General features: G+C 39.6%; 5 protein-coding genes across 22 annotated transcripts in view; 3 read left to right on the top strand and 2 right to left on the bottom strand.

Annotated features, from left to right (window-relative positions):
• Positions 1–15,904, top strand: part of ppm1j (protein phosphatase, Mg2+/Mn2+ dependent, 1J) — a 20,492-nt gene extending 4,588 nt beyond the window's left edge. Inside the window, exons 2-10 of the mRNA XM_039799060.1 lie at positions 3,930–4,044; positions 6,203–6,532; positions 8,851–8,963; positions 9,221–9,305; positions 9,790–9,908; positions 10,436–10,499; positions 10,853–10,960; positions 12,052–12,203; positions 15,128–15,904. Of these exons, the coding sequence (XP_039654994.1) occupies positions 3,930–4,044; positions 6,203–6,532; positions 8,851–8,963; positions 9,221–9,305; positions 9,790–9,908; positions 10,436–10,499; positions 10,853–10,960; positions 12,052–12,203; positions 15,128–15,275 (1,234 nt within the window). The 3' untranslated portion in view covers positions 15,276–15,904. The remainder of the gene's footprint in view (positions 1–3,929; positions 4,045–6,202; positions 6,533–8,850; positions 8,964–9,220; positions 9,306–9,789; positions 9,909–10,435; positions 10,500–10,852; positions 10,961–12,051; positions 12,204–15,127) is intronic.
• Positions 15,905–20,285: 4,381 nt separating this feature from the next.
• On the top strand, positions 20,286–40,633 carry LOC120557749 (rho-related GTP-binding protein RhoA-D-like). 5 transcript variants are annotated; one of them, XM_039798340.1, is made up of 5 exons: positions 20,286–20,394; positions 30,617–30,774; positions 33,724–33,844; positions 36,910–37,040; positions 39,630–40,633. In XM_039798340.1, the coding sequence occupies exons 2-5, from the start codon at positions 30,619–30,621 to the stop codon at positions 39,801–39,803; spliced, it is 582 nt and encodes a 193-aa protein (XP_039654274.1). In that variant the 5' UTR covers positions 20,286–20,394; positions 30,617–30,618; the 3' UTR covers positions 39,804–40,633. The 5 variants fall into 5 exon arrangements, with proteins under 5 accessions (XP_039654274.1, XP_039654275.1, XP_039654273.1 ...); XM_039798341.1 differs by having other exon boundaries at positions 20,304–20,394; positions 30,614–30,774; XM_039798339.1 differs by having other exon boundaries at positions 20,329–20,494; positions 30,614–30,774.
• A 2,065-nt stretch (positions 40,634–42,698) lies between these two features.
• On the bottom strand, positions 42,699–57,327 carry mov10a (Mov10 RISC complex RNA helicase a). The gene is made up of 22 exons (XM_039797941.1): positions 56,906–57,327; positions 55,289–55,394; positions 55,009–55,181; positions 53,673–53,914; positions 53,324–53,570; positions 52,516–52,653; positions 52,255–52,417; positions 51,846–51,997; positions 51,579–51,749; positions 50,858–51,005; positions 49,922–50,083; positions 49,252–49,355; positions 49,023–49,120; positions 47,587–47,685; positions 47,280–47,388; positions 47,086–47,203; positions 46,145–46,336; positions 45,982–46,053; positions 45,688–45,813; positions 44,702–44,790; positions 44,307–44,425; positions 42,699–44,130 (listed from the first exon to the last, which is right to left on the bottom strand). Exons 1-22 carry the CDS (start codon positions 57,025–57,027, stop codon positions 44,066–44,068), a joined length of 3,015 nt encoding a protein of 1,004 aa, XP_039653875.1. The 5' UTR covers positions 57,028–57,327; the 3' UTR covers positions 42,699–44,065.
• Positions 57,328–58,807: 1,480 nt separating this feature from the next.
• On the bottom strand, positions 58,808–65,081 carry capza1a (capping actin protein of muscle Z-line subunit alpha 1a). Its single transcript, XM_039796415.1, has 10 exons — positions 64,953–65,081; positions 63,358–63,421; positions 63,206–63,257; positions 62,848–62,911; positions 62,505–62,711; positions 62,341–62,420; positions 62,125–62,203; positions 61,957–62,028; positions 61,695–61,757; positions 58,808–59,700 (listed from the first exon to the last, which is right to left on the bottom strand). The coding sequence occupies exons 1-10, from the start codon at positions 64,986–64,988 to the stop codon at positions 59,560–59,562; spliced, it is 858 nt and encodes a 285-aa protein (XP_039652349.1). The 5' UTR covers positions 64,989–65,081; the 3' UTR covers positions 58,808–59,559.
• Positions 65,082–67,631: 2,550 nt separating this feature from the next.
• Positions 67,632–71,335, top strand: part of ncoa5 (nuclear receptor coactivator 5) — a 10,099-nt gene continuing 6,395 nt past the window's right edge. For 11 of the 14 annotated variants that reach the window (XM_039796408.1, XM_039796407.1, XM_039796405.1 and 8 more), the window contains exons 1-4: positions 67,632–67,765; positions 68,754–68,812; positions 70,153–70,426; positions 70,654–70,761. In XM_039796408.1, coding sequence (XP_039652342.1) covers positions 70,258–70,426; positions 70,654–70,761 — 277 coding nt within the window. In that variant the 5' untranslated portion in view covers positions 67,632–67,765; positions 68,754–68,812; positions 70,153–70,257. The remainder of the gene's footprint in view (positions 67,766–68,753; positions 68,813–70,152; positions 70,427–70,653; positions 70,762–71,335) is intronic. The other 3 variants (XM_039796399.1, XM_039796411.1, XM_039796412.1) reach the window with 3 other exon arrangements.

The following is a 71,335-nucleotide window of genomic DNA, read 5'->3' as shown; positions in this document are numbered from 1 at the left end:
AAATGATCAACAACGCAAAATCTTTTTTCAAATTTTTTTTTTCATTCAATAGATTACATGCACCACTGATCTGCCTCTGATTGAACCACAAAATCTTGCATCAGCCTTTCTTGAGTTGCAAGACATGAGGTGAATTGCAACATTAATCAACCACAGCTTTACATGTTACTTCAGAATTTGTCTTTTTTTTCCTGAGAGAAGATTTTCACCACATGTATGACGTTAAAAAGGTCCAGCAGCCACAATCAGAGAATGCACTAAAACTCTCAACTTCCTCTTATGAACTTTCCTTGCATAATATACTGTTCAGTAGGAGGGTTCAAACATACTTTTACCAAACATGGCCAAGATGGTTTTCAGTCACAAGTTGTGGAGACATATGACCGAAACACAGATATGTGAAAGAGTTAAGTCACATTATAGGAAGGCTTGAGCTCCTGATTTAGAATCACATCCTCCCACACCACCAACATTATGTTCAATTATAGCTCATTCAGCGCATGTGACTGCTTTCCAAACAGAGAATAATTGTTGATTCTTTACTGTGGGAGTGGGGAAACTTCATCACACTGCAAAAATATAGAAAAATTGGCATTTTCTTTCATATTCAACCACGTCTGTTCTCAAAAAAAGTGAAATAATGTATGGTTATATCAGGAACTTCTCATTTTTAAGGTATTGTAACAAGCTAATGATTCCACTATGACGTCTTATTCAACATTATTATCTTCACTAATATAAAATATGTTTATTTAAAAGGCCACAATGTGAAATTGTCTTACTGTAAGAAGAGTAACATTATAAGACAAAACCGTATAAGAAGTATTATGGTGGCATTTTTTCACCCAGCCTAACATACTGTCAGCCTCCAATGGCTGATGCATCCATTAAAAACAAATAATTAAAAACGTATACTCTGTCTTTTGTGCCAACTTTTGGCCTTGGCAAAAGTTTAGACGACAATCAGGCGACTGTAAATTCTTCCCTGTCATTAATTCTAATGCAGGCAGCGCAGTGCAGGACACTGTGGTGCCTGCCTGCTGTTTTCAACTGATTAGACAGTGAAAGAGCTTTTTATAATCCAGATTTGGGCAGCAGTTCCATTTTTGTGCCTCATTTCTGCTGCTCTCTGATATCAAAGCTTTTGGTCAGACAGCGACCATTTTCTGCAGTGATTGTAATCAGCTGAACTATTCGGAAAGTGAGAGGTCAAAGGTTTAATTTTGATGAGAATTTTACTCTGGATTTCTCTTGTCTCCTTTGTTTGACTGCAGTTTTTCATCTTTCTCTCTCACAGCCAGTCTCTCTTTCATTTTGGTCTCTTACTCTTTTTGTCCTTGCTCTGATGATCCCAGCAGTAACTGATAAATGACTAATCCCTCCTCTGCAGAAGTTTCAGAGGAAATCTTAATGACAATACTTGAATTACTGGAATTCCGTATAGGCATTATGCGGTATTATCCAGCTAATGTGGCATTTATCTATAATTGAAACTGAAAATGTTATGTAATATGTCAGCATGAGGTCCAAACTGCAACCTTCCCCAGTTTGCCTAATGTGGCAGTTTAAAGCATCATGCCAGTGGATGTTTGTATGTTGTAGCACATTTATTACAGATTGCATATACTTTACCTTTTTGCAAAACATTCTAGTGTATTTTACATTTGTTCCAGGCAGCCATTCATTTCCATTCACTTCAGTAAAGTATGAAAAAATTAATTAGCAGATTCCTGAAACGTGCTTGAGCTGTGTAATCTATCAGAGTGAACATAAAATCTGGATTAATTGTTGGTGCTGAGAGATTACCATTGTGTGGTAATTTGAGTAAAGATGACCAAATGAATATATATATATATATATATATATATATATATATATATATATATATATATATACACACAAAAACTATTAAAGGAGACTTATTATGCTTTTTTGAATTTTCTGTCATATCTATAATGTTACAATGCCGATGTTCATATTACATGTGGCCAAAGCTTCAAATAATGAGTTACATGTATTTATAAGAAGTCCTTGCAAGCCAAAACCTCAGATTTCCCACTTTTCTGAACGCACTGGTTTCAAAAATTGTTTCTATTCTCGAGCAGGGTTTCTATATATGGTCATCTGTTCCAGGCAGGCACGCTACAGTGTTTATGATACATACCTTGCCATATGTAGCTACGTGCTAACACCAGGAAAATCTGTAATCTTGGCTGCCAATGTTGTTAATTTCTCCCAAATTTCAGATCACATTTCGGCTGGAACATGTCCGGTTGTGTAGTATTTGGTTCAGATGCCTTTATCTGTGATTTCTGACAGTAAAACGTGCTGCTATATTCCATTACAATCCACTGCTCACTACATGTAGCTACATGCTAATGCCAGGGAAAGCTGTAATCTTGGCTGCCGATGTTGTTAATTTCTACAATAATTCAGATCACATTCTTGCTGGAACATTACCGGATGGATAGTATCTGGTTAAGAAGCCTTTATTGGTGATTTTTTACAATATAAAGTCTTGCTATATACTCCATTGCAGGTGGAGACTGACTGCAACGGAGTATATAACAAGACTTTAAATTGTAAAAAATAACCAATAAATGCTTCTGTACAGAGGCAGCGACAGAAGAGCAGAGCACACATGCGGAGACTGATATGGAAAAGCAGACCAATCAGAGCAGACTGGGCTTTTTTGGGAAAGGGGCAACTGTTCAAACTCCTTCCCTCTGGTAGGCGATACAGGGCACTGTTCGCCAAAACCAGCTGACACAAAGACAGTTTCTTTCCCCAAGCAGTCTCAAAGAGTCAACTCAGAGAGTAGTATCAGACGGCTCTGCAGTTCCCCTCAGCTCTATAGGGCTTTTTAGCATCTTTCAGCTTATTGTTTTGGTTTTACGGCCCGCAACTGTTTTGGTTTACTCTCATCAAGCTTATTTCCAGAACCAAGAGGCAGCTGTTTTCCACCAAAGATGCAACTACATAGCGACTAGCTAGTGAACATTGTGAAGTATTTAGCAGCTAAAGAGCCACATATTTCCCTAAGGAGTTGTTGGCGAGCAAAACAGAGCTAAAAGAAGAGTAAACATTGAACTTAAAATCTCCAGGTGGCCAAAAACACAACCCCAAATGAATGCTAATGTTGCATTGTGTCTGCTGGATATGCAAGTTTGCTAACACATAACAACACCATATATAACACGTCAGTATTGGATTTACAGTTTTTGGCACTTGGCTGGCAACCACCAAGTAGCAAAAACTAAACAGAAAAACAATTGATGCAGTTTTTAGGATTACACAACTTAAGCAAGCATCAAGTATCTGCTAGTTGATTTTTATAATGTACTTACATGAATGGACATCAACGGCTCCCTGTAGCGGTTAGCAAAAAACACATTCAGAAATCTAAAACTGTATATCATTCAATTAAAAGTACTTTAAACATTACTTGTAGAGCTAGACCATGACATGACAAACCCTCATATGGTCAAAATAATAATGTGATGAGATTATATGAGCATGCACAGATTTCAAGGTGTAACAGGAACACTGTCAGTATTTATTACTATTTTTCATAGAGCTACGTAGCACAGTTTCAACTTCACCACTCTTTTCAGCACTGTTCTGCATCGGTACCTCCAGTGAACACTGCTGCAGCACACACCAGTGTAGACGATGCTGCTAGAGTATAAAACAGTACATTACTCCAAAGCTTTTATCCTCTGCAGACATCAGCTCATAATAAAAACACTTAATCCCTCCTGCAAGTTCCCTCTGGACATGACAGCATTCTGCCCCATTTTTTCCCTCACTCTTCAACTCTCTTCTTATTTCTGACTGCTATTATATTTTCATGTGGTTAGAGGTAGCAAACACTACATAAATCATCTGACTCCAGGCTCACCTTTCTTCCTGGCATCTTTCTCCATCAGGGTGATCAATGCGGGGAAGAGCATGCTGAACGAGGACCAGGCCTCTTGTGAGAAATTGTTTGTGAAGAAGCCGAGCAGCAAACAGCGCAACTCCTCCCTGCTGGAGGACAATGGGGTGAGCGAAGGGCCAAGGTCCCGAACATAAGAACAGGAGTCAGTGAATGAGGGATGGAATTTCTGGCCGAATAAACATCTAGTGATAATGTTTTTAAATCTGACGTCAGTGTACTCCTAAGTCCTGAAGGTGTCTGGTACCCAATAGTTGTATCATCTTATCCCATGTGGGATTGATGGATTCACTTCCAGTCCCTGTGGAACTTCTAATTTTCCACTATGTATACTACCATCAAAATGTCTCTGAAATATCTCTCACTGTTCCTGGTTTTGTCTTTACAAAGCATCAGAAATCCTAATGATTAGAAAATATACAGGATAAGCATTTTTTGGAATGTTTGTATCTTCACCTTCAGATGTGTAGTAAATAAGATGTAACTGCAGAGACCTCAAAGTCTCAAAAAGAAGATTTTTAGCCAAATGTTTTAACTTATCTCTGTGCTAAGTGCCAGTTTAGTTTTGTCTCTCTCGCTGCATTACATTTTTTGAAAGCAGCTTTAAAGGTACAATATGTAACATTTCTGCTTTAAAATGTCTAAAAACGACCATACCTATGTTATATATTTTTATGAGTTGTGTTCTTACACTATTCCAAATGTTTCCACCAAATGTCAAACCCAGATAAATCAGTGATTTTATTTTCAGACACGGCACGTTTCCTTTAGTCGCCCGTCAGTGGCGTCATATAACCTTTCACTGTGTAGTTACTCTAACTTCCGTCAGAACACTGGCACCAAGATGATACGTTCAGGAGTAATTGTAAATCATACAATGTCACAGAAAAAAAATACTTGTAACCGTAATACTGCTTTTTTGCCATATAGCATCATTTTGTGATTAATAACATCCCACTTTTTATCACAGTAATACAACAGAGACTTTATTTATTTTGAAAGTTCAATATCGATACCAGCTTAACGTTACTACAATGTGCTGGTTGGCAAGTAGCTCACGTTGATGCTAATGCTTTGTGGGTAACATTATGAGGTTACAACATCGTTCAACACGCTAATAAAGTTATTTTTAGTATGACACAGTTAACAGGACTGGGCTGAACCCCACGAATAACGTCACTAGTAACGTTAACGTTAGCTGTATAGATAGACGATTAATGTAATTCTAATTTAGCCAGCTAGCACACCCCGGTAGAAAGCTACATATTGTACGTTTAATCAATAATCTTCTTTATGTTAACAATGGATCACATGACAACAATGTTGAAGGATTCACTTGTAGATACAAAACCCACAGACAAATATCTGCTTAGCATTTCAACATCTTTCAGCTCATTGCTTTGGTCAGTGGCACAGCTCTCAGATCTAACAACCCACTGTACACTTCATGTCTCTGCACTAAACGACCAACAGACATAGTTAGCAACTTGCTGGTGAACATAGTGGAGGACTTAGCAGCATCAGGAGTTGGTTAGACCAAAAAGAGAGCTAACACACACACACACACACACACACACACACACTCATATTCTCGTCCTCCATTTGGTGTAAACGAATTACATCATCCCTTGTTGCACCCTTCCCCCTCTTAAGCGGTAAGCAGATGTTTTGTGCCTGTCATCAGTCAGGCCAACTCTGCTTGTAAACATGTCTGCAGATGTGTTTCCATCACTTTTGTAGATCCTGTTAGAACGGAAATCACAGAATGGATTTTGACTGTAGGTTTTAGATTTAAACTATGCCAAATGAATCATGAAAAGTAAAGCAACATGATTTTGATGTCTTTCCAGCTTTCCCATTATATTATAATCTAGATTTGGTGCAACTGTGTTTCAGTATTAAAAAATGTCACGAGCTGCAGAAAACCCTCACAAATCTGTGCCTTCTTCTCAGAGTTGTAATCTCATAGGTTTTTAAACCACAACCATAGGATTTTTTACTTTTTCTATAATTTTTATATCACTACTACTATTTTTACTGCATTTATTTTATACATTTTTATGTTCATAAAAAATAAGACCTAACACGCTCAACTCACATTGAAACTTTAAAGACTGGGTGCTTAATGTTGATAATAAAATATAAAGGCAATGTTTCTCAGGCAATCTCAACGTTTTGAGGCAATTTCAAAGTTTTGCCTGAAAAACACGCTGAAGAAACGCCTGTGTGGCAATAAAAAGTATTAATTGAAGTGCAATTTTTCAGGATGGCACGGGAATCCCTCTTCACTTTTGGGGCGTGTATGATGGACACGCAGGTTCTGGAGCCGCCATCATGGCCTCCAAGCTTCTTCACCGCCTCATTAGAGACCGTTTGGGAGAAATCTTCCACCTGCTGGAGAACCCCACCAGTGCACCTCCTATCTGCCTGGCCAAGAACGGCAGCCCCTACCAGGTGGACACCAAGAAGGGAGCTGCACAGGAAACAGAAGACCCCGATGCTGTCAACGACTCCTCATTACGCTTTCATATGGAGAAGGTTGTCAGTTTGGAGAGCCTGGTGATGGGAGTCATAGAAACCGCCTTCACACAGATGGTGAGCAGAGGATTACTAACAAAACAAGACAGCAGTCTGTTGTATATTTTAAGTGGCACTTGGTATTTTAACATTTTTGTATCTTCAAACTGAAACAATACTGAAGATTTTGAACTTCTATTCCCAGAAAACACTTACTGTCTTAGATGTTCTGTTATTAGATGTACCAAAGGCCACCAAAGGGAGTAAGAGAAAGATTGATTGAAATATTTGAACAACTATTGGATGGATTGCCATAACATGTGGTACAGACATTTATTTTGCCAAGAGGATGATACATAACAAATTTGGTGATCTCCAGCTGGTCAAAATTTTAACTTATCAAGTGAAATGAACCCTGCTACAAAGCGTTAATAAATATGAGGCCAAACGCAGCACATTCTTTCTTTATAATTCATTTTTAATAAAGACGTAACTCCCCTTATAAGTAACATATGTAACCCTAATCCAAACCCTGTCTTTAAAGCTTACTAACCTTAACGCTTAAGTGTTGACGCTTGTGCTGTAGGCTAGTTACATTTGGTATCAACATTCTAGCATCTAACAGGAGGATCTGCTCCCTATGTAGATATGAAGAGCTCATTTTAAGCGAGCAATAACACAACGATTCTTAATTTCAGGTGATTATTGAATAATGAAAACTAAATTATTAATATTATATTCTATGTCTGCCAGTAGTTCCGCCTAAATCCTACACCCTAGGGGTTACATGACTTCAGATTTTTTAAACTCTGATGTGACGAAAGTGAAGTCGACATCGACTAGCCGTTGATGACGTCATTGACATTTTTTTCAGTCATTAGACTAATAAATTCACAGGAGGAGGGAATGCTTTGCATTCTGTATGCATTTTATCACCCTTCAATATCAACCCTTGTATTGATTTTCGTAAGATGCTTGCTTTTTGTAGCTTAGCCTTTTTTTTTTTTGCATTTTGCAACCTGTCCAATTTATCAGAAAGTGCTTTTGCAGTGATCCTAAGTAACGTTACCCGTTTTTTCATTTTGTGCTTCAACACCGCTACTCACACTATGGGTTTACCAGCAATAACTTTACACACACCAGTGTCATAATTATGTCCGACGCTGCGTCGTCCATCTCCGTTATGGTCAGTCAATCAAAAGTTTGCTGTAACAAACAGTCAATGCAAAGTCTATTGTCCGTCCTCGTTAGCAACCAATGCATTGGGTTTATGCTTAGTTATGTGTGCACACAATTTAAATGGGCATTCAAGTGTAGCGCGTATACCTCCCACGTTGGACTCTGTGCGAAAATCCAATGATCCGAAGCTCGACAGCCTGTAACGTTAGTATTAGCACGTAGCTCCTGCGCATCTTTACACCAACAGCTGACTGTAAACATCCTTTAGCATAGCAAAAATCCAAACAGCTACAAAGCATCTCTCCTCGTCCTCTCACGCCATCTCCTTATGTCCCAAATGTTTCACGGCTTTCAAATGAAGTTCTAAATAAATTTTTGACTTATTTTGCCAGTGACAGTGCTACAGGTCTATGTTGTTTGTTGTTAGTGAACCACATGATCAGCGACTAGTCAACGTCAAGTTCAGAACGTCATTGCGGAGGAGTAATGTCGACTAGTCGATTAGTCTGTGCAACCCTAGTCTCGCTGTGCCGGACCCTCCTCCAAAGCGCGCTGAAGGAGGGTCTGGCTACTCCACATAGCATTCGTGGGATGGGAGGAAAACATGCTCTGGTTTATTGGCATTTCTTTAAACCAATCACAATCGTCATGAACGGTGCTAAACTCAGCACAGAGCTGCTGCAAAATTGTCGTGTGAGAGAAAACTCAGATTGGACAGATAGTCTAGCTAGCTGTCTCAATTTACTATGCAGAGATCTGAAGCGCAGTTAACCATAGTCCTCATAAATCCACAGAATTTATAATTCCAACACAAAGAAAGCGGAAGGAAACGGATATAAATGCATCCGGCGGAATTTTCTGCAGCACCGGAGCAATCCCGGAAGTGGAATGCGAAGGATATAGACTAGTGCAACCCCTACTACACAGTGTTCCTTTAAATTGGGCAAATAGGCCGAATCTGTAAGTAAACTCAAAGTGATACTCTGATGCAACCACTGTCTGGTGTAGATGACACTGATAATAACCTACAGCCTATGAATGTATTCCTCAAAGCCTCCTTGTCTCTCTCCATCAGCACTGCTGTTTTGTTTTTAATATGAATATTTATGGAGAAAAAAATGAGCTATTCAGGATAATGAGAGGAAAAGTTGGCTCTCAAACCACTGAGGTTTTTGGGCATTTTGTTTTTAACATTGATTTTTCTTTTTTTATTTCAGGATGACCTAATTGAAAAGGAAAAATTGTCGTATACCATCTCTGGTGGATGTTGTGCCTTAGCTGCCATTTATTTAATGGGGAAACTCTACATTGCCAATGCTGGAGATAGCAGGTGAGAGAACTGAGAAAAACTTTCTACTGCAGACTACACAGGATCAAATCTGTGTAATTCACTCTAGCATTATAGTCATGGGAAATCTTCTCAGTCTATAGCTTCTTGTGCCCCCTGGGGTTCACTTTGTATACTGCAGCATCATGTAGCCTTTTCCTACCAACCAACCTACTCCGAGCTGTTTGTATAAAACAAAATGTGGTTGTGTCTGTGTGAACCTTCTCACTCCTGTCTCCCCTCCCTCTTTCTCCCTGCAGGGCCATAATCATACGAAATAATGAAGTTATTCCCATGACAAATGAATTCACACCTGAGTCAGAGAGGCAACGTCTACAGTATCTGGTATTCTTGTTTTCAATGTTTCAAATACAATTATTTTGCCAACAGACACATAAACTAACTGTACAGAATTTGTTCAAGGGGATTTTATAATATTGTAAGTGCACAGCAAGCTGTAAAAGGAAGAGTATGAATATAAACAGTTGATCTTTACTAGTCAAGCGAGGTTTCAGTTACAGTAAAGATGAGCGAGATGAACCTGAAGACGAGGGAGGAAATACTGTATCACACTGAAATAATCTGACGTTCACTGCTTGCCTGTTTTAGTAGCTGGTTGTAGTTCTGAGTCACAGAGTGTGTGGATGGTGTTTGCTGCTAAAACAGGGAGCTGTTATGTGCCTTCAGTATACAGCATGCAGTACTGCAGGTCTTCTGTTACCCATGCAATCTTATAGCTTTTCTTCAGAGTCGTGACAGACATTTAGGCTTAAGTAAAGCATTTTATTCTGTAGTTTAATGCGACCGGCCCCATTTTGTGTCACTCCAGGGCTTCCTGAGGCCAGAGCTCCTGGGTAATGAGTTCACTCACATTGAGTTCCCTCGTAGGATCCAGCACAGTGAGCTGGGCAAAAAGATGCTCTACAGAGACCACACCATGACTGGCTGGTAAACCTGGAGATCTTTTTTATATCATGTCTGACACATAATCACTTTTCCTGTAAACTCTGTACAGGGCATCCTATAGTCAACAATGATTTTATTTACAGATTAATCTGCCATTCGTTTTCTAGATTAATCGATCAATTGTTTAGTCTATAAAATGTCGGAAAATAGTTGACATGTCCATTGCAGCTCAAGTTGACTTGTTCAAATTGCTTATGGAACAAGTTTGAGACCTCAAATATTAATTTCACAATGATAAAAAGAAACTAAGCAAAGCAGCAAATATTAACATTGGAAAAGCTAGAACCAGTGAAATACGTATATGTTGGCATTGGGAAAGGAGTTGCTTTTAATCTCATTGTACATGTGTATAGTGACAATAAAAGGCATTCTATTCTATTATAATTGTTGGCATTGATGCTTAAAAAAATTAATTTTCTTCTTGTTGAAGTTAATCAAAATTGTTGTTGAATAATTTTCCGTGTTTCAGTAACTTACATCTGAGATCTGATGGTTGTTTTGTTGTGTAGGGCTTATAAGACGATCGTTGAAGATGATCTGAAATTCCCCCTGATATACGGAGAGGGTAAAAAGGTAAGAAACATAAAAAACACAATGCATTGTACTCGACACACAGATTATCTATAGCGGATATATTATTGTGTGGTCATGCTATCTATCTTTGAGTCTTTCCACCCGGGTAAAAATGAGACCTGCTCAACATTTTTATTATTGTCTGAAAGAACATGGTCTTCATTTAATAATCCCTCTTAAGTGGATTTTTCTAGAACGGAATCACATCCCGAACAAATAACCTACATTACTGTGTGGAGAAAGGTCTGGCAATTTGAGATTATTGTGGTGTGTGTGTGTGTGTGTGTGTGTGTGTGTGTGTGTGTGTGTGTGTGTGTGTGTGTGTGTGTGTGTGTGTGTATGTCCATACACAGGCACGTGTCATGGCGACAATCGGAGTGACCCGTGGGCTGGGAGACCATGATCTGAAGGTGTACAACTCCAACATTTATATCAAGCCCTTCCTCTCATGCGTCCCTGAGGTGAGTGTGAGGAGACAGAAGCAGCACTGGTTGTCGGCACCGCCCGAGGAGTCGCCCAAGCATTGCTGTTTTAGCCACATTGGAGCATTTAGGATACATTTAAGCAGCTTTTGGGCCCCGGGCTTCACTTTGTCGTCTGTTGCTCAAAGCTGTGTCTCATGATATGCTTTTGTGGCTCAGATTTGGTGCAAAGAAACTACAGAGATTAATTTACTTTAGCAGTCATTTGTTTTACCTTTTCTGTAATTATAAGAAGGAGGAAACAAACATCAACAAAGCATGGAAACCGAGTGCAGTATATGTTTCTTACTGTACAGTTTTTATGTGCATATTGTGACGTCAAGATTTTTAGGTATGCCTTTTGTGCAGGCATCCAGTAGAATTTTAGAGATTTTCTTAATATCTCTGTTATCTATCCGAAATACAATTTTTAAATAAACAGAAATAAGTTGGTGCGCATTGAGAAGCTTGTGTCTGTGCAAACAAGTCTTTTGACCACAGGCTTTATCAGGCTGTCTCATACTCGCTTGTGACAAAATTAATTTGTCAGCCCTGACACAGTTTTGAGATGATTCTTGAATTTTTCTGATCATGTGCGCCCACCAGAACATTGTTCACTGTGGAGCCCTTGGTGGAAAAATGTTCTTTTTTTATTTCCTCCACATATTTATCCCTGGCCCGTAAATATCTAAATATATCTTAGATATGCAGTCATTTGAACCTTTTTTAAGAATATACAATTTTTTTTTTTTTTTTTTTTTTTTTTTTTTTTTTTGGGGTTTTTTCCTTTTCTTGACCCTAGTGCAATCTTGTTTATATAAGCACATATTAGTTTTATAAATCATGACAGCATGATTTCTTTTTTTTTAAGATAATTTTTTGTGCATTTTTAGGCCTTTATTTAACAGGACAGCTGAAGATATGAAAGGGGAGAGAGAAGGAGAATGACATACAGCAAAGGGCCGCAGGTCGGAGTCGAACCCGGGCCCGCTGCGTCTATATATGGGTGCCCGCTCTACCAACTGAACCGTCCGGCGCCCATGACAGCCTGATTAATAAAACATTATCAATAATGTGTCTCTCTGTCACAGGTGAAGGTTTATAATGTGGATGAAAACAAGCACGGCCCAGACGATGTCTTGGTCATGGGCACAGATGGATTGTGGGACGTAACAACAGACAGGGAAGTGGCAGATGCTGTGTCAGCTTACTTATCCTGCTGTGATCCATCTGATCCCATGAGGTATGCCAAATAATCTTTTACATTAGGCTTTTCTGTTCTGGCTATATGTTCTTTCATGTGGTGTGAACATGTTGTATGTTGTACAAAGCTACAGTTTTATAAATCCAGTGTAAAGTAGTAAAGCTGAAAGGTGCCTTTATTGTCATTCACAGAGAAATGAAATTTGTCATCTGCATTTAACCCATCATATTGGCTTACATAGGAGCAGTGGGCAGCCACTCCAGCCTTTTTGTCAATGCCTTTTGGTCATGGGGCACTGATAGGGGCACTAACCTAACATACAGTACGTTTTTGGTTTTAGTACTCAGTATATCCTATAGGTGGTGACAAATACTCAAGACTTCTGCAAAGTTATGCTTATAGTTATTGTAACCAAGTATATATACTGTAGTAATGGTCCTTCCTTCCCCCCACACCAAACCAAAGCGACAGATCCACTTCAGAAAGCTAAAAAGCATCAATGCGGATGCCCTGGCCCTGGACTTTGAACTTCTCTCCTCTGGCTCTACTGACTTACTTTCTGTTGCTGACTCCGTGGATTTCTACAACCTGTCCCTGAGCAGTCTCCTGGACCTCCACGCCCCCTTAACATCCAGGTCATTCTCATTCTTGTGCTCAGCACCTTAGTACACCTGCGAGCTGCGAATGATGAAGGCGGCTGGGCGTGTCCTTGAGCGGCGGCCTCTGGACTGACTGTTCACAAACAGGCATACAGGGAACATAAGAAGGCGTACGCAGAAGCTCTGAAGGATGCACGGTCCAGGTTTTATTCCACTATCATCAACAACAGCCACGGTAACTCGTTTTTCAACAATAAATCACCTTCTCAAACCCCCCTCACTCTCCCACTCTGAGACCACCGAGGAGAGGTGCAACATGCACATCACTTTTTTCAAAGAAAAAGTTAATAACATCAGCTCACGTCACACCTCTCCGCCACTGCTGTCCTGCCCCTCCCAACTGCCGACCCGTCTGAGATTGTCCAGTCCCTCTGCTCTTTCTCCGATGTCACACAGGAAGAAGTGGAGGACATCATCAAAAAAATGAAGCCGTGCACCTGTGCCCTGGACCCTTTCCCTTCAGCCTTGCTGAAGGCCAACATCTCTGCCGTCTCTCCATTCATCACCAAGATCACATACCACTATCTCCTGGTTGGCCATATCCCATCTGCATCAAAAACTGCTGTCATCAGACCTCTACTGAAAAAAACCACCCTAGAGCCAGAAGTTCTCTCCAACTACAGGCCCATTTCCAATCTTCCATTCCTATCAAAGGTTCTGGAAAAACAGTTGCAGTACAACTTCATGATCACCTCAAAAACAATAACCTGTTTGAAAAGTTTCAGTCTGGTTTCCGCCCAGGCCATAGCACAGAAACAGCCTTGGTCATGGTCACCAACGACCTCCTGATGGCAGCAGATACTGGTTCCCCATCTCTACTCATCCTCCTGGACCTAACAGCTGCTTTTGATACAGTAGACCACAACATTCTCCTCCACCACCTGCAATACACCATTGGACTCTCAGAAACTGGTTTATCTCATATCTGACCGGCAGAATCAAGCACGTCGCCCTGGGCAAAGTAAAATCACACACCCACAATGTCACCTGCGGTGTCCCTCAGGGCTCTGTGCTGGGCCCCACCCTTTTCTCCATCTACATGCTCCCCCTTGTCATTAGCAGACATTATATATCATTCAATTGTTATGCTGATGACACACAGCTTTACCTCAGGACAACCACCACTTCTTCTGCTCCCCTGCCAACATCCACACTGACCACCTGCCTGGAAGAAATAGAGGCGTGGACGAAGCTCAACTTCCTTCAGCTGAACAGTTCCAAGACGGAAGCCATCTTAGTTGGCACACTATATCAGCTCTGCTCTTCCACCATCACCAGTATCACTTTCTCTGGCCAAAACAGCTCCCTTTCCAGATCTGTCACCAACTTGGGTGTTAAACTGGACAACTTACCTTTGACACCCACATCAAACACCTCTGTAAGACATCATTCTACCACCTCAAGAACATTGCCAAACTCCGTCCAACACGCACCCAAACACCCTCCAAGCCCCCAGAACCAAGCTCTGCAGCATGAGTGATAGGGCCTTTTCGTCTGCTGCTCCGAGGCTGTGCAACGCCCTCCCTGACCACCTGAGGGCCCCACAGACTACAGATGTTTTTAAACGAAACCTAAAAACATATCTTTTTAGAAAAGCTTTTTGCTAAATGTTTTTATAGGTTTTCCTTTTTAACTATTCATTGACCTTGATCTTTTTTAATCTATATTATTATATGCTCTGTAGCACTTTGAGATTGCTGTAAATGTAAAGTGCAATACAAATAAAATGTATTATTATTATTATTATTATTATTATTATTATTATTATTATTATTATTATTATTAGGTTATGGCTTCAGCTGGAACACTTCATGTTAACTTGGCCTACCATTTTGTCATTTATACCTAGTTATAAGCAGATATAAGGACATTTTTAAGCGTGTGTTAATGCACAGTATTTTCAGCAATTATAACTTCTCCTATAACGATACATTTTATATAATTTCAACTGTATCATATTGAGAATATAAAGTTGTTTACAACTACATGAAAAAAAACTTTAAAAGAAATTATATCTGCTTACAGTTACATTGTAGCATATAAACCATTTATTAAATGTCTGTATACTGCTTATCAATGGTAAATAGGGGTAAAATTAAGTGCTACCCAACTGATTGAGTCAGAAAGTGAAGGCACTGAAATAATTTTTTTAGTGACCACTGTACAAAAAGCTGTTGTCTGCTAAACTTACGTGATACTTAGCTTGATAAATCTTTATTTTGTACGTGTGTTTGTGAAAGTCTTAAATTGTAGTGTATCTCACTAATGTAATGACTGTTTTTCTGCCCTTTGTGTGTCACACAGGTACACTCTGGCAGCCCAGGACCTGCTGATGAGGTCCCGAGGCGTGCTGAAAGAGCGCGGCTGGCGGCTACCCAATGAAAGACTGGGCTCAGGCGATGACATCACTGTGTTTGTCATCCCACTGGCGGGGCAGGAGTCAGAGACATGACAAGGTGTTGCAGCGACCGCTATTACAGGGATCAAGCTTTAGGGTCCTTCCCACGGTCCCTCCAAGCTCCTTAAACCCTGGACCGACGGGGCGGCGGGAGAAGAAAACACCTTTGTCATCGGAGAAGACTCGGGTCTGAGCCGCACCTTCATCAACCCAGACCAACACATTCTCACTCCCAGCGCTTCGAAAAGCGACGCTTGGTCAGGTACCTTTGCCGTTGTTAGTAGTCTATATCCACGACGTTCCACTTCCAGGATTGCTCCATTGCTGCCGGAAATTCCGCCAGCAATTCCGGTCGGATGTCCGTCACGTTCCGCTGGTGAACTGCTCCTCAGATCTCTGCAGGGTAAATCCAGACAGCTAGCTAGACTACAGTATATGTCCAATCTGGGTTTTCTGTTGCACGACTAAAACAACTTTTGAATATACACGTTCCACCAAAACAAGTTCCTTCCCGAGGCTATTTTGCAGCAGCACCGTGGCTTTGCCCGGTGCTTAGTGCAACCCATGATGATTATGATTGGTTTAAAGAATTGCCAATAAACCAGAGCATGTTTCTCTCCCATCCCGGAATGTTGTGTGGACTAGCCAGACCCTCCTCCGCAGCGCTGTGAAGGAAGGTCTGGCAATGCGAGACTACGTTGTTACGGACGCAAGAAGTCTCCTTTAGTGTCCAGCCCTTTGGCGTCATATTTAGACGTGCTTGGTCGGGACTTTTGGCATCACTTTTTGACGCTTTGCGTCGGGACGTACGTTTAACTGACATGCGGCACAAAATGAGACAGTTAGGTTTAGGAAAAGATCGTGGGTGGGGTTACAAAATGTACATTTTGGTGACACGTGGGACAAGAACGGGACACGAACCTCGTTCTCCGGGGTGAAAGTCCTGTGTTGTTTGACCAATCCACCGCCCCAACCAACCTCCTTAAGCAGTCGGTCTTTCATACTACTCGCAACCGCTGTCGCTCTTAATACGTCATCTTACAGCGCCGCGGTCGAGCTGCTGCTATGACTGGTGCGTTCCATACAGATGCTAAAGGGTGATTTTTACGTCGGTATCTGACGCTGAGAGCCACTGACCAAGCGTCAGTATTTTACGAGTTGGGAGTGAGAACAGGTTGCCCAGACTGGACCCAGTCCCAGCCACTTCACTTCAACCCAACCCAGGATCCCATATCATTTGGTTGGTCTCAGTCATGTAACAAAAGATTTCCAGTGACATTATAAGAGAAGACACACTTCCTCCCAGACCTGCTATTGGTGACGTTTGCCAGTGAGAATTAAACCCTTGTAGTAATTTCATTTCCTGTTCATGTTTGAGGCTGGACCGGTATTCAGTCTTTTGAATGGATTGTTCATTTTCATGTCATGCCCTGAATATGACTCCCTTTTGTAAAAACAAAACAAAAACCTCCTGCAGTTTCACAATCATATATTTTAAAGGGGATTCCATTAAAGAATGTGAGGAAACCAAAGAGAAGCCATTATGGCATAAGGATGGAAATCTGTTTTTAAAAACTATCAATAGATAAAAGATCAACGACAACGAAAAAATCATTAGATTCATGTTTGTACATTAAAGATGCATGTGGGAAGTAAAAACAGAGGAATGGACCTTTTTCAGCACTGGACTCAAACAGAATCAGTTGAGTCTGTATTGCTTTACTTCCTGTGTTAAATGAATGATGACACTGTAGGCACTAGAAGACATGCTCTGTGGTAGTCTGTTGATTAATTATTATATCTGTTCATTGAATGTGCTCATACATTATTTGTTTTATTTTTGTCCTTAAAGAGAACCGAGGGTCACACTTGTATTCAGTAAAAGAAATGATGAAAAAAAGGATCATTTGTTTAATTTAACGATGATGTTTTTATTTTTTAACTCTCTGAGCAGTAAATGTCTCGGTATAGTAAGATGTGATAAACTTCACACATATGCCTTATTTAGAGATGAAGGAGTTTTTTTTTTCTTCAGATGCACTAAGTTTGATCCTTGTAGAAGAACAATCTATGAACTGAAATGTACTGTAAACCTCTTTTGTACTATTTTTGTTATGTCATGTTGTTATTCAGATTATCCATATATTTTTGAAGACAACTTTGGCTATTAGCAGTATCAGAAGTTTTATTTTTTTGTTTCCATCCATTAACTGTTTGTTCGGAGAGATGGTGTGACCTAGAATGTGAGAATGTGTGTAGAGGGATAATGTGTACCATCTTCAAAATAAATCAGATTTTTCCCATTAGCTATGACCTTATTTATTTACTCTGTCACATCCCATGCATTACTCAAAAGGAAATTAACCTTTGGTGTGAAAACCAATGAGTCAGAATAGTTGAGAGCGTCGTCAGTGATTACAGTTTGACTAAGAAGAAAGTTCAGTTACTAAATGTTAGGTTTCACAAACTCCAATTCTTATTTACTTTAAAATAAGACATTTATTTTCCTCTCTGACCTTATTATAACCTAATATAAATATTCAAGTGGTAACCCTTCACTTTGAAACAAACTGGCCTTACACCTTTGATGAAAATGTCTAGTAATACCACAATGTAACATGTAATGCTTCACTACAACTAATTGTCTTCCATTCTAAACTTTACTTGAGTAAAATAAATTAATAAAGTATTACCAGTATAATATACTTTAAGCATATAAAATAGTAAATTATTGTTATTACATTAACATGTAAGCAGCATGTTAACATGTTAATGGAGCTGTCGAGGTGGAGCTCATTTGAACTGCTTTACTGTTGGAGAATTTAAAGGCCTCCACTGACCACCCACACAGGTCCTTTGCTCCGGCCGGCGTCCTCTCAGGACTGTGTTAGTGTGTACGTGACAAACAAAATGAGCACCCACTCTTAGACAAACAGCTCCATAGTGCTGCTGGAGGTCAAAAACTCCACAGAGAACCTTTAATCATTCTTATTTTTATGTGATTTGAATATTTTATTACATTTTCTGTATGGCTTCATTTACAGTTACACTTTGACACAGTGGAGAATGAGAAGAAAACATTACATAAATAGTCAATGAAAAATCAATATTCAGCTACATAAAACAGTTATCCTAGATAAAACAAATACAATTACACTTATCCCTTTAGAATTCATGGATTACAGGTCTGTGAAAAGAGAAAAAAGTTTCAATCAACCTCAACCTGAGCAAAGATCTAATCAGCAACAGTTACTGACGTGTGTGTGTGTGTGTGTGTGTGTGTGTGTGTGTGTGTGTGCGTGCGTGCGTGCGTGTGTGTGTGTGTGTGCGCGCGCGCGCGAAGGACCTTCACTTAATATTAATGCATCAAATAACTAAGAACTATAGCTCAAAATGCATGTAGTAGAGTCCAAAAGTAGGTTACAATATTTTCTACAATATTTCCCTCTAAAGGTTGTGGAGTAGAAGTATAACAAGTAAAGGACAAATACTCCAAATATGTACTTAATTACAATACTTGAGTATATGTATTAAGCTACTTTCCACCATTGCTAATTATTCAGTCAATCAAGAAAAAGAAACAAAGACAGACCATAAGACATTTTATTACTGAACGTTCAGTTCAGGGCATATCGAGATAAGACACACCTGTCAGCCTGTAGATATTGTTCAGATATGAAGTGAATGTTTTTTGCTGCCAGAGGGACGCACTGGTGAGATCCACACCCATCCCTTCTGTTGCACTTGTACTACGAATGATGTCATCTTTGACCAGTGAGGGGAGGAGGGACCTGGGTGACTCCAGCGCCTGCATCAGCTCCGTCAATTGGTTAGAAGTAACCATAACAGCCCCGGAAATACAGGCAGTGGCCTTCAAAATAACAGTGTAAACTTTTTGTCACTTCAGGGAAAACATTGTTTAAGTATATGAGTGTACAAAGCTAAATTATTAATATTATCTATTATATATATATATATATATATATATATATATAACCAATGATTAATAAATTAATCAATTTTGTCACAGCAGCAGTTTTTTTCTTCCTTTTGACAGCTGATTCTGTGACATCATCAATCATAGGAGTGTGGCCACAGAAGTGCAACATCATGCTTGAAGGTTTTGTGAGTCATTTCTAATTTAAATGTTTATATTGATGGGCTGTAACACGGGGGGGAGTATTTGTAAGTTTTCTTTTGTTTGTTTTTTACTGAATAGATTTTTATAGAAAAAAAGAGGAGATTGGCAAATAAACCAATCACTGTGTGACACAATACATACTATACTAGTTATACAACCAATTGTCCTGTACTTGTTTATTTATTTACCTCAGATTTTCTGTGAGTTGATGAAACACAATTGTATGTAGGGAAATGCACCATGTGATCACAATATATGGCCCAAGATTATTTAGCCTAATGATCGAGAACCCTGTTGATATTATACTTTAGTGGTACCAATTTGCAAGTATGGTAAGTATCAAATTACAAAGGACTATTATTATTATTATTATTATTAGAGATGGCCCGATACCATTTTTTGCTTCCCGATACCAAGTCCGATCCGATACCAGTGTGTCATATATTTTATTATGTTTTAACAACTTTATACTACTATCCCTGTATGGATGTGATATGATTTCTATCTTTGTTGTCGGTCTGGCTCAGGTTAAACTCTTTGTGAAACATGAACAAATACAAACAATGAATGCCGTAGAACTGTCTTTTATTATGAAGTTTGACAGTCAGTTATAACGGAAAAAGAACATAAATAAACTACTTTAAGGTAGATTTTCTTTAGGGCTTTATTACCTGGTATCGGATCGGTGCATAAACTCCAGTACTTCCCGATACCGATACCAGCGTTTTAGGCAGTATCAGAGCTGATACTGATACTGGTATCGGTATCGGAACATCTCAAATTATTATTATTATTATTATTATTATTATTATTATTGCAATGACTGGAGGCTCTGAATTACTCACTTGTGTGAAGAAGACTGTGATGGAGTCTAACTTTAACGCCCTGCCCCTTTTATATTGAAAGTCATAAACGGAACCCCGGTTATTTAGCGTAGCTTGTCGCTGGTGTCGGTGGGAGGATCTTGCTCGCCTGCCCCGTTTCTCAGCACCCTCTCCGTAAAAATTAGCGAATAGCCTACTGCAGCAAGAAGTAAGTGTATGAGTGTGAATGTGTGCGTATGTGTTTGCCAGGATCAAGAGGAAAAGCGGGGATTAATATTTATAAAAACCTTTCATCGGGTTGCTGAAAGGTAATTATGAAACGGAAGCTGTAGTTTGACTATGTTCTCATTTGACGCAACTTAGCAGTCTAATTATGGCTCACGTTATTTTGGTAAGAGAACAAGGTGGTGGCTTGTCCTCACACGTTACTGACATTCGCCTTTTTTCCTTGCTTTGGTAGTAGTTTAATTCCTGACTATAATGAAGTATATATCCAGTGTGAGTGTAGCTGTCAGGGCGTGTTTCTGTACAACTGTTGATAGCTTCATTGCTGGTAGTTTCAAAGTCGAAGCAGCAGATCAGATCCAGTTGGTATGTCTGTCCAACTGCTGCGACCTCAATAAGCAGCTCCACATGGCAGATCTCCTAATGAGCCTTTTCTATTCTTGGGAACACTTCATTTCCTCATTATTAAGACTCTCATCTGTTAGAGGGCGTTGTTTGAACTGCCCACAATGATTTGCAAACACAACAAAACCTGCGGAGGGTGACATTTGGTGAGTTATACCGAAACGCCCAAATCGGCTTAATTACAGTATGTAATCACATTAAAAGCGACACTAACACAGTGTCGCTTTTAATGTGATTTTTAAATAGGAAGGTCCCATTCATGATAACTTCAAATCCACATAATGACAATGGGCTATGTTATCCTAATCCTCCATATGTTCCACACGTGTTGAAAAATCAACTTACATGTGGCATTCATGCAAAATATATTCTTTATACACTTGCAGATATATGTTGACCACAGAACCTTGAGTGATATAACAATTAAGTCAATTAATTGATTAGTAATTGGCAGACAGTGAATAACAATTTTAGTAATGGAGTTATTGTTAAGTAACTTATCAAGCAAAATTACATCACTTCGGTTCCAGCTTTTTAAATGTGAATATTTGCTGCTTTTCTCTGTTTTGCATCATTATAAAAATGAATATATTTGCGGTTTGCACTGGTAGTCAGACAGAAGAAGAAATTTGAAGATGTCAAAATGGGCTTTGGAAATATTTTGATGCGCATTTTTCACTGTTCTTTTGACATTTTTAGAGACTTAATTAATGATTCGACTGGATAATAAATAATGACCATAGTTTCAGTACTGAAAACTGGAAAATTGTATTTTCAAATGCTCAAAATATGTTTTGAAATACATTTCATCACCATGTTCAACTACACACTTGTGCATTAGTCTTGTCTAAATGTATTGCTGCTGTATATATTAGGGCTGCATCTAACAATTTTGATCATTATATCGAGATTAATATTAGATTTTTTTTGTCTATAAAATGTCAGAAAGTAGTGACAAATATACATTTCACAGAGCACACAGTGACCTCTTCAAATTGCTTGGTTTGTCCAATGGACAATTGTTAGAGAATTTTGTTGACAACTTGTTGATTAATCGCTTGTATAGAGTAGTTTTGAGCTGAATAGTTAGTTGTTAGTTAGTAGTAATAGTAATAGTTAGTTGATCAACAGAAAATCTGCATCACTTTACACTTCACAGAGTAATTTTTTGGGGGCAAAAATGCCAAAAATTGACTGATTCCAGCTTCTCGCATGTGCAAAATTGCTGTTGATTTCAGTCTTCTATGATAGTAAACTGAATATATTTGGCTTTTTGACTGCTTGTCAGACAAAACAAACCGTTTTAACCTTGTCGTGAAATTGTGAAGGTTATTTTAAACCATTTCCTGACGCTATAGACCAGATAAATAATGGAATAATAAGAGAATAATCTGCAGATTGATGGATAATGAAATGAATCATTAGTTGCAGCCCTTGTACTTGTCCCTGGAGAAACAGACGTGTATTCGGGCTGAGGAGATTTGGTTTGTCTGCTGCTTATGATCTGAGTTATTGAACAGAAGTTAGTCATAAGGTGTCGGTTTTCACAAACCCACGCGTTGCATCCTCTGCCTCCTGTCTTTGAGTTTGGTCATCATCACGCTCAGGTTTCCACCAGCTGACTCCACTCTCTTGTCTTGCCCTACTTCCTCTCAATAGGCTTTAAGAGCAGTAGTATTTGTGGCTGTATTCCTGTGGTGTATTTATAAATTGCTGCTTGACGGAAGCCATGAAAGTTGCCAGGCAGGCGATCAGTCAATAATAAAAAAATGGCCAGCCAATACATTGATTAGACAAGTTCTAGTTGTGATCATAGTTTTGTGGATAACACCATAACCACATGAATTTAAAGCAATAGTTTGCCATTTTCAGAAATACGCCTATTTGCTTTCTTTCATGGGGGGAGATGAGAAGATTGACCACATGTCTATACATGACATGTAAAGCTTAGCATAACTATAAACGGGTAAACTAGCCTGGCTCTTCTCAAAAGTAACAGAATTCACCCACCATCATCTGTAAAACTCACTCATTTACATTATACATTATATTTTGTCTGTTCAGTCCATTTAAACCTGAAGTGTAAAAACGACAAGTTGCAGTTCCAGGGCAGGTTATCATGGAGAGTTACTTAGCCTTGCTGCCAATTTGTGCCAGCTGCCACTCGCAGTATACTGGCCCATAAAACATTGTCCCCTAGACCACTGGTTCTCAGCCTTTTTGAGTTGTGATCCCCCAGAATAATGAGGTTGGTGTTCTCCAATCCATTAAAATGTTTTGTTTGTAAAACTTTCCCAGAGCCTAGAGAAGAGATTTTTAAAGTGAGCGACGTCATCCCAGAGTCTATGAACTGAGTGGGAATGCTCGGCCGGGGCTAGTGAGATAAACACTAATGCACTTAAATGCTTAAGATAAAAAAATACATTTTCATTCAGTTGAATAGGCGCCGCCATCTTTAAGTCCGGTATCCAGTTCTTATAATACATACATGTGGGTTATTTGCTTGACTATTTCTTGGCTGGGAGCAGTGACTTCCTGGAGTCGGCTGAGACTTCATTATGCTAAGCTAAGCTAACTGGCTGTAGCCTTATACTGTATTTACTGGACATATATGACAGTGGTATGGATTTTCTAAATTTCTGCTGCTTTCAGTATTTTGCTAACATTCAACAAATTGCTTGTATAAATAATAAACATAAATAAAACAAATGAAAGGAAATCATTTCCAACATTCTTTTATTGAACACATTGAACATTTAATTGAATAAAAAAGGCACCACTGAAAAGATTTTTTTTAAGATTATTTTTGGGGCATTTTCGGCCTTTATTTTTGACAGGACAGCTGAAGACATGAACGGGGAGAGAGAGAGGGAATGACATGCAGCAAAGAGCAACAGGTCGGAGTCGAACTCGGGCCCGCTGAGTCGAGGAGTAAACCTCTATATATGGGCGCCCACTCTACTAACTGAGCTATCCGGGCGCCGAGAGTTAAATTTTAAAGTGCACTTTTCAACTGATGTTTTCTTTCAACTAACAAAAAATCTGTGTCGCAGCCTTTCGCGATATGTCGCAGCCGCGATGGGTTTATTGCGCAAGTTCATATTGCGATAACGATTAAAAGAAACGATATATTGTGTAGCCCTAATTTTAAGTACCTTTTTTTTATTATCAATTTAGAGTCCGATTTTTTTTTTCATCATATGGATAAATAGGTAATTAACCTTAGGAGGCCTCAAGGGAAATGTCATACCTGGTTTTATTTCATGGGCTGGCTAACCTTTGGGATATTTGGTCATTTCCATGGGTGTACCAGTAAAGTCATGACTCAGTGTAAGAAGCTGGTATGTTTGTAACATACGCCCAAAGAATGTAAGAGGCTGACCTGACCCTCTGTTTCTACTCCTGCTGTTGTCTAAGAAAGCTCAGCACTTACATTTCAGTTTCATGCACTTGAGTCCACAGCTTATACTCGGGAATCTCCACATTGTATCCATAAATGCCTGATCTGAAACAGGCTAAAGCTTTTTTGTAAGATAATTTTTTGAGTAGTCACCCAATGCTGCATGTGATTCGATGTGCTTCCTGTCAGAATCAGTCAGATAAGATTTGTAGTTAATGGTGGTGTAGACAGCCACTGTCGCAGGATGTCTGCTCTGTCTCAGCCACAACCTCGGCCAGTTTATGGACTTTAGATTCTTGCGTGCCTTCATATCTTAAAGTGTCTTTCTTTTTTTAAAACAGCCTGTTGGCTTGTGTCTCTTGAGAAAGATAATTGTAAAAACGCTAATTTCATATTAGAAATAAGTTAGGTAGCCAAAGATGCTAGAGGACATTCCTGTAAAAATCATGTCCCTGAAGTAGTTTAAAAGATATTTGTTTATTATTCTATAGTAAAATAAGTTTTACATTGTTGTTCCATAGATAGTTAGGCTCTCTGGGTGAATGTTTATCTGTCAAACAGTCAAAATCCAGCCTTGGTTTTATTGTTCTGTTAGTGATGAAGCCAGAGTTTGACTGAGCTCCTTGACAACTCCTAATGGCAACACACAAAAAAAACCAGGAAATAACTTTTCAATGTTGATGTCAGCTGATCTGTAACTCCAGGCTCTCTGAGTTTAGTGTAGTGTAGTATATAAAAGAAAGAGGTGCAGCCCTGGAATGCCTGTTAGAGGAGCAAAACTATCCTACTCAGACTCATTTCCTGTAATATGTTCGCTTGTTTGCAGGGCCTCCAGAAGTAAAAAAAAAAAAAAAGTCATCATCTCAGGAACAACAGGCCTTTTATTGGTTGGATATTTGTCTATGTTCAGCATTGTTGTTGATTTAAAAGTCATATGAGGATTGAAAGGCAGCTCCACTTCATTGGTCAGGGTCACGCTCTGCTCTGGGCTAACTCTGCTCAGCTTGTTGCATAACTCCTGTTGGCCCCTATAAGCCTCAGGAAACCTTAGAGAAAGAGAGAGGTGGTGTGTTCATTAACCCGGGCCATTGCTCAAACAGTTGTAGGAAGTAAGGGTGTTATGCTTTATGTATTTTAACAGCTCCTTATGTTGTGTTTGGATCAAGTTTTATGTTTCCAGTCTGAGAGAGAGTCTGCTTTATTGCCAGTGACACAGTGAACTTGCATGCACTACGACGGCTTCCATACTTTGTTTGTTTGTATACTTTTGGTCTGCAACTGTTGTTTACAATTATTTTCCTTATTAATTATTCTGCGGGTTACTTTTCGATGAATTGTTTAATCAGTAAAACACCCCAAAATAGTGAAAAATGTTCACAACTTGACGTCTACAATTTACTTGGTTTGTCTGACCAACAGTTCAAAAAGTACCCCAAAATACTACATTTTTTATGATAGAAGAGGAAAACAACAAATCATTCTCATTTAGAAGCTGGAACCAGCAAATGTGGGAAGTTTGCTTCATAAATTACATGATTAATACATTATCACAATTGTTGGTGATTGATTTCCTGGTCAACACTTTTTTGTTAACCTTTGTACAAATTAAACAAGCAAAATAAAAGGTATTAATCAGGGAACTTTGGAGGTGCTGGTGTGTGGATTGTGATACCTTTGGACAGTGTCAAGGCTTGCTATATGTTTCCCCCCCAAATGTTTTTCTTTATGCTAAGCTAAGCTAAGCAGCTGCTTGAGGTAGCTTCATATTTACTGTACAGCCTTGAGATTGGTATTGATCTTCTCATCTAACTCTGGGCAAGAAAGCATGTTTCTAAAAATGTCAAACTATATCAAACTAACCCTAACACGTTTTTACGCAAATCTAACCATATCCAATACCAGAAAGGAAAATAACTCCTTGGCTGACAAATGCAGTATATAAACCCTGCGTTTAAACAACGCAGAGGGTTGCGTTGGTCGGTGTCTCCTATCGGTGAGACATGAAATACAATCCAGGAAGTTTCAGTAAGAAATCTGTGAATATGAAGGCTTTTCAGATTCCAAAACACTGCATAGCGGTTTATAAAATATTTTAAAACTTTGAAAAGTTATTGCGGCAGGAATTATTTTATCTTTCGTCGCCACTAAAACGTGCTTATTTCGAAGGGTCACAAGCTAAAAATGTTGGAACTGCTGCTCAAAGATTGGGAGGAAGAATACTAATAGATCACTAATATAAATAGCTCATATTGCTCTATCAGGTTGCATATTTGTTCTTCAGCTTTTGTTATAACTTTGTGCAGATAAGGCAAAAAATGCAGGTTGTTATTACAATAAAAATTAACTTGACTAAAAAAAGACCAGTTAAAGTGTCCATTTGTAACTTTCAATTTGTGTTGTCGATGCATCGAATCGTGGACATGGACGATGCTGCATCGATAATCGGCCGGGCCATAATTGATTATTTCTGTTTACAATTTAATGTATGCCTAACAACCTTTCTGTTTACATATTCTGTTATGTTTTGCACATTCAGGAAGTGCCATGTGCTCAGTGCTGTAGTTTTATGTATCCAATTTATTTAGTATTAGAGCACTGCAGAATGTTTAGTTTTTGAAGCTTGAAAAGCTATGAATTAAATATCCTATATGGCTTTGTTTGGTGATTTATGATCATCAGATTAATAATTACACAGTTTCAGAAACATTTTAAAAGTTAAATATAGTCACTTTAACTAAAGGTTAGCTCAGCATTATTCTGTATATTGTTATCTTTACTTACAGTATGTCTCTTTGATGTTTTAACCAGCAAGTAACACAGTGTTCTAGTTGTCTCACAGTTATAGACCATAGTTGGTCCTCCGTCAACCTCAGAATAATTGAAGACTTTATGACTATGTTGTAGCATATCACTTTGCACCACTGGATAAATCTCAGTTGTGTTGTGTAGAGTCACAGTGACAGGTAAATGAAAATGTCTGCACCTTGAACTGAGTGATGGTTATAGAGAGCCGATGGAATGATGTTGAACGATTCCTGCTCTTTTGTCACAGCATTCACGAGGACGGTTAATCTCTCAGTGACACCTTTGCTTTCATTCAGTAGCGTCGAGGTCAAAGGTCAGCCAGCTGATACTGGTTGCAGATAAGTGGTGCCCAGGCCCCGACATACAGCGCTTAGCCCCTCTGCTGAGTTTGTCCAGTGGCCACTCGCGGCGGTATTGCAACGAAAAATCCCTCTGCGACCCAGAAAGGATTTTAACCATAGACCACCAAAAGAGACCCCGATAAAACTGCTACCAGGACACCTCTAACTGCCAACAAGGTCTGGTGTGGCTCTTTGTATTTTGTAGTTTTAATCCATGGACTTTTTATGTTTGAAAAACTTCCCTGGAGCTGAGAAAAGCGATTTTAAAAAACATGTAACGTCACCACGCGTAGTCTGTGGGTCGCATATCAAGTAAACCCGGAAGCTAAGAAACTTTTTTGGCGGATGCGCCACAGAGCAACTCTCAAAGAAATGAACAGGGCTCTGCCAATAACGTTCATCCAGGTCTTACAAGGCATCCACGGTTGTGCCCATTTACACGTTGTGATATCATCAGGGTGAGATTGGGCTTTGATATGAATGTGGCGAGGATGAATGCTGGCTGAGACGTGATAAACGGGCTTGATCTGGATGACATCACTCGTGAAATTGTTGACTGGCAACCACATAAACTTCATCCTCAGTGGTCGCTGTCATTATTATCCATTAGCGCTTAAGTTTGGGGGCATCAGTCATAGACAGTCTGGGTATTGGGCACAGTTTGTGACTATATGGTACATTTTCACGCATAATTTCCTTTTGCCAATGTGTCGAGATGTTCCTTCGTCAGCTCCTTATATCACTGCCAGAAAGGACAAGCTATCATTGTGCAGTGCAGAGAGAGCCACTGTGTACATGTGCATGTGTGTGTGAGTAAGCATGCTTGCGTGCTTGCATGTGTTGCGTTGCCTCTGGCAGCCCTCTCCCTGTCCCGGCTCTGCTGAAGTCTGTCCAAACAGAACTGCTGCCAAAAGCTCCTCCTGGAGCACAGAACAGGAAGTGGATTGTTTTTTTTTCAAAGGGTGAGCCTCTGAGGCTGTCTCCCATTTGTTTGGGTTTTGATCCCATTATCAAGTTCTCTGGAAATCTTAAGATACTGTGCAGTTTCTCTGGAATCAATATTTATTCCGGTATCAACGTGATAGCAGTCTTTGTTAAATTTTTTTAAAAAAAAAAATTAAATAGAAAAATTAATAATAGTTGAATCAATTGCTTAAAAATAGCTGACAATGGCATAATAGATTATTTATTTAATAATTTTTAAGTTTTTCAGCGACAGCTGAAGTAAATGATGATGATTTGTGGTCGACATCGTACAGTATATTCAGGGGGATTTGCTTAACTGTCTTTCAATACATATTTAACATGTAGGAACAACAGAAGTGAGCACACTACCAGTATTTGCTAAAGCAGCCTAAATTCAAAATGGAGTCTTTGGCATATTTTGGCAAAACTTGTGCAGCTGTAACTCAACACACTGAACCAGAGGGAGTAGGCCTTTGGACCAAAGTGAGAAAATGGGAACAAACCATGACCAGAATTCCCAGAAGAAGGAATAGACTCAAGATATTAATAAAACTGGGTAGCAATTTCTTCTCTTAGATCACATTCATATTTACTGTACAGACAAGAGTGGTATCAATCTTATCATTTAATTCTCTGCAAGAAAGCATATATGCATATTTTCCAAAATAGCAAATACTTACTTTCATAAAATCCATGTCATACGGTATATGGTGTCCTTTTTATTTTCTTCATAAATGTAATCTCAGTTTGATGATTTAAGACTTTGCAAATGTTGACAGGTATTAGCTTTAAAATGTCAGAAGATTTTGTACAAATCCCCCAGCCCTGCATGGAAGAAATGATGTCTTGCAAGTCAGCTAACTAATCCACTGATCTGTTATGAAACCAATCAAACAATAGTTTGACTAATAACTTCAGTCCGTATTCTTGATGATTCTTTATGGTTTGATGCTACTTAGTGCCAGTTTTGATGTTGCTATGCATCCGAGCAGAGTGGGCGTTGGGGCAGACTCAATTTAAAAGTTATGCCAGCAGCACTGAAAGATTCATTTCCCCCGATAAGTGGGTGCCCTCGTGAAGAGGATTGCTGTCAAGACTGTCTGGCAGAAAGTGGATGAGGTGAGCAGCCAAATGACTATATGCACAGCTGCTCCCAGGCAGCAGGCCTCCAGCTCATCCATCAGCTGCACTGCTAACTCATCCCCACACAGCCTGCACTAACTACAGCAGTCCTCATCTGGCGTTATTGCAGACATGTTTCTTGGCTCTGTTTGGTTTTATGGATTGTATTTTGTGCACAGGAAACCTGCAAAGCTACATCCTTGCAGGCCTGGAGTGTAGTTGTGAAATTGAACCCTGCATCCATCTGTGTTTTGACATGGTTTTGTTTTTGGTGGGAAATACTTGACTGGTATTTGCTTTCTTCTGCAGTTTGTGCACATGCTTACAACTCTGTAAACCCCATGTAAGCAATAACAGCGTAACGCTGGAACAACCTATGTGCGGCAGGTTTAGCTGTTGTTCCTTTTTAATGCAAAGTCATTTTGAGAGAATTAGTATAATGTCTACAGAGTGTTCCTGAAGAAGCGTCTGGAGAGATCATAAGCAGGGCAAGGTTTTGTCTGCTCGAGGACACCACTAATACTTAAGCAGCTGCTCTGATTTCCCGGACGCTTTTCTTTTCCACACACGTTGCAGAGGGAAACAAACAGGGCGGAGCAGGAGCATGATAGCACATTCCTTCATGTCCCAGCTTGTCTCAACAAACCCCCCCCCCCCACACACACACACACACACACACACACAGTTTCTCTTTCTCTTCCCCATCACCCCACTATCTTCCCCCTCCTCCTCTGTTTTTCATGTAGATTTGTAGTCTAGATTCGTCATCGGGGATTCAACGTCTGTGACTGCAGTTGTCTGTGACAACGTGCAGATCGGAGAGCACTCCCTAAGGCGTAATGTGATGCAGTACTACTAAAGTCAGAGATGTCAGTGGTCGCTTCGGAGCCACACCGCATGAGCAGAAAGTTTTTGTACAACATTGTGTTCCTGTTTTATCTTGTGTTCCTGTGATCTTTTACAAATCATTTTAAATATCTGAAACGTAGAATACGCAAACGAGACAACCGAGCGTGACTTTTGTTGTTGACAGGTGAAATCTCCCTTGACGGAAAATGTTTCTTTTGTAGTGATGGTTTTGACACGCAACTTTTTTTATTTTTTTTATTTCTTTTGACTTCCTGTAAAAAAAAAACTAAAAAAAACCTTCTCTTGTTTCCCAGCAGAGATGGCAACCATTCGGAAGAAGCTGGTGATTGTCGGGGATGGAGCATGTGGGAAAACATGTCTTCTCATTGTTTTCAGTAAAGACCAGTTTCCTGAAGTCTACGTCCCGACAGTGTTTGAGAACTACATCGCTGATATCGAGGTTGACGGAAAACAGGTTTGTAGATTTGACACTCAAGTGAGCAGTCTAGAAGTTGTTGTGTCTGTCGCATAGGAAGTCTTTCCGTTTGTGTCATAAACCAGCACTGTCCTTTTAAAGTAATAACATGAATGACCTATCTGACTATTCGCTTTAAATGAAGGATCTTGTAAAAGAGGTCATAAATGTGAACTTGCTGGCTCCATACAGTACGTGATGTTTTGCTGAAAGACTGAGGCTAAAGTTGTCTTTGTCAGCCGGCAAAGAAATCAGTATCTTGTATCAGTAACATTTGATGATCCATGTAGAAGACATGAAATTACAGAAACACCATTGTTGCAGTGTAGCGCTAGTTAGTCCCAGTATTAATAGTGTGATACTAATCTGATACTGCATACTTTATTGTTGTACTGTATTTAAAATGTTCGATGCATCTCTTTTAACATATGTGTAAGAGAAACTCCCAAATCCTGCCCCATGAACGCCTCTTTAACGTGCATAGTTCCGAAGATGGGCAGACCTGCAGGGCCAAGTTATGGTGCTCAGCTCTGATTGGACAATCACTGCTCGGGGGAGGGGTTTCAGCAAACGGTCAGTTACATGTGGTGTGTCCGAGGTCACTCTTGTGATGACAGAGTAGTTTACTTAACAGCCATTTGAGATACAGTACAGGCCAAAAGTTTGGACACACCTTCTCTCATTCAATGTGTTTATTTATTTTCATGACTATTTACATTGTAGATTCTCACTGAAGGCATCAAAACTATGAATGAACACATATGGAATTATGTACTTAACAAAAAAGTGTGAAATAACTGAAAACATGTCTTATATTTTAGATTCCTCAAAGTAGCCACCCTTTGCTTTTTTTGATAGCACTGCAAACCGCTGCATAGTGTGGTGTTCTCTCAATGAGCTTCATGAGGTAGGCACCTGAAATGGTTTTCACTTCACATGTGTGCTTTGTCAGGGTTAATTAGTGGAATTTTTTCCCTTATTAATAAAAAAAGCAAAGGGTGGCTACTTTGAAGAATCTAAAATATAAGACATGTTTTCAGTTATTTCACACTTTTTGTTAAGTACATAATTCCATATGTGTTCATTCATAGTTTTGATGCCTTCAGTGAGAATCTACAATGTAAATAGTCATGAAAATAAAAAGGAAACGCATTTGAATGAGAAGGTGTGTCCTGTACTTTTGGCCTGTACTGTATGTAGCTCAAATGAAATGGTCGAGGGTAAATAAAATGCATTATCATTTCAGACACACTTATGAATCCAACTGTGTGTGTGTGTGTGTGTGTGTGTGTGTGTGTGTGTGTGTGTGTGTGTGTGTGTGTGTGTGTGTGTGTGTGTGTGTGTGTGTGTGTGTGTGTGTGTGTGTGTGTGTGTGTGTGTGTGTGTGTGTGTGTGTGTGTGTGTGTGTGTGTGTGTTCTTAAATCTGAGTCCCAGGGAGTTGGTCAGCGAGGGCTGCGTCTGAGCTGCAGATGGCTTGTTATGTCAAAGAGTTTTGTTCTCTTGAGCCGACCACCGCTGCAGGATCACCACTTGGCAAAACAGGAAATGACTCTATTTCCCAGCTTCCTGTTCAGACAGGGAACAGGGATGTCTCCTGGCAATCCCTCTCCTCCCGCCAGGACCCTCCTGCCAGATAAACGACTCTCATTTCCTTTCCTGGTCGCACTCGGATGGGGGGAGGAGGGGGAGGAAAAATAACATTAGGGATCCATGATGGACATCGGTCTAGCGGGAAAATTGGGGTAAAGATAAGTTATCCCTCCTCTAACTTTCGAGAGGATAACCCCCGATGAGAATTGGCCCGTTATACAACCAGCTGGATTAGGTTTGTGTTCTCAGACCCTAAATTTGAGTCTTCCTTCCCCTCGAGGACAAAAACATTTTCTTTCTCTCACCTTCAGTGGATTGAGCAGTCTCTAAATATAGCTGGTTTTCCCCTCGTTCTTTTCCTCCCCAAAGTCTGCAGCTTACAACGAGTCCAGTGGGAACATAACTGTTCTGGTCGCTCATGCAGTCTCAACAGTGTGCAGCCACCTCCCACCCTCTGCCTCTGCGAACCTCTATTTCGGGACCGTTGACTGATGCTTGCACTCTCTGTGGGCATAACCAGAATCTATTGTCATTCAGTAAAAGTTACAGTATTCCACATTTTTCACACAAAAAAATATCTCCCCCCCCAGCCCCCATCCTGAACACAGTGAGTCAGCTAAAGAGTGGAGTCGGGTAAAGACCGATTGTTAACGCCCCTAGAGGGACAGAAGGTATCTGCTTTGATGCTTGCTAATGTCCCACTTTCCCTAAATGAATGAATCGCTGGTGTGATGGGGTGAGGCCAGTCCCCGAGATCATTTCCACAACGCTGAGAACATAACGGACTTGTGAAGCTGATGAGGTCAGAGCTGCAGTAAATATCTAAACAAGGAATGCAGCTGGGGTAAAACATACCAATCGCAAGTTATGATCAGGATGAAATGTATTTGTGACCGGAGGAGTTAAATGCTCCAAGGTTAAACAATCTTAACATTATTTACTTGCTGGTATTTAAAGCATTGGCCTTTGGGGGGGGGGGGACTAAAGACGCGCCACATGTCTCAATGTTCAAACGTCATTCTGCAAATAGTCACGGCTCTCTGAGGATGAGAAGGAAAAAAAACGTCCTCACTAATGATGTCGTGACTGGTTAAATGTTTGTGTATTCATCCGGAACAATGAGCAACATTACTCTGGGTACACCACTAATTTAAATTTTTTGCCCTTAAGAATGGTTCAAATTACAAAATGACATGAATGAATGAATGAATGAATGAATGAAGGAATCATGGAGATAAAAGGGAGTAAGAAGAGAGTCACTCTGTTTCTAAAACCAAGATAAATCCACCGTTCTGTACGGTGTGTGTATTTTGTTTTCCTACTACTTCTTACAATGTTTTTCTTGTGATTTCTCCCAGGTGGAGTTGGCGCTGTGGGATACTGCAGGCCAAGAGGACTACGACAGGTTGAGGCCTCTCTCTTACCCTGACACAGATGTCATCCTCATGTGCTTCTCCATCGACAGCCCAGACAGTTTAGGTAGGGAACTGCCGACATACAGTATAGCCTAATTTAAAACATTTGTATATTTAAACAAGTCTTAATTAGATACGCCTGGCTGAGACGGCAGCAGCACAGAAAGCTGTCTAACGTGTCAAAATTATAAAATACATGACTTTACACTGCATAAAAGTGCTATTGTTATCGTGTTCATCTTCACAGAATAAAGGCAGTTCATATCCGCTAAGCAAGCTGTTTGTTAAAGGGAAATTTCACCACTGGAAAGCTGAATATATCTTTAAATTGGGTCACTAATGTAGTAGAAATGCGAAAAGAAAATTGAAATTGGTGCCTTCTAGGCCGAGATAAGCCAGAAAATGTGTTTTTGGCTCATATGGATGAAAGACACCAAATCCCAGAATACACTTGCTTTGCTGCTGTATGAGGCCACTCCCAAGCCACGCCTACCCTTTACAGACAGACAGTGAGACGATCAACTCAACAAGTGTGTTTTATTGTCATTTCGACCATATAAACGAAAAAAACGTTTCACCGTGGCTCAAGTGGTGTTACACATTTTGGCCACAGCTGATACATTATCCGGACTTCTTTCAGCGGATTGATTGATAGCTCCAGAGTGAACAGAACTGTGTCCATGGCAACGCTCTGCTATGCATGGCAACGGTGTGTTATCCTTAGCAACGATCTGTTATCAAGAAATAACAGACCGCATTCTACATTAGAATTCAACCAAGCCATGTAATAAAAGAAGGCTAACGCGCATAGCTACTAGCATTAGCTCTTGGTGGGCTGTGTGAGAATGAGGACATACGTCACGATTTGGAAGGTGTCTGAGCCCGTCCACCATTTTGGGATCCTATGCTAACGGTTGCCAGGGGCAACAGTGTCAGAGCGACACAGACACGGAGCTGGAAAAGACGGCTCAAGGAATTGTCATTGGCGTTTTGTTCTCTTAATACATCCATGGTTTAAACAGAGAAATTATGAGAAAATTAAGAAGAAGGCAGCAAAAGAAAAGGGCCCTTACAGAGACAAACTGATAGAAAACAACAATCTCTGAAACTGGTCCAGTATATTAATCAGTTGGTGTCAGTTAGTGTCCACTAAAAGTTCAGTTTTTGCCGCTGACAGACTCAGATTATTATTCTAAGTGTCTGACAACATTATGAAAGGATCCCTACAGAGATAGGCATTTTAGTTAAAGAGTAAGATCCTTTTAGTTTAACATGAAACAGCCCCAAAATCACTGTCACCAAACTCCACCAGACTCCATGTAAATAATGAGTACTTTTATCATCGTAAAACACACTTCATTCAACGTGGACAGAAACTAAACTATCAAAAGCCATCTTGGTTCATCTTTCCACTGTTCCAACAATCACCACTCTGGTTTGGTTGAAATAAACCCTTAATTCACCCATTTACATGTGAAAATATGCTGTCTCTATACACGCTAAAAGTCCTGATTATTTACATGGAGTCTGGTGGAAATATGCTGGCTCTATACACGCTAAAAGTCCTGATTATTGACATGGAGTCTGGTGGAGATATGCTGGCTCTAGACACGCTAAAAGTTCTGATTATTGACATGGAGTCTGGTGGGTTTGGTGATGGTGATTTCGGGGCTGTTTTGGGGTTTTGGTGATGGTGTTTTTGGGGCCTTGTCACATCGGAGACATGCTCTCCTTCATGCTTTTTCCATGTAGGGAAACAAAAAAACTTTAACACATGGTTCCTACGGTTTCCACGACAATCGTGTGAGACACTGGAGCATTTTTTTTTTACAAAGCAGTGTTTTCCAGGCATTTAAAAATAGTGAGGAATTGCAACAACCTCCTCTGCTACCAACACAAACAATGAACGGTTCTGGCGGGTATCCTCCCAAAATGGCGGAAATGGGCGGGGCACTGTGTAGTGACATCATCTCCACATTCTCAATAAACATCGAGTATAAACACAGCCGTACATTTGCGTGGAATGTAGCTAGAATTGTCGGCATTTTACAGTCACAAACTCCACCAGCAGTTAGCAGTTAGTTGGATAAAAATCACCCCATTTCTGCAACAGGCAGTCCGGGGTAACACAGCCCACCTCCACTAGTAGTCTTACCCGGTGACAGAGCAGCAGGCTGGATTGTCCACAGCAATATTTCCACAACAACAAAAACACAGCACAGCAGTCTCTGAACTCACGTTGGGAGTTTCGTTGAAGTTGGATGTAGTCCAGTTTGTTTAATGAGCGGACACTTGCAAGCAGGATTGGCGAACAGATGGCTGGCTAGCATTAGCTTTCCACCGGCACACTCGTTCAACGCTCCCCGCTGATGAGGTCACTTTACCGGCCACAGGAATCGAGCACCACCGCTGGTCTCCGTGCAGGCAAAGCTCGCGTAGTGTGTGGAGTATTGCGTCTGTAATAAAGTGTCCTGCATATTCTCCGATGTGTTCCAATGTATACACGTGTGCGGTAGTTTGAATGCACATAATTGTTCTAAAATTTCCGTCGGGATGAACAGTTTCTGCTCCTGCTGAGAAGCTAAGCGAAGATTCAAGATGGCTGACACTCGTTTTTTCCTCGGCAATCTCCGGAAAAAGCCGACAGTCCAACCCCCTTTGGGCTATGCGGAAGTGGCTCCTAATACCGGCTGTAGTCTTTTGCCTCTGGGCAAAAAAACCTCAGATGACGCAAAAATCGTCATTTTGCGTCATCTGAGGCTTTTTTCCAGACCCACAATACAGAGATCTCCCCTCTCAGGGGGACATGAGGGAGGGAAGCATGGTCATTCAAAAATACTACCAGGTTTCTACTGATACAAAGCTTAATGCTAATCGGTGAAGTTTCCCTTTAAATTCCTTAATTGACTTGATGGAAAGTAGGATTAGTGCAGCTAAAAACATCTTTGCCTCGAGCAGTCTGCAGAGCAATCCATCATGAGAAGTGTTCTGCACTGTGACTCTGCACTGTCTCTCTCGCTCTCTCTCTCGCTCTCTCTTTCGCTCTCTCTCTCTCTCTCTCTCTCTCTCTCTCTCTGTCTCTGTCTCTGTCTCTGTCTCTTCTCAATTATTGTCTCTCTCCCGGGACAGAAAATATCCCTGAGAAGTGGACGCCTGAGGTGAAGCACTTCTGTCCCAATGTTCCTATCATCCTGGTGGGGAACAAGAAGGACCTGAGGAATGATGAGCACACACGGAGAGAGCTGGCCAAGATGAAGCAGGTACAAACACCTCGGAGGGGTCAATGAGCTGTGGATCGGGGTAACCGGGCACAAGTGGGCACCTCCTTGAATACTCAGGCACCAAAGGCCTGGGGATATGTGCGGGGTTGAAACATTTCATCAGGTTCAAGTTGTGAAGTTTTTATCTGAATTATTTCTGTTCATATTCATGACATATTCACCGGGAGTTCAGAGTGACAAAAGCACTGCATCAAAAAGCAAGGGCTGCTTTGTTGACATGTTGCCTCAGGTACTGGTAAAGGTGTGGACACACACACACACACACACACACACACACACACACACACACACACACACACACACACACACACACACACACACACACACACACACACACATATACACACAATTTATTTTGAAAAGCAGAATGTCAATATTACGTTGATAAAGTAAAATCCTATGAAAACTATTGGTCCGAGAAGGTGTTTTTCTAAAAAGCCAAAAGAAAGATGGAACAGTAATTGAATACTATCTCCCTTTTCATTTTTGTTAACTTGTCTGTTCCCAGAGGAAAGTTACCGTTCAGTGACAAACGGTGACAGCACTCTGAAAAGGCTGCTAGTGGCCTTTCAGTCTTACTATAATGACAGCAGCATGTTGGTTTACTGTGTCACAGCATGCAACTGTGGCCCGTTCGGTCTGTCTCCAGGTGCAGCTAATAATAGCAACATGTTGACAAAGCTCTCCAGCTCTTTCAAACGCTACCGTCAGCTTTCCATTTCTGTAGAAACTAGGAGCTGTTTGACAGAGAGTAGCAGTTAGTCATTAGTTCAAGTGTTTTGGCGTTTACATGGTTCACAAAGACCACAGAATGATGTGGCTGGGAGGGTTATTGAAGTAGTGTGTATAGCTCTGATTCCAAGGTTTACCTGTTTGATAAATTTGTCATTATTTGGAGTAGGTGTAGACGGGCATAAAAACACAGGTGCATCACATTCAGCTTATTTGGTTTTATAAGAGACTTTACAAAAAATATTGGGTTGGGTAGGTAGACTGAACATGTTTAGGGCTGATACTAACAACATTTTAATTATCGATGAATTTGTAAAAAAAAAATCAAAGATATTCTATTTACTGTCATATATCACAAAGAAAAGCACCAGCTCCTCTCATGCAAGAAGCAGAAACTAGAGAATATTTGGCATTTCTGCTTGGGAAAATACCTTGAACGATTAATCACAATAGTTGCTGATTCGGCTTCTGACTTATTGAATAGACTAATTGTTGCAGCTCTAATTACTTTTCACAAAAATAAAATATTTTAAAGATGTACTCCCATTTAAAGCTATAGTGTGTAGATTCTGTCTCCCCAATGAGGAATTCTAAGTAATGACAACAACACTGTCAGGTCCACATGATACAGCCTTCCGTGATCGCGGACGCACCCCCACCCCTCCACTCGAGCTTCTGCGCGGGAAAGTCACCGGACGACACAATCTTGTGAACATAGCCATGCTGAGAAATACAGAGAGAGTTGTGTGGAGCTAATCTTCTTAATTCCACTTCTTAATTAGCCGACCGTCAGCAGAAAAGGCAGTTGGACTGATCAGTCTCCCCGAGTTGGTCAAAAAAATGCCTCGGAACACACCGAAGAGACGAGACGTAATACGTCTCCATAACAGCAGGTGGCGCTAATCTGTATTGTTGCCCAAAAAATGAAACTGGCAGCTGATTGGACGAATGCGTCACGTGGGTCTGTTTTCTCCGGAAATTCAAAGACAGACTGACATGGCGGCTTGTTCAGAATACGATCTCATATTGTACTAAAATAGTTCACTGAAACATGTTTCTGAAAACATTTTAAGCGAGATATATAGGCCATGCAGTTGCTGAATCTGTCTTCATTTCAGCTCAACAAAGGTCAGTTTAAAAGATTTTCGTCAGATTTTGAGAGACTCTAGTCACGCTCATTCTGCTCCCAATTTCCGGGTTAGCACTCTACCAATCAGATGGGTCATTTGAGTCAGACTGCCGGCAGTGCCGATTTATACATGTCCGATCGGCCAAAATGAAGGCCGACGGCCCCTCGGGCGGACGACTGCACGGGACACACTGAACAGACTCGAGTCACTGACCTCGCCAGACTGTCCAACGGCCAATTATCGGCTCTATGTGTCCGGGCCTTTAAGTAGCTTTGTAGCAACTCATCTTGCAATTGCTTGAATGTAACGGACGTTTATTAATATCAAAAAGTTACGTACTAAAGCTTTAAACCTTAAAATATTAATATTTTTTGCATATCCACAGTAGTCAAATTAGAGGCAGTGATTGCCAAAATTGTGGCAAACAGAATAGTATTTTCTAGTTTACTGAATATTACTCATTTTCTAAACTTTTGAACCAAAAGCTACCTACTGTCGTTCAGCTTTTTTGTTGAGATGCAGAGTAAAGTGGTGGGAGCTGCTATAGGAGACTGATAAATGACGTTTAATCACTCCCAACAATGTAAGATTATCTTTTGCTTCAGCAGAAAAACATAACTCGACCCCCTTTTCTGAACACCCTTCCATACTAATACTAATAATACTTTTTGTACAGTTCCTAACAATCTCTGCTCTAACCATGCAGGAGCCGGTGAAGACTGAAGAAGGCAGAGACATGGCCGGCAGGATCAGTGCTTTTGGCTACTTGGAGTGCTCTGCCAAGACCAAGGATGGTGTGCGGGAAGTGTTCGAGATGGCCACTAGAGCGGCGCTGCAGGTCCGCAAGCGCAAAAAGAGAGGCGGCTGCACGCTGCTGTGAGCAGTCGACGCGCCATAACATCAACTGACCAATAGGAGAGAAAAAAAAATCACTTGAAAAGGACTGACCTTTTACCAAATTGCATCTTTGTACTGTATCTCACATTTCACAATAACAGGCAGGCAGATGAATCGAATGCAAACAAACCGAATACAGGAAATTGACTTCATCTATATTACAACCATGGTTAGAAATTGATGTTTAAAGTTGATTTGCATTTTTTTCCCTCCAAACTCTGTCTTTACACAATGTTTTCCTACTTTGTTTTTCTTTATTTGTAATGTAACGAGGCAGTGATAGATGCACATATTTGTATGCAATATTGTCCTTCACGAGCTTGAGCAAGCATTATCCTTCTTAGCTTGTATAAAGTCTTCATGAGTAAGGTCCAGACTGTCCTGTTAGTATCACTTCTGTTTATCATGGTAGTCCCGATCTTTGGATCATAAGAGCTAGTGCCTTTTTCTTTCTTTCTTTTTTTAAGTTTGTACGACACTGTACTTCTCATGCTTGTCAGCTAGCTTACATTTCAGCTGATGGGCTCTCCATTGTACTGTAGCTAGTGTTGTCATTGTGAAATTTGAGCAAAGCCATAACTAAGGTTTTCAGTAGCTGCCTCATGTAAAAGTAATTAGAGATAAAATCAGATTATTCACATGCATCCTTCATAACTATAGTTAATCTGTGCAGTGGAATTAGATGGGTGGTGAGAACTGGCCAATTGAGACACAAGCCAATATGACTCAACTATGCACAATGGCTGTTAGGACCAACAGGGAGCTGAAACAGAAATAAAAGCCAAAGCCTGGTGAAACCTCCCTTGTTTGTTATTGCGGTAGTCTGAGTTCAGCTCTTTTTCTGCTACGATTCAAGTGAAGCGGTCACGCCCGCTGTTGGAATCCGTGTGTTAGACGGGTCAGCCCGGTCGTGGAAATCATGTCTCGATAGAGCTGTTTAGCCTTAGCATGTGGATGTTTCCAGTCGGACGACATTCTCTACGTGTTTGAGAGGAGCCGAGTTGTTTGAGTTTGTGTGGGGGGAAGTTAGTTTTTTCCCCCGGTGCCTTCTCTGTTGTGTGCCTTTTGGTTGTTCTCTCCCAGACCAGATGGACCAGCTGCTCCATGCCAATCTGATACTGACTGACAAGGTCAGGAGTGACCCGACATGTTTCACACAGCTCGGTTCTTTGAATGGCTTCAAACATACAGTAGGCTTGATTCCGCATGTCATTAAGTTCCTAATCTTTCAGTCCTCGTAAACGTAAATATTAAGATTGTATCTAATAATGCAGTCTTGCAGTCTTGGCAGATATAAGATAGATTGCACCAATTTACGTCATGTTACTTTGCGTGAAGAATGAATCATGGGAAAATTACATAACTTTTAGGATGAAAAACATCAGTCTGCAGCCATAAAGATAGTCTTTGATGATTTAGAGTAGTGTATTACAAAAAAAGTCAGTACAACTGTGGGAAAACAGAAAATGGGTTTATTTGTCTTGTCTACATTGGTCTTGATCTTCACTTCCTGGCAAGAACCATTTGATATTTCACGTCCCAAGTCAAAGGAGCAGAATCTCATTAAGGGTACATACTGAATTGTTAAAGTGCTCATATTATGCTTTTTGGCTTTTCCCCTTTCCTTTATTGTTATATATCTTTTTGTGCACGTTATAGGTTTACAAACTGAAAAAGCCTAAAGTCCACCCCAAAGGGACCTACCATCTTCCAGAGAAAACACTGTTCACAAACTGCTCCAAACAGCTCTATTGTAGTCCAGCCTTTACGTGCGTCACTTTGTAACACGTTATAATGCTTGTCTAGCTGCTAGCATGGCACGCCCTCATACTCTGCTCCTGACTGGCTAGTAGTCCTTACCTAGCTACTGTGCATGTGCGACTCCCAACAAAGATGGAATAGAAGTGAGATGCCTCACTCTGTAGCTAAAACAGAGAGCTCAACACACAGGGTGACCTGCAGCAATGTGCAGTACAACAAATATATGGTGTTTTTTGAAAATTAAACCATGTAAACCTATTCTGATATAACATCTAAATACAATTATGAACCTGGAAATGAGCATAATATGAGCACTTTAAAGCGGCCTTTGGAGACATGCAGAGACAGTCCACTGGTCCTCTCTGAATACTTGATTGTGATTTTGTCCTATAAAATATAACCGTGTTATACAATGTTTATATGAAATCTTTACCAAAGTTCGACTGTATAATATTAATGGACAAAGCATCCGGTTCGGCGAAGTGCTGCAAATGCGGAAGTGCCTTAAACCTGCATTCTATCCGAATTCAAGCAGGGGGCGACACGTGCGGTTGCAAAAGGAGGTCTGTGTGTGACCCACTTCTCACTTGATTTATTACCTCAGTAAACATTTTGATAATGTATTTATTGTCTCAATCGCTAGTTTTAATTCTTCTACAACACAGAATGTTCATTTATTGAATAATGGTCACGTTGATTTTAAAATCGGTGATAAAGCAGGGGGTGTTTTAGGGCGTGGCTATGATGTGATTGCCAGTGAAAGTGTGTAACGTAGAGTGTAAGGGCTCCTACCTCACTCCTCCCTCTCGTCTAAAATCGTCACATATGCAACCAGGATGGCTGCGCCCGTAACGGCAAACTCGACGACTCATAGCAGATCTCCACAAACCAATGGGTGACGTCACACATGCTCTGTCCATTAATATTATACAGTCAATGGGTGTGACGTGGGATATATTTCATGTTGTGTGCAACCTTCTTACAATGCCAGTGAATCCAACTAACCTACCCAGCTGGCAGGATCTGTATCTGTTATATTGTAATGCAACTTTATACCCTCTACTGGCCAAGCACATAATATAATACACTTAAAAAAAGTTGAACCAGAATTAAAACATTTCAGGATTTAGGTAATTTAAGTAATACAGAAATTACATGGAAAGTACAGAAATAAAAGAATAAAATGTCCAATGATAATATAAGACAAAAACAAACCAATAAGACAAAACTGAGGTTAAATTATTAAGTCTTTTTTTGAAAAAACAATACCGAAGTGATTTAAAAGATGTCATTGATTCTGCAATCTCAGACCCACATGTGCTTTAACTGAACAATCTAATCGAGACTAATACAACTAGTTGTATATTCCACAGCTCAACTGAGGCGTTGTGAGTTTCCTGAGAGAGGGGGCATTGATTACAATTATACACACAAGCACCATATTGTTACCTCAAATCTTACTAGAGTGGATCCTATGTTTTACTCTAGACTTTGTGGAATTCAATATAAGCACACTAACATAAGAGTAAACTGATTCAGATAATTTACGACTAAGGGTTTTTAATCAGTGAAAACATGGGCCTGAGTTACTCGATTCATAGTTGTGGGATGATGTGCACGAGTCTCAACAAGGTTAACGCCAAGGAGTCCTTGGCAGTTGGAGGTTGGCGGAGATAGTCAAATAATTTGCACAATTGGAAGCGCAGCATCATGATGAAAGCATAAAATATCACTAAGAGCATGTTGAATACTGCTGTTAATGTGTATACAAATAATGTTGCGCTATATCAAACGTCCTTATGATGTTGATGCATGCATGAGAAAACCATGGGTCTTTGCAACACACAGACACACAGTCTTTGGAAACAGCTTCTGCTCAGTGTTGTGTAACCTTTTTCTTTCTTTCTCTGGAAGTATTTGAAATTTGAAACGATAAAGGATCCAGATTTATATAAAAGCTCATTGTAATAATGCTTTGTAAACAGAAAGTGGTGTAGTGAATGTTTGATCTTAAGTAAACATGAACATTGTTAATAAACTATTTTTGAGACAAGACTGACGTGCCCTCCTTGGTCAATTCTTCTCAGATATGGAAGGTGAAGATTAATCAAAGGGAAGGTTATGACATGAAAATGTAGAGTACTCTGCTCCTCCTCCTTATTTTCTCACTCATGCTGATTGAACTTGCTGCTAAGTGACAGCTCTATTAAAAAAAGCCACCGAAGAGAGAAAAGGTTCATTGGTTAATTTTGGCATTGTCATCACAAACCGAACGGTTTTATTGCAACAAAATATGAACACTGCTCTTAGAAAAGTTAATAAAAAGGATATATTATTTAATAGACGCCAATGTTGTGTTTAAAACTAATAGAGGACAAATGAAATACGGATACTTGCTACGCATCTTTAAGTGCTTACATTTAATAATGTTTTAAGGATGTCACTGCAATGGTTCTTTGTTATGTTGATTGTCTAATGAAGATGTTAATGCTCATTTCTCCACTCAGGGTCCAGATACTGCTGGAGGGCACTCTCCTCTTCTACAGGATCTATGACAAATGCAAGAAGACACAACATTTTAGAATATTTCATGACTGCTTTGTGCAAGTGATATTAGTTTTTTTTTTTTATAGATGCAATTATAACCATTTCAGCTATAGCTGGTGATGATCCAGCCAAGTATCACTTGAAGATTTGAGTTAAACTGAGGTATAGCTGCACTTACTGTCAGAATCCACGTTGATTTTCAGGGTTGCCAGTCTTGACACAATATCATCCTCTCCTTCTGCATCTTCAAAGTCAAATCCAGTATAACCTTGCTCCTTCACACAGTAGCTGATGAACCTGCAGATGGAAAATCACAAGGTTAGCAAAAAAGGGAAACTTAGACATCTAAAACAAAACGGCAACTGGGTAAACGAAGGTAAAAGAGTGTGTTAAACTCCAGTATAGCGACAAACTAAACCTTGTGGTGAGATTGTTTTGTCCACTACAATCACATTTCCATACAAGGCACTTAAATCAGTGTCTGTAACTGAAAGAATACTCTTGTTGTATTTTCAGACAACACTGTGCCTCCCAACACTGCTAAAACATATCCTGTGGTCTGCTGTGCCTTACTTCTCCCAGTGGGGGTCCTTGTTGAGGATCACAGGGTTTCCCACAACTATCAACAGGGACCTGGCTCTGGTCAGGGCCACGTTGAATCTCTGCAGAGTAGATTAATACATATAGAAAGAGAAACAATAAGAGATAAACATGTCAAAGGTCCTGCTGGTTTCATTATTATTACATCCGGCAAGGGGGTTGTTCGTCAGCAGAATTACAGAAAAACTACTGGTCCGATTTAAATTAAATTGGTGGAAGGATGTAGTATGGGCCAAGGAAGAATTTATTGAATTTTGGGGCAGATACACAAATTATTTCTTACTTTAACCAGTGAAGTGAAATTACTTTTAAACTAGGTGGGGCTACGGCTTTATAGGTAGCTCTGCGTATTTTGTCCGTCTCCGCTGTGCTAACGTTCGCAGCTGCAACCCGGGACGCCGCAGACAGACACTCAGTGGCGACGCTTAGATAGTGAGTTTCATTTTTTATGTGTGTGATTGATTATCACGTTACATTTCTAGTATTAGCGTTACACAGCGTCACCCTCGAATCCTGCAATATGCAACATAAGTTTAATAGTTAGGAGTCACAATAACGGTAACCTGTGGCTGTAATTAACTCCTCGCTGTGCAATGGTTGACGATATGGAAGTCCTATTATGTGCTGTGCGTGGTTTGCCTGCACTATAGCAACCCTGTTCATGATGTGATTTCAGTCTAAGCATTTTCATATGTGTACACATGCATATAATGATAAAGTGTTTTCTGGTTTTCACAAATGGATGTTAAATATGTGAAATATTTCCAATTTAGAAATACATAATACATACACAGTTGAGATGATGAGGCTTTAGCTAAGCACAACCATATTTTGACATATTTCTAATTTCCAGACATATATGGTGGCTTGCAGGTTTGCAAATTACTGGACTGGACTGGACTATTGGCCTTGGCGGAGGTCTGCGCTCTCAGAGTGCCCTTAACACACCTATAACACACCTTTTCATTCGACAGGAATCCAATGTTGAAGTCTTTGTCCATCTTGACATAGTTGATGCTGCTGCGGACGGTAGAGACCATGATGATCTTCCTCTCTTGTCCCTGAAACTCCTCCACAGACCCCACCTGACACCGTGAAGAGAAACAGCCAAAGTACAAAATGTGATTTCAAATAACACCGTTGTGAATGAACAGAATCCTTGTGTATTTAATTACACTTGTGCGTGGAAGCAAACAAATTAACAAAATATTTTTGAATGTACAGGCTGATGTGTTTACGGCAGCATTGCTAACCTTGAGCTCTGTGAGATCACTCCATCGCTTCAGAGCTGAGACAGACTTCAGGGCTTTTTGGATTTTCTCAACCTGTTAGAAAAGCAAACATGTTACGGATGACTAGTTTTACCTGTTCATCCACAATTCTAAAAAAAATAAAATAAACACCGCACAGACTCACCTGTTTCCTGTAGGGGGCGATTATGCCGATGTCTTTTGCAGAGAGTTTGGGGAGACCCTTCTTCCCTTGTGTTTCAATCAGCTTGGTGAGGTAGTCAACCAGAACTTCAATCTCAGACACGTTGAAGAAAGACGGACTGTTGGCCTCTCTCTCGTCTTTCCCCATCACCCCGTGGAAGATCAGTGGGAAACCCTGTAGTGGTGCGAGTGTAAGCATTTGTCAGTTATCCAGGTTATCCCTATGGTGTACATGCTATTTGGTGATGTCAGTGATCTGTATACTCTGTTTACACTGTGTTCCGCTTTGTTTGTTTTCATCTCTGCTCAGTTTGGCTTTTGTTTCATGCTCGACTGAGAAAGATGCATTCCTCTTTAAACGGCGCCTTTCCCTTTTATCCTAATGAGAGTTTAGATTTTTTGCTATAATTTCATTTCTGCCCCACTTTGTTTCCAAATGAGATTTTTTCCCCTCCATAATAAGATCTAATTTGTCGTAATGATTTTTGTCTTGTTTTCTGTCACAGTCCAAGGTTGGTTTCTGTGTTCAATCCATTTAGACAGTATGTTGTTGACACTTGTGAAACTAAGAATAATTAAAAGGATACTCATGCAATTGATTATCAACAGATTGGCAAAACATTAGTGCAGCAGAGGCAGACATATCTGGACTTTAACTCCCTGGTATGTATCAAGTGTCAAAAACCTGGATCCTACACTTCCCATAATGCAACTCAATAGCATCTTTTGTATTCTCTGTGACTAGTAAATTAACTTTGACCACCAATTAACTTTAAGGGATATATAAACTGTAGTTGGTCAGAAATATGGCCAGCTATTTTACTTGTAACCACTGTAACACTTGCTTGCTGTGTATCAGGATGACATCGGGATTGAAATCAGTTCAGAAATTTTGAGAAATAATAAACGTCTTTGCGGACACACCTTTTTGGGAAGGTGTTCCCAGTTGCAGTAGATCTCCCGCTCCCACTGGTCAGCAAACACCTGCAGTTCATTCTCATAGAACAGCTCATTGGGGATTTTCAGAATGGCAGCATGAGACCTGAGTGAAGAAAGCAGAATAATTATAAACAAGTAACTACAACACGCAAAATGGAGGTGAAAACTGAAAGACGCACCTGTAGTTTCGCAGCAGTTTGGTGACAAAGCGGGTGTCAAAGTGTCCGGAGTCTGTACTTTTCTGATATAAAGTGTTGTGTCTCATCAGTCTCTCAAGCAGAGACAGCCCTGAAGGATAGCATTGTCACAGCATTACATTTATATATCCTTAAATCATGTGGAGACACAATGAAAAGAAAACCCAGCAGAAGTGACAGTTTAAGTTATTCTTACACTTTTAGCAGTAAAAACACTGCAATAATAATTACTATCATAGTGTGCGATAGAATACATGAAGACAAAATAAGGTAATCCCCCTCGTCTCACCGAGTCCATACTGCAGTGCATAAGGTGATCGAAGGATCGGTCCCAGCTGCTTGGGATCTCCTGCCAACACCAGCTGACCATTCTCTGCACTAAGTAGACCTGCGACACAAAGTCCAACCAGTCAGTAACAAGATGCATCCCTTCCACCACTGCTGTAGCTCTTACAAATGTGTACATTTTGACCTTTAATCATAAGACCAACTTAACTAAAACAGTGCAGTCTTGTTAAAGGTCCAATGTGTGGGAATTTCACCCATCTAGCGTTGAGATCATATATCGCAATCAACTCTCTCGCGCTACGCAGCTCAAAGTACGTATTACAGCTACGGTACCCTTCACGCTTCAAAAAGCCGGTCTCTTGCTCTTTTCAATATCCTTTTTCTTTTTCTGGGCGAAGAAGAAGACTCCTGTTCCTGAAATTTGGATTTTGAATACGTGTGGTCCTCCATGTTTCCTTCTTCAAACTTGCCGGGGCTGTGAAGCTACGATACCCATTAGCAGCATTAGCAGCACCTGTGAGTTTATCATGCGACAGCGAAAACGCGAAAGGCGGAGCAGTATGTCCTGTATGTCCCTTACCGGCTAACGTATTTCAATATGGTGCATGAATATGGAGCGTCCACCCCAGTTCATGCAAATGCAAATGTAAAATTTCAAGCCAAAAGGAATACTTGGAATTGATGGTGGTGGTTAATATTCATTAAAAAGGACAAGTTTGTCAACGGGCAACACAGATTTTGATAATGAACAACTAAACACGTTACACACTGGACCTTTAAAGTTGATATATACTCTCTGAGAAGGGCTGTATGGAGTCTGGAAGCAGTGAAAAGCTTCTCTCAGACTTCTGGCCAATGCGTGTCCTAATTCTGACTTTTGTTTTATTTTAATTTTTTTTATTTAAATCGCCAATCCATGCTCAGTTTCTGCAGTCACTGCCCAGGTTTGCAAAGTTGTGAAAAAGAGCTACAAATGCTGAAATAAGTCTGTCCTCTACATTCCTCACATTCCTACATCGGTCACTGGACTGATGAACTGCACTGATCGCCTGTTGTTGGCAGCGATAAAGAGACTGTCTGCTTACAGAGAAGAGACCGGAGGAGTGCAACTGACATCTGGATCAGGTTCTGTAAAATGACTGAGGAGAAATCTGTTCAACTCTACCTCTTCTCAATCACAAGGCCAGTATACTGTTCTTTACTGTGTGACACAAATTTGGCAGTATACACTAGATTATGATGTAAAGATGCAATATCAACATTAGACCCAGAATAAATCATGCTTGAGTGATGAATGGAAGCCAATATTATGTACTCTAAAATGTGCATGCAGCTTAAAAATATGCCTCAGTTTTTAACTCTTTCAACAGGATTTCTCCAAAACAAAATACTTGCTGTATTATGCTGATAATTCAGAAATTTAGCATCAGCATATACCTGCAATGGCAATGACGCACTCTGGCTCCACTGCCTGGCCTCCTTCATCCAAAAAGACATGGGAAAAATGGCCAACTGGGATTCCTCCAGACACCAGTCTATAAACACAAACACACAGCAGATATTGTGCAGGCACAACATGGCTCATGGTGTGTACCACTATATAATGATGCCAAAGCGTCAAATCATGTCAAACACTGATTATTTACTGTATACACAAGCAACCTACCTGCCGGCTGTGACCAAAGTTGTAACTATGATTGTGTATTTCATCAGAATTTGTTTCCCTGGAAACACAAAGGCCTCTTGTTTCTGGTCCCAGTTACAATATTTCTGGAAGAGCCAAAAGATGAAACAACAGGTAAGAAAAATATAGTTAATCTACACCTGTCTCTCGGAGTTCAAGCGTAACAGATTTCCCATCAATCCATCCTTTAATTACAGCATTTGAATGTGAAATATCTTCCTATCTCAGTCTTTTCTATTGCAATTCTTAAATTATACAAGAGTTTTAGTAAACAGGCAACACTTACACAACAATCACTTTGACTAAATGCAGAGAAGATTCGGATCTTTACTCGGTTAACTCAAGTCACCAACTTCTGGATCAACAACACATCAGGAATTGTTCCAACCAAACTGGTAAACTCACTGATTTTATGCACTGTAATGAGGAGTTACTGTGACATTTCAATTTCAGTTTTATTTTGAAACTCAAAATGTTACGGGTCCAAGATACACAGGCCAGGGTTACACATTTAGTTAATTAGATCATTAGTGTTCATAAGTGTACTGAATCACAGGATATCCAAAGCTTTGTTTGTAGAGAATTTAACAGCAATAAGAGCTACGGCCAATAACCAGATTATCCTGTGGATGTAAAAATGCCGACTGCTCACCAGCAGGTTCTTGGGGACACTGTTTGGGTTTCGGCTGCTGGCGTACACACGGTAAATCCGATGATGATCCATGTGTACCATCAGTCTCTCACAGAGGAGGTCACATGCACTGTTTGAAGGTGCACAGGCGAGGATGCGGGCTGACTTGTCTGCCCTGATGACCTGTCGATGGAAGCAAAGTCAAATTCATCACTTATAATAACTGACACATAATTTTGACACTTTGCTGTTTTGTTTTTTTTAATCAACAACAGTGTCGGTTAAGGTAGCAATGTGTGCGTCTTGGAAGCAACACTGAAAAGTTAAAATCAAAGCTGTGCAATACTAAAAAAAATCAAGTTGTGCATAACTGAATTTGACCAGTCATAGTCTATGTGTAGCATAGCCTATGTCTATGTCTTAGTCATAGTCTGGCTATGACTAAGAACTTTTATCTAATTTTGTATTACGGTCAACATAATGGACTTTAGCCTATGAATGAGTAGAAGACTGCTCCACGCTTAAAATAGTAGTACTATTATTAAATTACGCTTAATAATAGTCATGGATCAGAAGGACCTTCTTGATTTTGAAAAGACAATCATGGACACAAACAACCCACAGACCTTGATACTGCAATGTAACCTGGTTTCTTTTCATTTCCTGTTTTTCATGATGTCCAGCATTTCACCTTACCTATGATGGCCCTGTCTGTTATCTTTTCTGGTCTTTTTTTGTTCTTGTCAAAATAACAATAAAAACATCAGAAAACAGTCGAAACAGCCATCACAATATCCTAGTATCCAACGTCATCAAATGTCTTTGTTTTGTCCGAGAAACAGTCCAAAACCTAAAAGGATTGCCCCGTTGCACATAGTAAGAGGCTGGTTAAGTTAATTAGTTGTCCGTTGGGGTCTTACTGCAGACTAATAACAGCACATCCTGCACACCTTATACCTGATTCATAGCTTCAACCAGAGTGATTGTCTTTCCAGTTCCAGGAGGCCCAAACACAAGATGAGGAGCGGGCTTTGATGATCCGGCTACAATGCGCTGGACCGCAGCATGTTGCTCCGGGTTGTTCTCCAGCTGACAGTTGAACATCCTGGAGAGTAATGTGAGAAGCGATCTTTACACCTTGCAAATTGATCAAACACTTGAATGTTCAAAATGTGGAGCAGAGGCTAAAAATAGGGTTGAATTAAGAAAAACATTCAAAATGTGTAGATTAAAAAAAATAAAAAAAAATAAAAACCTTGTTTCTATCCGTATGACAAGATGATACAAGTTTGTTACAATTCTATTGTTACAAGTCTAAGCAGATAACAGTGAACTTTGTCTGGTGTGTGTCCTCAGTCAACATAGTGCTCCAAATTTGACCAATATCCACTTTGGGCAAGTGTATTGCATTAAACCAAAGAACAGCCTGTTCACACAATATGATGGATGAATGCCCAGAGGGAGCTGAGGAGAAGGCTGCTGAGCACACTCACTCATCATTAGGAGTTAATACACTCTTATCTCCAATGCCAGACAGTCTTAAGCTTATCTGCACTACAAGTACATGAGATGCAGCCCTTTAAAGGTGGTTAGGTTTGTGTGTTTTGTAGATGATGCTACATCTATAAGTGTTTTTGGTGTTCTGTATGCATGAACTGTACGTGTATAGGCACTGAACCTGAGTTTAGGCATGGTGAGATTAGCCACTGCTGCACCAGACGGGAACAGCACCTCTTGGAGCTTATGTGTTACTGCCAAGTCCACCGCCCGATGCTGCAGCTTCAAGGAGTACCGGTTGATTGTAAACTCCACGTCAAACTTCATATTGCTGATGAAAGTCTCCAACAACCTGAAACGGGGGCGGAAAGTGAGAGGAGTTCTTCATTCACCGTCGGAGACATAAACTGGGTTTCAACCAGAGAAGTATCTGTAGTCCAGCTCTTACCTCTTCGAGAAGCCCAGCTTCACACTGTCCAGCTCCACTCTGTGAACATATCCGGTGTACACGGTCATGGGCCGGGCCGTGTCTCCAGATTTGGACACCCTCAGACAATCTCCTCGTAGTACAGATGGTCGATTCTCAGCAACACCAGGCACCTGTTGGAGAATATTAACGTTGGCCTGTTTTCTGCTATGTGTTTATGTTCATTTCAGACACTGAGTTTGCAGTGGTTCAGCAAGCTTCCAGAGGAAAACAACACAATATAGAAACAATATAACATCACACAAAGCCAGCAAAGAGAAAAGATAGTAGCCGTTTGGATCAAGGAAACACCTCTACAAGACTAACAAGAAATTGACTTCTTGTTGCTGCTATTTAAAAACAGTAGATGTGTGCTGTGAGAATTCCTTACTCTGAGTGTAAGCAGTTTTTTGCTGCTTTGGTTTTGAGTCATGGTTTGATTGTGGAGGTCATACTTCCTGATGTCCACCTCCATCTGTATCTCTTCCAGGTGCAGCAGGAGGTGACATCGATGAGAGTACATCTTCATCTTTAAGGGGGAGTCGAGGAGAGCCCTGGACAAACAGTACAAACACAAACACTGTGATGATGAGGGAGTTAAGCCCAGAAAAAAAAAAATGGTCAGCTGTAAATAATTAGGTCTTTCCCTCACTTCACTGATGGCAGTTTCTGCCTGGCAGCTGAAGAGAGGTACTCAGAGTCCTCCATCCTTTGTTTTGCCAGTTCCTTTAGGTCTTTAGGGTATTTATAATCTCCTAATTTCACTTTCATCTTTAGAGGCTGGACAGAACTGCAGAGGAAAAAACACAAACACATCATGCATGAATTAAACCCAATTTCAGTAACTATTCTGGGTCAATTTTAATTACAACGGAAGAAAATTGCTTCAACTAGCTCCTAATCAAATTGTACTGAAATCTGTATTAATAAATGTTCATGCTGCTGGGGAAAAAGGTCTGCACTCATTCTATTTGGAGATGGTAAGACAGTGTGCTATGCGTATCTGTTAAACTCTCTACAACAATAATTCTTAAACTATGACACCAGCATGATTTTAGCACCGCGCTCATTGTAGCACTCACAATGGACATTTAAAAAGTATTAAAATTGAGGCAGGACCAGAGATATCATCTTTTTATTCCACACCTTATTTGTCAAAAGCTGGCGTCTACATTACCCACAATGCAACTCAACCATCGACAGTGTTGGTTGCAAATTCTGGTGTGTTATGTTAGTAGCGGGTAATTTAGCCTTGGGTCGCTAGCCACAAGGGCCTTCAGCGCCAAACGCACTGCTTTTATCAGGCTTCAACATCCCTCTGGAGCCACAACAGACTTGTGCTGCTGTAGCACTCTCTAAGATGTCTAAGATCTATGGAGTTCCTCTTTAATAATCAGGCATAAATGTGCATTTCTATTTTGAGTCTTGAACTGGTCTACAATCAGTTTTTAATAACTTACCTCTCAGGAGGCACTCCTTCCACTATCACGCTTTCGACACGCTTGAATATGACCTCCTGAGATGGTTTGTAAGGAGACACGGGCCCCAGCTCCACAGCCAGCGGGGTCCTGGCAATTGCTTCCATCTCCCTCACAATGCAAAAGGGCACCGCTCCTTGCAGATCCTCACAGAACTCAAAGTACATTGTGGCAGGGAAATATCCATAGTGGTTCAGCGTGTAACGAACCACAACCTCATAGCTTTCTCCTGTGAAAGAAAGAAGGACGCAGAGAAGAAGCTGTGAGCATTAACTATTTCTCTTCAGTGTGTTTTTGTTAATGAAAACTGAGCGGAGGAGTGTACTCTCACCAGGACAGAGGAACAGCGGACAAGCTCTTGTCACTCTCCTCTCATCCTCCAGAGTGAAACAGCGGATCTTGTGCAAGGCAGTGTAGTAGGTGAAATGGATGCAGTTTGTGCCCTTGTTTAGTATGTGGAACCGGAGGATGAACAACTCCTTCAGGCGATCCACAGCAAACTGAACCTTTCTGCCGCTCGCCGCGGGGTCTGAGGTGATCTCAATGCCCCCTTTGTCAGCTGTCAACTCTTTCCTGTTCGAGAGAGAGAGAGAGAGAGAGAGAGAGAGAGAGAGAGAGAGAGAGAGAGAGAGAGAGAGGATCAGCCTTCAATTTACATCTGTAAGGCTTGTAACTGTAGGAGGGTGTAAAATACTGCAAAGTGAGTGCATCTTGTAACTTTCCCAGTTTGATTCTGGTCGTGGACCTATGCATGTCAACACTTCCATCTACATTAATATCAGATAAATGCAAAATTGCCATTCAAATAATAAACATGTCATTGAATATCTTCAAACTCAGAGTATTCTTAGTGGAAACAGTTATAACATTGGGTAGAGCATTTATCTGAGTACAGAATACAGAGCAGCTTCTTTCCTCAGGCTGTAAGTGAGACTCCCCAATTTCACCTCATCCTCCGCACACCAACGGGAATAAAATGACTCTTATAAGCTTTACATCGTATACCGGTTTCTAGATTGCACACTAAATTCTATTCATTGCACTAAATCTGTGAATTTTACATGGAACTACTCTGTACGTTGGTTGCATATTTCACTAATATGTTTTGTTTGTATACGTTACTGTATATCTTCCTTGTGAATACAATTTAGTTTTCCTTCCCCCCCCCCCTTTCTTCCTTCAGTGCTACTTTTATATACTTTGTTCTATTTTACAGCCCTATTTTATTTTAATCTATTCTAATTTTTAATATTTGAGAATGTGTTTACATATTGTTTGTGTGCGTAGCAGGGAGGGGGCTACAACTGCATTTCATTGTGCAATCCTGTATTGCGTAATGACAATCAAGTTGAACCTTGACCCTGAAAAGTCACCGGCATGATTAAAAGCCTCTCTCAATGACTCTTCAACCCTCTGCCGGTACAACTTGTTCCTTGAAGCAACACCCGGTTTCCTCCCAATATTCACATAACTGCATCTATTGTTGCATGTTATAAACTTGCACGTTTTGTTATTGTCACACGATGGTCCTGGACAAATACATTTAAATGTCACTGCATATAGACGGGCTGACAATAAAAATTTGACTTTACTTGACCCAACTTTCTCACATAACTAAGTGAAATATTTTACAGCAGTATACAAAATGCATACTAAATCAAACCTACCAGTTCACTTTTAACTTGCGAAGGATTTCTGTAGCCAGCTTTTTCTTGGGGGTCAGCACAGGGGTCACGGGGGTAGAGGGGACAGAGGAGTCTGACTTCTTAGGGCTAGCGCTGGGACTGGGTGGCGACTGAGGGGCACGGGGCCTCCTCCACTGGTCACAGTACACTCGAACCTACATCAGGGATGTACATGATACTTACTCATTTTATTACTGCATTTTCACAAAACATGGCCAGTCTTGTTCCCTCAAAGCATTAGAGAAATGACAGCTCATCTTACCTGAGGTTTGACATTTATGTAGATGTTCCCCTGTCTTATGCGGGCTTTGTTGAACTTCACTAGGGCATAGAGAACACTGGAAAAGGAAGGGTCCTTTATTCCTTTTCTGTGAACATAATGCAGAGAGGGAGTGGCATTATACACAGCCTGGAATAAAAAAAAGGGAATTAACTGGTGATATACAGTATGTTTGTGTTACACCCTTAGAGTGCAAACAGACTCAAGGGTGTGACATTGTTTTAAGTTTTCTTATTCTGAAAAGAATTATTTAAAAAATGTATCAGTCTGTCGGTTGGTCTTTAGTAGCCAAACATTCATTTAGATGTTCCGCCAGCTGTACTTAGTTGGAACAATACTAGATCTGGGCGATATGGATACATCAAATATTACAATATTTTTGACCAAATACCTCAGTGTTGCTTTCTCAAAATATTTTCACAATGTGATTTTTTTATAAATAATCATCACTACCATAACTGCATTGGTAAAGGTAAATAACAGAACAGCTAGAACAGTCTGGTCAGTTCAGAAGATGTCATCACTTTACTGTTATGTATAGCCTTTAAAACCAGGAAAAGGCAACACATGTCATATAACGATAAACTGACGATATCCAGCCTCATACCTCGATATAATACCGATATATTGCCCAGCCCTAATATATACAACAATACAAAATATAATATTGTTATATTGAAAAGTATTGTTAGAATACATTGTAAAGCTATCAGTGGTGGAATAACTATTCAGATACTTTACTGAAGTAAACGTATGAATACCACATTGTGAAAATACTCCAATGCAAGTAAAAGCCCTGCATTCAAAACCTTAGATATGCATGAACCTTTAAGTATGTAAATATTATTATCAACACAAAGTACGTAGGCTATAGTATGAAAGTAAAAATATTTATGTATGCATTAAAATGTTCCCGGTCAATGTTTTACTATTAGATCTTAAAGTCTGTGCTAATTTTAACTCCTTTACTGTTGGGTAGTTTGATCTATATTCTATAAGATCATTAAGTCCGTAGCATCGTTGTCCTGTGAGAACTTTTAATGGCGTCATAAAAACAGCCCTGTTTTCAACTTTGTAACGATGCATTTTCCAGCTGATCCAACAGGAGTTTTAAATACTTTATTCAGCTTAAAAAGTGGGAGGATTATCTTAACACATAATGGCAAACTTCATCCTTCAGTTGATCAGAAACATATTGAAATCAACATATGTTGGACAGGAAGCGAATTAAAAAGAATCTAATCTGAAAAGTACCTCAAACTTTCAGATAATTTTGGAGATAAAAGTGGAGTAACAAGTAATATTTACTTATGAAATGTAGTGGAGTAGAGGTATAGCATTCAATGGAAATACTCAAGTAGGCTTTAACCTACGTTGAATATATAGGCCTAATTAAGTAGCCGAGAAAATTTTCCTGTTTTTCTGTCGAGACCAAAATAAATGTCCCAGCAAACCGGTCCTGTAATTTTTCAAAAGATACAGACAAATGAATGTGATATCAGAATGTTTATTTCCTGGTTACCGGCCACGGCTCGTCTGTCTCACAGACATCTTGCACACCGGGGCGAACAACTAGCTACATGTGACACAGCAGCCTACCTGCCCTTAAATTCAGAGTTGTAGATTTCCCGAAGTTCCGTTTTGCTGGTGTTGGATTTTCTGTCTCCCAGAAATTCAATGAAGTCAAGTCCGGATTCAAGAGCGTCTTTAAGCGACGACATGTTGACGTGCCGATGCTGCTGACTATCGACTGACTCACATGAGGAAGTTCATCGGCTCACCAACTATCACCTGAAGTAATGCAGCTGTTGAATGCGCTGGACATTTCCACATGCTAACGTTACGTATTTTGCGCGACATGTGCGTATATGCAGCACACAGAAACTAAACTTTTACCTGCGTGAAATTATCATTATTTTTATGTGAAAACGCCAATCATGCGATGTATTAATCAGCTATTTCGCGCAGTTCAGCGCAAAATTTGAGCTGGTTGAACGGTCTCCAGCGTTTACCGGAAGGGAGCGTCTGCAATTGTTGTACACAAGAACAGCGAAAACACCTCAGATACAGAACAAAATACATAGACAAAAACGAACAATTTTAGCTTATTATGTCTTTAAGCGTTCTGTCTTTATATACCTTACAAAGTTTAGCCGAAGTTTAAATTTACCTCCCTAACTTTTATGACGAGTACTTATCCAGAGATTTCTTTTGTTGACACTCCCTAGGCTGTTTTTTGTTGGCTGTTGTTACTTCATGTGTTGGTTCACAGCATAGACTGTGGAGTCATGTGAGTGGGCGTTTCCATCGATTTCAAGTATAGGCGGCCTATAAAATATTCTATAATACAATATTTTTGTCCACAATCCTCAAATACACCTAACTGCATAACGATTCATTAAAGCTTTAATGAATATTGACGGCTGGTAATTTTGGAAATCTCATGCCAAAAGATAAATGATTTGTGACACTATTATTTTCGTAATCGGATAATCTATTTATACTGGACAAAGTTGACAATTTTAAAGAACTCACTTTGATATAATGACTTATATATATACATATATATGTATATATATATATATAAATAAATGGTCAACTGGCATTTTTGCTTAGTAAACTACTTAAATTATTAATTTTATTAATCAAAATTAGGGTTCATCTTATATTTAATTTTGTCCGAGCAACAGTCCAAAACCCAAATATATCCAGTTCACTATGATGTAAAACAAGGAAAAGCAATCAGGCCTCACACTGGAACCACCAAATATTTGTTATTTTGCCTCAAAAATGACTCTAGCAAGTAAGCGATTATGAATGAAGTTTCTGTCGAATAATTATCTATGAATCATGTAATCGATAAATCAACTAATTATTTCAGCTCTAATTAAAATGAAATGGGGATAGAACCTTCATAATTCCAAGTTCAAAATAGATACTAAGTCCACAGTGCACATAATAACGGCAGAATATTTTTCATTTACATACGGTTATTGACACAATACAGATGTAATTTACCAAATGCAGTGCATACTGTGCTTCATTATAAAGCAACCCTCAATGAAATATGGTCTGCAACACACAGCTGAATTTACATATTTTGATAATGCCACCGCCAAACATATATTTACAAAATGTATGCATCCAGGACTGAGGTAATTGGTCAAAATTACCCCAGCACCACCCCAAGCTCCTAAGAACATTCTGACAAGCTGCCAAACAAACTCAGTGAGAGTTTCTATTAAATTCACAAATCTTATTTATGAAGCTAACATTTTAAATACACATTCTGCAAGTTTTATCTCACTACATTATGGTCTGGTGTCAGGTATGTAATTTTAGTGGGAATACTAAATTTAATTTCAATTCATTTTGTTATTCCTAAAAACAGACAACTTTAGTCTAAAATAAGAGAATGTGTTAGACTGTAAACTTCTCCTCAGGTCAATAACCCCCTGAAATTTCCAGAAGAAACATGATGTAAAACACAAATTATTACCATTGCTTGAATATCATAGTTTTATTTCATGAATAATAAATGTACTTACAGTTTGTATAAAAAATATAGCAAAAGCTAAAGGCAAACAGTGGGCACATCAATACTTTATGAGTCCAAGGGGGTAAAGAATAATTATCACCGGAAATGTCTCTGAACAACAAATAAAAGTGGAAGAACTAAACTTCAGGAGGAAAGACAAAATGTGAAAAGAAAAAACATTTATGCTTGAGCTACAACCCTGCGTCGAGAGGGATGCATACATATAAACAGATTATGTCTCTCAGTCATCGAATTGCATATAGTATTTGCCCTCTGTTAATAAACTATAGGAGGTATTGAAAGCTCTTAAAGAATATCAGTTATGTTATATAGAGAGTGTAAATTAGTTGCTACATAAAAGTCAAGGGGTTTTGTGAGGATGTGTCCATTTTAAAGCACTGAGGGATCAGAAACTGTGGGTTTAACATGTGACTGAGAATTTGAATAGCAGGGATGACCCAAGCTCTCACAGTGTTACTAAAGGCATTATTTGTTAAAAAATAATATGTTTGCAAATGAGCGACAGTTACGTCACTCAATGTCATTGTAAATTGAAGGCATCCCCTCGTAGTGCATAACGGAAACTGGCATTCTCTGTAAAACCCCCAAACAAATGTCTCTTTTAGAAGGACATACAGTACGTTACGTTGCGTCACACGTGTTAGCGCAAGCGTCAGCTTCTCCCCGATCGGTCTGTCGTAACAGCCTCTGTTCTCTAAGCATTCTGCATCTCCTTGCCAATCTTGTAGCTGAGGATTTTATTCCAGTCAATCTTGGTGCGGGTGACTGGGAGCTGTCTGCGTAAGGCTTTGAACGTGGTGTCCGACATGGTCTGATAGTTCTCACTGATGGCCACCTGAAAGAAAACAAAGATAAGCACGTCAGTCATGCTTTCTGTGCCATGATGTCATCTGTCACTGCCCGTTAGTTGGACATTTTCAGAAGGAAAACAGAATTTTATTTTGTTTTGTTCACACTGGGATGATTTAGGCGTGTCAATTTTCCATGAAAGTTCAGTTTATTCTTTGTCCCAGAAGGGCAATTTGTGTGCAGCAGGAAGACATGTACAGATGTTTAAAATTGGAATAGCTGTTCAATTAAGCAATATTACACAAGATGGAGTACTTCAATGTCATTATTGGCATGACAGTGATGTGACTAGGGCCGATGCACTTTTTTTTCTTCTTTCATGAACAGATTTAGCTACTACGTCCGCGGACTTCATATGAAGGCTATTTTTAACATAGCACCAGGTCATTGACTTATCGGTGCTGATGTGATCCAGACATTTCCAATAACAGAGGGTTGTAAAAAACAAAAAACTAAAAACAAAGTATTTAATCAGATTAATCTCTTTATATGAATATGTTGGAGAGCTTCTGCAAATGCAGTGGTTAAGTTCAAGTTCAAGATTTATTTTTATGAATAAAAATGTTTCCTGTTATTGTTTACTCTGGTAAGTATTGATGTTACTATGGAAATGGTGGAGTAACATTTTTAGTGATGACATACCTCTCAAGTATCACGCATTGGGCGTGAGACACACGCATTTCACACCGTTCACACGCCACACCTTGTATTTCTCACGCAGAGAAATTACCAGGATAACGCCCACCAAGTTGCGCCACTATTTTTTTAACCGTGGAACAGGTAGAGGAATCAAGTGGGTTCCCCATAGAGTTCAGAAGGCTCTGCCACGCACCAGCTGAGTGAGTGTGGATTTCAAGTTGCAGCTTTCGTCGCTGTTTGTCACTTTGCCTAAGATTGAGTGACAAGTGTACTCGCCCTGTTGTTTATTTGGTTGCCATGACTTCACGAGTGATGACGTCCTGTCACTGTTCCAGTTGAGGGGACAGAGAGTGGATGACAGTTCGCTTGAGTTCAGTAGAGCACACGGCTCTGTAGAATCATGTAATTATGACTTTATATACTACATGTACATAGCGGAAACCCTGTTGTGCGTCTGCCCTATTTCTGATACTGTGGCGGCAGACATCAACATAGAGGAAACACTGGGTAACTTTTGCGCCTATTATTATTATTATTATTATTATTATTATTATTGCTACATATTGAATCGGCTGCAGGGCTACTCTGAAAGTTTTATATTTTTATAAAAGATACCCATTTTATAATAGGCCTTCCCATAATACTTTTATAACAGTACCCATAATAATTTGGAATATCTTTAGTTTTTTCTTTCCTTTTATTTTTACCGCACAACCTCCCGGCCCCCATTGTGAAAACCTTTGGCCTAGGCTATTTCATTATATTTTATCCAGACAATGCATAGTATTAATTATTACACACACACACAAAAAAAAAATGCTGAATTAAATAAAAAAAAATTATTTGTACGAATTTTGTGTTATTTATCAGATCAGACCCCCGTCCCCACCCAAACCCCTGCCGCCAAAATCTCACTGAACTCTGTTCAAAACTTGAGAGCCCTGTGATGAGGAAGGTATGCTGTCATGCTGATTTTAATCAAATTCTAAATGTCTAGTTGACCAATCGCATTGCCTGGTCGGCTCAACTTGTTGTATAATTTGAATGAAGTTTGCCAAATTTGTCTCAAAAACCTGAAAAAAAAGGCAATTGATTAATGAATTACTTTTCATTCTGATTTTCCAGTATCCTACAGGGCATGTTTTGCCAGTGATTTATGAGTTTTGTTGTCGACATGTACAGTAGGTCTAAAAAATCTGATTGTGAGAATGATTTAAAAAAAAAAATAATCTTTCTGGACTTTTTTTGTGATATTGTTTGAAAATGTATTCTGGATCACAATAGTAAAAACTTTTTATTGACATATGGGGGCCAATCTCGTTAGTCTTAACTACCACATACCTGGTATTCATTCTCTGCATCCTCAATAATTTTCACAAGCTCCTTTGCAGTCTGGCTCTCATTCTGCCAAAACATACATTTGTGGGTTAATTAAACAACTTAGACACACATAAATACTCAAAAAAATCAATTTAATTATTTACTACTTGCTTCTGAATTATCAACGCCACTTAGTGTTGTCTGACACAAACCATAGTTACGGAAGAATCTTCAGCTTCCCAGAGTTTAAAATAGAAAAAAGGGAACATGTTAAAATACTTACAGACACAGTCAGTGTTTCCTGTACATCTTTATGGCTAACCAGTTGCACATTTCCATCCTCATAATAATGTACCTGGAAATAAAGACAGAGGAGATGCACACAATAATCAAAAAAACAAACAAATTTCACAGCTAAGCTCATACCACACCTGTTAATTACTTAACACACCTGTATTTTCAAGACTCCAACCACCTGTGCTGTAGATTGCGAGACACTAAACTTCCATTCAGACCGGCAGCGACCGTTCCTGGAAACAGAAAAAGCAGAAGAGTACACTTGAAAACCAATCCCAAACACACCTGACACAATAGCACATGACTGCCTCCACGCTGCACCAATATAATTGTAAGTTTAAAATGAGATCCATATCCTCTCTCAACTGACCAGAAGTTTTTAGGCTCAAATTGATGACTCTCAATACAAGCGATAATGGTCTGCTGGCCATCAATTGTTTTCCCATAAACCTAAAGCAGATAAAAGAGGATGAGTGGGTGATTCATTGTGTGTAGTGCTGAACATGGCGGTGCAGGCTGGGAGAGTGAGCTCACGGTGCAAACTCCACTGGGGTAATGCTCCTTGACGTAGGCCCTCAGGGCAGAATCACAGGCATCTCTCCATGACCTGAGGGCTGCCTCGCCCTCATGGGGCTTGGGGTCGCTGGCTTCCTTTCTCAGGTGGTCAAATTTGAAGGAGATCTTGTTGTGAGGGTCAAAAAAGCGGCCATTACCCAGGTCTCCATGCTCTGTTATCAGAACCTTCAGGACAAACAGAGAAACCTGCCGTTACTATACCGGTTTAGTCAGGCATGGTCGTAAATAATGAATAATTAGGATATAAGGATAAAATCTAGATTTTTTTTTTTTTTTTTTTTTTTTTAAAGAAAAAGCTTACCTGATCTTCATATCCATCAATTTTGGCAAGGGTGAACTGATCCATGTTGTACTGGGCAAAGGCACTGTACACATATACATATATACACATATGACTACGTGTACGTGTATGTACATGCAACTTGTGGGTGTATTCTTTTTCTAATATATATATATATATATATATATATATATATATATATATATATATATATATATATATATATATATATATATATATATATATATATATACACACACATATACACACATATATATATATATATATATATATATTAGAAAAAGAATACACCCACAAGTTGCATGTACATCCAGAATATCAGAATTTTATTACATAAAAAAATAATAATGAAACTTACTGAGCCGCGCCCTCTCTGAGAAGGTTATCATTGTTGAGCAGTATTCGCACATCTGAAAAGAAGAGTTAACATAAGAAAAACTTTGACAAATTGTTTCCATGTACATTTAAATGAAGGTAGTCTTACAGATGTCAATCACAAATTAGGCTCACCATTGAAGACTTCATTGAACTCTCCAGGAGGAGAGTGTATCACAAAATTAGCTGCAATACGGACCTAGAAATAGACAAAATATCTTAGTAAGAGGCATCACATTATCACTAAATACAGAGTAGTTATTGGTTCAGTTCCCTTCATATTAAAATAAATTGTGTTAAGACAGAATAACAACAGTCTCCTCTAGCACTAGCCGAATCTGCTGTATGTTTTGTTTTCTGAAAATCTAGCCAATTTTACTCTCCTTTGAGATACTGCAGGTGGTGTATATGAGAAGTGACTGCCACTAGAGTGAAGCAGAGAGCAGTCTGCTAACTTTCTTGGCCGCTTGTTAGGCTTAGATCTATTTTGGCCACTCCTTAGATGGCAGGCAGGGTATGTCGCCCAAGGGCTTTTCTTAGCAGCCAGTATGCAAGTGTAAGCATGTGGTGTCAAAGCCACAGGGTGAAGAAGTCGTGGCAGGTACTAGTGCTCTCATAAGGTAATATACTCAGTAAGGACTGTTAGGTAGTGGAGAGTTAAAAACAATCAGGCAGAACATAGAAAGTTGGAAGTAAAGTTTAATATCAATAGAGGAGTTGGAATAACCTTTAACCAGTCCTACATCCTAATGTCTCTGCCACATTATAGTGTTGCTGTGCCAGTGATGCCGTCTGTCAGGCAGACAGGCCTCCAGGCTACAGCTGGCAGTGACCTACAAATGGGCTGTACAGTTGAAAGGGCAGAGGGGCATAACAATGAGTAACCTAGTTTAACTACACTCCCAAATAGTCGCTCCATTCAGAGCCCAGAAAGCACTCCCAGGCTCAGACTCTGATTCTCCACGATGCAGTTCAACAATCTGAGCTTGTGTCTAATAAAGAAATAGATATCTAATAAAGGTTAAAATTGTAGGTTTCAATGCACTGACTTATTTATGTGTATTTTCAAAGATTCACTGTAGTAATGCTGGGAGCTGTAGGCTCACGTCACACCATCCGTTTTAAGAATGCAAAGCATTATTTTACAACAAGTTGCAACATGAGCCAGGGGGAGCAACACCAGTCACTGCAAGAAGACTGCTTCTGCCCCATGAATCTAGCGCAAAAAGTTGCAGGCATACAAGTTAAATACAAAATACCTGCAAACTCGACTAACATGAGTGACTAACTTAAGTATAAGCAGCTACATTAATTTATAGTAAACTGGGTGTGGGTGGTGTTATGCTGCCCTCATCCTTACTGTAAATGCAGGAAGTAGCTCGACTTCCTTCAATTTAGCATTAGCTTATCATTTTCTATTATTCTAGCTAAACTCAAAATTCATGTTAAATCAGACATCCAGTTCAACCGTGCGCATGCCATTTTTAATCACATGGGCCGGACTCACATAAGTTAGCTAACTTACATTATGTATTTGTGCACGAGAACAACATGCAAGTTCTGAACTGTCAAATACAACACTGCCTTGGTTTAGCTCCACCAACAGCCACCTTATACGGTCCGTTTGGCGATTCATGCTGCAGTAAGTGTTTCATAAAGCACTAATATGTTCAAAGAACACATGTTAAGGCTAATAGAATATATCACAGTATGAATTTATAAAGTAATACCTTCTCTTCATCGCTGAGCTCTTCGAAATCTGCCATCTTGGCTCACTCACTGAAGTGTTAACAAAGCGACTCTCGGTGTTGCCAGGTATGTGTGACTCCTCCCAGCACAACCAGACGCCCAACAAGGCAAACGGCCCTGTGGTGGGGGGAGTTGTCCTGAATATACAATACATTTAATGAAATAGAAACGACTTAGATGAATGTTCGAAATAATGCTTAGTTACGAAAACATGTGTTACATAATAACACGAATGAACTCGTAATTTATATATAATTTATACAAGTGAAAATTTTTACATACAAACTAAGCTAGTCTCACTTGCCAGATCTATCTCAACAGCACTGCGGAGTAAAAATACAGTTGACAATATCCCAACCTGGCAACCCTAACGCATTCAAGTAATGTGGGATAGATGGGATGATGGGAATGACTTGCGAGTGACTATTCAAGATGGTAGATTAACGTAGAGTTTGTCGTGTGAGGGTTAGAAATATTCAATGCCATTGATAATATAGCACTATATCCATTCAATTCGGGTGTAATTATCTTGACAAATGGAGTTCCGACCCCAACATTTACAGTTTATGGTCGCGACTGACGTGATTTATCCATGTTTGTTTGGTTTTACGACACACACTGTGTTGATATGAATATGTAGGAACTTTTAAAAATTTGATATTTTCGTAGTCGTAAATACGACTTGGATGTTGAGACATGGACTCTATTTAGATTTAGATTTAGATGAAACTCTTAATTACGATAACTCCTAAAAGACATGAATGCGGATTGCCTATGCTTCTCCTACTACCTTTTATCTTGGCACTTAGCCTTTCCACTGGAATAAACAAAGGTTTCTCAATATCATTATGTATTGAGGATGAGGTCATCCAATCAAATACAGTATCCTACCAAGGAACCTTAACAAATATTGTTTTTCCAGATTGTATTGACCTCAGACATAGGCTACACTTCAATTGTATTTATGACAATTAATTAAAAAAAGTATATTTAATTGGATCTGTATAGTGAGTTTACAATAACAAATATTTGCAATGAATCACTTCAGTATGAAGGCCCAAGAGAGAACATAATAAAAGCAGAATTTTTTGGGTTACCTCTACACTGTGAGTTTTTGTGTCCCCTTGATGAGCAGGATTTTAACAGATGAATGTGAAACCTCAATAGAACCACAGTTGAAAGGTGGTGATAAACACTGGATGTATGTAGAGCCTGAGTGAGGCAGAAGATCTCATCTGTGGAAAACACAGACTGTGGATTTCAGAAAGGGATGATAGAATATACTGGGTCGGGGTGAGGGGGCGGGGGAATCGATACAGCATAGTATCACGATATTTTTCGTGGCGATATTGTGTCAATACACAGACGCCAAGTATTAATCTATTATTAAATATGTGTTGGTCAGTTTGTCTCCTTGACAATCCCATTTTGCAGCAATAAAATTGAAGAGAGATGAACATGCAATGTATCTTTTTAGATAAAACAGAAAAGTTTCCTTTTGGGGACATAATTTAAAATTGGTAAAAATTTGAAGTTGGAAAAAAGGTAATAAATTGCAATACATCGCAGAATATTGCAATATGTTTATAATCGCAATAATATATTTTGACATAAGTATCGTGATGATATTGTATCGTGAGGCCTCTGGTGATTCCCACCCCTAATAGAATAGTACACTATTGCAAAAGAAAGGCTAGAGAAATACAAATTAGACAGAGTGAAACTAAATCGTACTTAGAACATTGAAAAAGTCTTCAAAGCCATTCAAATGGTGAGACCATACACTCCACATGTGGAGTTTAAGGACACATGTTGCGCAGAATCAACTCTGCTATCGTTAGGAAGTCTGAATGAGAAGGATGACCTCAAAGAAGAACAGAAGATTTGAGCAGGGTGCTGCTGCAGTGGAACAGGCTGCCACTGTATGAGCAGATTGTTTTTCAAGCCAATTGGCATAATGTTCCCTGTGTGGTAATGCAGTAGAGCTGGTTACTAGTCATTCATGCAAGGCACAAGTGGCTCCATAGTTTCAAATTATGTCTGTCTGCCTGCCTGCAGCATAACTGTCCATGCTACCAGTCAGTACAAGTTTGACATTATGCTTTGGTTGAGGGGATACTATTTTAACACAAGCTTAACACATAAGCTCAACTACCTCATATGGACAAATAGATAAATGTCAGAGAATGTCAAAATGCATTATGCACACTGTTTTACACAATGATGTAGGGCCTATTTATTTCTTTGCCTTAAAAGAAGGTGTGTTCAGTAAATCGTGTGTGTATACATATGTGTGCTAAGCCTACTGTTTATATTTGCATAAACAATGATAGCAGAAATACATAATACTTGTAGCAGAAACACTGTATGTATGAAATGTTTTTTAGGCATGCCATGTAATTTAAGAAATTAGAATGTGGGCCAAAGGAAACAGTGTCGACAGGGTTTAACACGTGTGCGATGCCTACGTTCGATAATAGTTGTGTTCGCAGAAGAAGAGCTTATTTAAATATGTAATGAAACAGGTTTAATATCCAGAATATAACTTCTTTATAAAGTTTTTTTAATTTGTATTGGTTGTTTAAAGTCATGAGGTTACACGCGTCGGCACAGTAGGTGTCGGCAAGCACATTAAACGTTGGTTTGCAGCCCAGCCCGCCAACGAGAGAGAAGAAGAAGAAGCGATGCCGTAAAGTAGAAGAAGAAGCCTATTGTGAGAGGGGGGGTAGCTGAATCGCCAGGACCGATCTGTGGCATTGAGAGGCTGTAAACGAAGATAAAATTCACGTTGAAGGTTAGTAAAGAGTTACTCTGCTGTCTGTAACATAACGACACGCGCTGAGAAATCGTATAACGTTACCTCTGTGTAGCTAGATGGCTCTTTCGCTAAAAAGCTAGCTGTGCGGTTTCAAGATAACAGGTATGCTAATGTTAGCTAACATTTCTAGCTAGTTAGCCAACTTCAACCTGGCTACGCGTAGCTACATCGTAACAACATATGTTAACGCACCAAGGAAAAACTCAAACTTAACATACATTATGTGATCTGTTATCACAGATCACATAATGTATGTATGTACATAATGATTAATAATTTGATGATCTGTTATCACAACCGGTGCTGTAAAGTCAGCTTGATGCACGCCATTTGCAGCGCGACCGGTGTGAGTTCCGCCCGCCGAGAACAGCGTGGACGCTCACAGCAAAGCGAAAACCACCAGACATTGTAATTGTAATTTGTAGAATTAGGCTAGTTTAGGGGCCTTCTTGCTATTTGGGGCTTCAAACGCTGCAAACAAAGTGACGTGGTGGCTTGTAAAACGTATAGCTGTCCTTCAGACCACCTCTGGTTTTGAATGGCTTTGGTCTCATATGTGCAAGTCTGCGTGTTATAATCAAATCTGTAACGCTTCTGATCACAAGTGCTGCATTTAATGTAGAATAGGTAATGTGCAATATGGTACTGTAAACGAATGAATGAATGCATTATCCAAAAAGCCTAAACATTTTACCTTTTTTATAGTCTATGGTTTTTACCTTATTGGTCTATTTAAGCTCATTGTCATGTGATGTGTTCTTACATATTTGTTTGATTTTATGCCTAAAAAAAATAGAGCATTCTTTGGATTTTTATAATAAATGCAAACTTATGGTTTTCAGAATTTTTTTTTGCTTTGCAAAAGTAATCAGTGAAGCTACTACATACATCTTAGGGCATTTGAGGTGATTCATTTCCTAAACTGTTAATTGGATATTGATATTTTTTCTTCCTCCTTTTTCAGAGCTTGGGGGTTTTAAATTCTGTCGACACAGATTCCAGAGCATCCAGGTTCAAGTTAAGGTATGTAAAGGGCAGCTCCCTAAAAAGCATAATGTAAATTACTTACGACCTTAAATGTAATGTAGGCTAACAAATGCCTTCACTTTCTAATGTCATTTTTGAATGGTGTGTGTTGGGACTGAAAACATCTAGAGAGTCTCTTTTGCATGTTATATTGTGCCATGTTGGCCACTTAAAGACATCAACTTATCCTGAAGACTTTTAAGACAAATGAAAGAAAACATTTGTGTTTTGGCATTTTCAAGGTGATTTTTAAGCCCATGATTTCATTTCATCACTGCGAAATTTCCTCAAGATATTTTTACCATTTCAAGAGAAGAGGATAAAATGCCTCACTTCGATTTCGAGAATTGTCTGCACTGCTATTTAGTGAAATCATACAGACCATTTTAGCGTTGTGGAGACAACACGCTAACACGTTCATCACGCTGCACAGTTGACGCACTGTGAGTACCTGTGCGACTTGCTCCACTCTCTTTCACAACTTCAGTATAACATTTTAGATTTTGTTTTGCGTGAAATGTTCGCTGCTTTTTGTTGCATTCCGTGAAATGTGTGTTTTCAACAACTTAAAGCGATTCTTTAATGGTTTCAAGGGGCATAAAATGGAAGCGTATGCTCACTGGTTTAACATGTAAAGAGTCATGGTGCATTTAATGTCATAGTTAAATCTATTCTATACTAAAATAAATGATGTAGCCAATGTAGCCAACATGGCACAGTCTCTTGTGTGCCATTTATACAGGGTATACCACCTAACCCTAGGACAAAACATGTTGAAAGCCCAGGAAGTGCACATTTGGCCGATCAGTTGCAGGAATGGATCATCTGCGATACTTTATTAACTTTCATCCCTGTCAAACTAAAGGCTTTGCCAAACCACAGTTGGTGTAGTTAAATTGTGGGCTAGTTATGCAAGGCTTTCACATCCCTGCACAATGGAAAATCGAAACGGAAGTCAATTGCATCTCCAAATTTGCGTGGTGGACTTACATTTGCGTTGGTTAATATGCTCATCATTTATCATACACTGATGTCCTGCTATCCTTTGTCCCATAATTCAAGGCACACTCTCACATAGTACGTAAAGGTCCAGTTCAACGGTAAATCCAATAAAAGTGCAAGTGAGCAACGGAGAAAACCCATTCAAAAGGTTTCGGATGAATTTGCGATTTCACCAGCGCGATTTGTTTCAAATTTGATTTGCAACATTTGTGAATGATTTCCCCACAGCATTTCCATTGTCTGAACTGATATGATTTTGCAACTTCTGCTCTGCTAAAACTTTTCATCTTTCCAAGGGATTTGATCTCTTCTCTTAACTCACTGACATGTTTCAGGATTGTGGACGACAATTTAAAGACGCTTATTAACGAACAACCAAACTTTTTTGAAGCATTTGAGACGCACAAAGAAAGAAACCAGTAAACCCTTTGGATCGAGTCATGTCTCGCCGAAGAAGCCGCAGCGCATCACCGGGGCGTTTTTCTCGCACTTGCAGCAGTAATGATCCCAGAGAAATGGAGAGACGAATTTTTGTTGGGAATTTGCCGACCTCGGACATGGAAAAGAAGGATTTGGAAGACCTGTTCAGCCCGTATGGGAAGATAGTCGGTCAGTAAAACACCATACAAGCAATACGATTAATTCATGACAATTTTAATCATGTCTGGCATTAAGCATCACAAGTCGTGTTTTTTTTTTTTTTTTTTCATGAAATGCAAGCATGTAAAATGCGTGATAATGTCCCTACTGATCATTTTGTGGGTAAAGGGGTAGGTATCCAAAATGTTCTTCAAACTGAACCTAAGTCTGTACCACTTAAAATGTTCCTCTTCCAGGCGTGTCCATGTTTCGTGGGTTTGGATTTGTACAATTTGAACGTGTTGAGGAAGCCGAAGCTGCAAAGTCTGCCCAAAAGGGTCGAATATATAAAGGTTATAAAATAGGTAAGCCTTAACTGCAGTGGGTGTGATTGTATGGCCAAAGAGGATAGGATGTTATTGGTTTACAGCGAGCAACAAAACCAAGTTATTGAAAGGTTGTTGTTTTTTTTGGAAACTTTTGATGATTGAGCATGATAGTTAATCCAGAAGATAATCTGGATTTGTTTTAATTAAAAATTCCATCAAAGACAAAGTAGCAAGTATGCAATCTTAATTAATAATCCTTAAAAATGTTTTTTCTGTTTAGCCCTATACTTGCCCACAAGTAACCTCACAAAGTGCAGGTTGTGTGATTTGACCTACAACTCTTCAAAATGAATGATTTTTTTTTTTTTTTTTTTTTCCTTTCTACTTAACCTTTCTTTTTGTAGACATGTTACATTATTGGCATACAAAGCAAATAAACAGTGCATTATTAAATGTTGGCAAAGCCTGAATCTCTGAAATCTTTTATTTGCAAAACCTGTCGGAATTTTCTTCAACATGGATTTAAATGCGTCACTAAAGTCGAGCACTTGTAGTTTCTGAAGTCTGAATTTCAAGTTGAAATTTTACTTTAAACGTTCAAAGCTTTGCT

Source organism: Perca fluviatilis, chromosome 4 (assembly GCF_010015445.1).
Source record: "Perca fluviatilis chromosome 4, GENO_Pfluv_1.0, whole genome shotgun sequence".
Lineage (NCBI taxonomy): Eukaryota > Metazoa > Chordata > Actinopteri > Perciformes > Percidae > Perca > Perca fluviatilis.
The sequence above is the reverse complement of the archived record's forward strand: the minus strand, read 5'-3'. Positions and strand labels throughout refer to the sequence as shown.

What these genes read in the sequence shown, in the direction of transcription:
- capza1a (XM_039796415.1), bottom strand. Translation starts at nt 64,988, where the DNA reads ATGGCAGATTTCGAAGAGCTCAGCGATGAAGAGAAG. An exon ending in CTCAGAGAGGGCGCGGCTCA is followed by an intron (nt 62,912 to 63,205) that starts GTAAGTTTCATT and finishes ATATGTGTACAG; the next exon opens with TGCCTTTGCCCAGTACAACA. An exon ending in ACCCCAGTGGAGTTTGCACC is followed by an intron (nt 62,421 to 62,504) that starts GTGAGCTCACTC and finishes TATCTGCTTTAG; the next exon opens with GTTTATGGGAAAACAATTGA.
- LOC120557749 (XM_039798340.1), top strand. Translation starts at nt 30,619, where the DNA reads ATGGCAACCATTCGGAAGAAGCTGGTGATTGTCGGGGATGGAGCATGT. An exon ending in TCGAGGTTGACGGAAAACAG is followed by an intron (nt 30,775 to 33,723) that starts GTTTGTAGATTT and finishes GATTTCTCCCAG; the next exon opens with GTGGAGTTGGCGCTGTGGGA. An exon ending in CGACAGCCCAGACAGTTTAG is followed by an intron (nt 33,845 to 36,909) that starts GTAGGGAACTGC and finishes CTCCCGGGACAG; the next exon opens with AAAATATCCCTGAGAAGTGG.
- mov10a (XM_039797941.1), bottom strand. Translation starts at nt 57,027, where the DNA reads ATGTCGTCGCTTAAAGACGCTCTTGAATCCGGACTTGACTTCATTGAA. An exon ending in CGCAAGTTAAAAGTGAACTG is followed by an intron (nt 53,915 to 55,008) that starts GTAGGTTTGATT and finishes TCTCTCGAACAG; the next exon opens with GAAAGAGTTGACAGCTGACA. An exon ending in AAAAACTGCTTACACTCAGA is followed by an intron (nt 51,998 to 52,254) that starts GTAAGGAATTCT and finishes ATTCTCCAACAG; the next exon opens with GTGCCTGGTGTTGCTGAGAA.